The sequence below is a fragment of the Trachurus trachurus genome (genome assembly GCF_905171665.1).
Source record: "Trachurus trachurus genome assembly, chromosome: 18".
Classification (NCBI taxonomy): Eukaryota; Metazoa; Chordata; class Actinopteri; order Carangiformes; family Carangidae; genus Trachurus; species Trachurus trachurus.
The window spans coordinates 8,770,224-8,841,265 of record NC_139909.1 but is presented as its reverse complement, the minus strand read 5'-3'; the positions used below and the strand labels follow the sequence as shown (position 1 = coordinate 8,841,265).

The window sequence follows — 71,042 nt, the reverse complement described above, 5'->3', positions numbered from 1 at the left end:
AGTCGTTGTTGTTGTTGCTAATCGGCCTCCTTCCTTCTGCAGACGAAGACTCGTCTCCGGCCAAAGGAGAGAAGAGGAAGCGGGACCCCGAGGACGAGGACGATGAAGACGACGACTAAGGACCCACAGAGACCCCACAAACCCCTCTGACCTCTCGCCCGGTGCCCCCTCCCTCCCCCCCTCTTCCCCCCTCCGCTCGGCCGTCCCCTGGACATCGTCTCCTCCCGCTGCGTCTCATCGGCTCCTCGGACCGAAAAACAACCTCCGTTAACACGTTGAAAAACACCTCGTCCTGCTTTTCTTTTTTTTGTTTGTTTTTTGTTTTGTTTTTCTTTAAACTCGGCTTCTAAAATATTCAAACGACGACTCAAATCATCTCAAAACCAAACCAAACAGTTGGTACTTTGTTTATTTGAACTCGGGAAGACGACAACGAGAGCTTTCAATTAAAACTCCCAACTACTGATTATTTTCACCATCGTTTAATCTGCATCGTGGTGATGAATTTAGTCTTAAATTGTCTCATTTTGTTTGACAATATGCAGCTGAACAGAGTTGGTTGTTGATTTTGATGATTTGAATTAAAGAGCCTCTGGTGATCGTAGCAAAAAAAAAAAAATAGTGGGGGGGAAAAAGGTCATATTTCAGTTTTCTTTGCATCTCTAAAACAAAATGCAGCTGTCGTTTTGAACCCATCTCCCGTGCATTGTGGTTGACGGGGAGTTTAAACCAAAATGAGGACTTCGACTTCCACCTTTCACAGGAAATAAAACCACCACCGTCACTTTTCAAGAAGCTCAGATGAAGTGTTGCAGAGGAGAGACGTGGTTTTGTTATTTTGTGATCAGACATAAGCTCCTGTTTTTTCTTTTCCGTTTTTGTTGAGAAAAGCTTGATGTATAAATTCTCAAATTCATGTTCAGTTTTTTTCGTTTTGTTGTTGCTGTTGTAATATTTTTGCCAATTCATTTGCAGCGTTGAAAGTTTTCTCGCGGTCTCGTTGTGCAGTTTTTACTCCTTGAACGCATCAAATCCCCCCCCAAAAAAAGAGTTCCTGTGGAGGGAGGAACGACGAGGACTTGTGGGACGTAGCGGCGCCCAAACCAAACCAAAACCCTCGATTTCTGCTTCCCCCCCGTCCTCACTTTACCCATCTTCCCCAGCGCCCCTCTGATGTCATCACTCTGGGACAGGCTCTGTGATGTCACTGACGGACAGTCGAACGTCTAAGGATCCCTTCCTCCTCCCATTTCCCCCCCCCGAGGCCGAGCGCGCTCAGGGCAAACTGTGTTCTCTCTCTCTCTTTTTTTGCCAACAGAGCTTTTTAAAGAAATATTTTTTCAAAGAAATTGTTTTTGTTTAATTTTTGTATGGTTGTCTGGGGACACTCTCTCTCTCCGTCTCTTTGTCTTTTCCCTCTCCCCTCCGTTTTCTTTTCACTCCCGAGAGATCCAGTTGTTCCTTCACACTTACACTGACTAGTTGAATTTGTTTTTTTGTTTTTTTTTACTTTCTGTAAGTTAAAGGAAAAACAAACAAAAAAAAAAAACATACAAAAAGGACTTTGTAAATAAAATCTTAACATTTTGCTCATGGCGTCTTTGTCTCCCTGATGTGTAAAGCTTTCTCTCGATACGTTCAAGCTCATGACAGATCTACGTAACATTTAAACAAAACACAAACTACATCCTAATTCTATATTCACAACATAAATCCAACATTACAAAGTGTCTTTGGTGCAACACCCAGTGCTCAGTCTGTACATGAACCCTGCAGCCTCTTACAGCCCAAACTCATGAGAACAGGAGATATTTTTAGTAGCCTAAGTTTAGTTAGTTTCAGTAATGTGTAATGCCACACACACTCAGTAGAAAGAGGGAAAAGTGTTGCGAGGAGAAGTATTTCTTTCTTATTGTGGTCATCATCATTGTGTCATTAATATGTTCTTCTTTAGGGCTCGACAGTGAGTTGACAATATCCCGTGCGAATAAAAAATTGCATTCAGTCGCATCAGTGCGACCTCGGACAGAAACCGCTTTGCATGCTGTTTAACGTGAGCAAAAAAACGCTTGTCGCGGTGAGAACAGCTGACATGTGGTCACAGTCTCACAGTGCAACATTCATATAAACTTCAACCTCAAAGCTCCCTGTCTGACCTGTCCCTGATCATCACACAGGGGCAACATGGAGATGCTTGTGTGACAGGTTGTTGAGGAAAAATGTTTGGTGTTTTTACTGTTCTCAAATGTAAAAATGGGTCATGTTGGACCCTCAGCATTATTTAAGGCTTAAACAGCCTGCTACAACATTTTTCATTGTGCTCCTAAAAAATCTTAGTGTAGAGCCCTGTATGCAATGTTCAGCTTTTTATACTGAGGGAAATATAGGTTCACTGCTCATCAATACCCCCACCCCTGGGCCACATGCACACACATACAGCGCAAAACAAAAAATAATATTGGTTGTGATAAATATTCTATTTTCTCACACATATTTGCATTGTTTGTCTTTCCTGATTTTTGTTAAGGCAAAGAGCCAGTTATAACATTAAAAATTAGTCTACAGGGTTAGGATTATAGGCTAAATCTACTTTATCTGTTTGAAAATTATATTTTCACCAAAACTGCAAAATTTTTATTGTGCTACTAAAAAATGTTGTGTGCTACTAAATTTTTCAGCATGGTAGCACAGTGCTACTTGGAAAAAAGCTTAGCGTCAAGCCCTGTGTGCCCTTTTTTGGGAACTGAAGGAAAGTGTGAATTGGTGCTCTGCTTTATGGATATGTGCTTTTATATCCTTTTTGCCAAGACTTGAGCCAAATGTTTAATAAACTCATGCAGACAAACAGACTAAACCTTGAAAACGAATGGTATCGTCAAAGAGGAGCTACTATATCTGTGTTAAAAAAAAAGATGTATTTATAGTATAGGCTCTCTACAAGTTGCTGGATGATGGGCGGGGCTTTGTTTTGTCTTCACAAGGTATCTGTGGGGTCTTAAAAAGTATTAAAGTCTTTTCACGACTATATAAAGTCTTAAATTTTGAAGGTATTTTGAATTCTGTTGTAGCTATCATAGTGGTCTATAGCCTTTATCACAAACTAAAACTGTTACGTTAAAAGTGTCACTGATGTACGTAAATGGTTACAGCTTGAAGTGGTGACTGTGAGGTATTAAAAAAATATTGAAAAGGTCTTGAAAAAGGATTAAAAACTAAGGTATTAATCAAGATTCCTGTATATACCCTGCAAAACTTAAAGAAATGAAAGGTGAATGTTGGCGGCGTGAAGGAACGCTTGTCGACCCCAACGTCATGACGCTTTAGAAACCCCAGAAATAGTCAAGAGTTTGATACGCTTGCATTGTGCTCTTGACATTGTGGCAGATATTTTGATACCATTACATTGTGAACATTCAAAAAATCAAAACAGTCAGGATCGACAATGTTTGCATTGATTTATTGGTATGTCTTGTTACATTAGAAAGAAGAAGAAATTACCTCACAGAAGCTACAAGTGTTACCATGTAATAAAATAAAATAAAAATAGCAGTTGAGTTTTGATTGGTGATTGGAGATTTGTCCAGTTGGGTCAGAAGGTCGCCCTCATGTTGTTTCTGGTGTTTTTTATGTCCATCTCCAGTTGGGCGATCCGCACCTTGGAAAACAAAGCGAGTAACGTAGCTACTAAAATAATATATGGACATAAAGACGAGATAGAGGAGATCCAGGAATTTTGGCTTGGTGCAAATTGACTCAGTACTTTCGGAGAAGTCGTGCTGACAAACAACCTTCTTGGCAAAGGCAACGGACTGGAATGGAGTTTGATCGAGCAAAAATTGAGCAATATTTTCCCTTTTAGCTTTAGCCCACTGAAGTTTGTGAGTTTTGGTTTTAGAGGATGGCAGATCATGTTGGATGATGTGTTTAAGACTTAAAGTACTTACATCTTTCTGATTCAGTTGCTCCTTCAGGCCTCGGATCTCATCTTGCTGTCTGTAAAACGCTTGCAGGAGCTGCAACACACACAGGAATTCATGCTAAGGTTCTCGGCAGGAAGAGGAAGGACTTTTGGTCAGAACTTTTTTTAACATAAACACAGGCTAGTCCTACCTCGCTCTCGGTGGTCGGCGGCGGCCTCTCTGCAGGTTCGCAGCAGTGTGGAGTGCAGCAGTACATCCACAGTGGGATCTGGGTCTCGTCCGGCTGCCACCCGGAAAGATCGCTCAGATCTCTGGGGTACTTGGCGTCCTGGTAGGCCAGCTGCTCCTCGTGGAAGGCCTCAAGAAAGAAGATCAGCCGGTTTCTACTAGGCTTTACACGATCAGGATTTTTAGGGCCGATCACAGATTAGTGAGTTTAAATAAACCGAGTATCAACAAAAGTGTTCTTAAGCATTTTTTGCCAATGTTTTGCCAGTTTTTGCCCCAAACTGACTGAGATGCAAAGGTTAAACATCAATAACATCTAGAGGCCATTCAAGGACTGGCCAGATAAAAGTTAAAAGTTCAGTCAGGACAAACCATCTAATGGTTCAAGATTCAAAAAATAGTGTTGTCCATCACATAGTGACGGAGTTCAAAGACATAGAAAACACATTTAAACCAAACCTCTTGCTTTGTTTGTTTAAAGCAAATATTGGCCGATCCGATTTATCCAATCAGATCGGGGGAAAGCCTAGTTTATACAACAAGGAGGAAATCAGGAAATCAGAAGTCCTGTTTCCACTGCAGGAACTTTGGGGCAATTAGCACATGTCTCCATAGCAAGAAACGGCCCCCAAAGAACAATCTCCCAAAACTTTTACAGGGACCAAAAGAGTCCCTACCTTGGGGTAGGTTTACTCAGTGCTGACTGGGTGTACTCAGGAGGAGATGTGAAGCCAACAGAAATACGCAGCATATATAAAACCCAGTATCATTAGAAAGTGTCTACAATCAAAAAGTGCCACGCAAAAAATTGAAACTGTTGCACAATGATTATGTGATGATTATGTGATGATCATCCCCATGCAGAAAGCAGAAGTGTGGTTTTGGGCTGCATCCAAAAACTTGTGAGTTCATGCACTGTGCGCGGTTCCCATATACATATGGGTCCTAGTCTAGAGGGCTGAGTGAAAGGATGTTCCTGTGAAGTTTCTGCTTCCTAAATTTGACCAGTGGTTCAAGCCCGTTTTACCTCCTCCATAAATTCCAGGGTTGTTCTAGTTATCCCATCCACAGCTGGGCCCATCTGGAACCTGAGGTTGCTCAGCTGCCTCACCAGCCCCTTTTCAGCAGGGGTTTCTGGGTAAGGGTTGGCTATTCGGGTCTCAGGCTTCAGGGACATCAACACTGGGTCTGACGAAGAGACATAAGAAATGGCTTTTTATTGATCCAGTGGTTGTGGTATTTTGGTTTAAAGAAACCAATACAATAAGTTACTAACCCCTGTTGATCCCTGACAACCACTCCTGAGCTGTCATGGCCGCCTGGTTTCCAGCTGTCATCGGGTACAGATCCTCCTGGAAAATACCTGACTGAAAGGAAAGACAAAAACGCTGTGAAGTGTCCTTCTGTCTTCCCTCTGTGTCTTCTTGTATCCTGAATGAATTCAACACAGTGAGGGAAATATATCAACCCAACCTCTTTTCTTGGTACGATCATCGACAGTGGTTCCACCAGGTCCTTGACAGCGATCAGTCGATAAAAGCGGAAAACCTCACAAGCGCTAACGTCCAAGCCACGCTTTGGCATCACTCCTGGAGTGAAGTCAAAGACAAAGGTCAAAGGACAGTAAAGGTCAAGATTAGACGTTAGGTAACAATTACAACAGCTAGCCAAAGATGGTCCTGTCTAAAATAATTACTGTAGTACAGAAATAAGTGTACCACTGTACACCGTTGGTCTTCTCCTAGCCGGAGCTAAATGATGTCTAAGTATGGAAATACATGACAAACTGGACTTTCCTAGACTGACAGAAGTAGCTATAGCTTCTAGGTGGTTTGCCTACAATAGAGTTTCATCTCACCGAGTCCTTTCTGTGGGAGCAGGGACCTGTACTCTGTCAGGAAGCTAATGTAAGGTTTCTCAGCGCTTAGCTCGTAGTACCGGATGTTCCCGTCACCCTACAGTACACAAACACAGTAACATTTCAGGTAATCTTAAACATACTTGTTGTGTGTAAAGTTGCATGTTGTGAGATATTGAGTTTTTCAGTTAGAGAAGCTACGAGCTGTGTGCAAAGCAAAGGTTTAAACATTTATTGTTAAGATTAAACAAAGCAGTGTTTAATCCTACTGCTATTAAATAAGGGTATGTGTGTGTCTCCATGCATATATCTTAATGTGTTGATAACCTTTCCAGCCAAGTACAGCATGTGCGTGTCAGTGTCATAGAACGGGAAGAGAACTCCTGCAGATCCATCTAGATCCTCTTCGTACAGAGGCTCAGATAAATCGTCCTGAAATTAAAACAGGAACAATGGTGAAGAGATATTTTTAGTTTCAGTAATGAGTAGGCTAATGTCACAACAACACACCCAGGATTTCTTGGTGTGGTGTGGTAATCTGCTGAATTTCACAATGAGAAAATGACTATCTGACATGACCAATGGGTGCAATGTTTCCTTTTTGTTTCCTTTTTTGTTTATTTCGGTCAATACAAGTCATTAAAAGAATGTCTTACAGGGTCCCAGAGGACGATCTGTCGGTGGTTCCAGGGTGAGCTGCCAGTGGACAGAAGCATCTTCAACCCTCCGATGTATAAAACCTTACTGGCCCTGTGGGACTTACTGCTGGACACCTGCACCCACACAGAAGACATTTGTTATTATGAAGTTTAATTTGCTGTTTTCCAAAGAAATTGATCCAAATGGATTTTTTTTAAACTCACCTGCAAAATCTTCCCCGTCCGCGGGTCCAGAACTCGAACCCGTCTGTCTTTGGACGTGACCGCAAGCCTGCTGCCGTCGCTGTTGAAGCTGACAGAGAGCAGCAGCGTCTCAGACGGGTAGCGGTGGTGGATGGGCATCAGAACCACCTGCACCGGGTGCCTGATTACAGCATCGACCTGGGACAAGTCCCACAGGAGGACCTGAGACACAGAGAGAGACGAAGTCAAGGCTGCTCTCTCGGGATGGTGTGTTTTTACCTAAATGCATTGAAACACAGTTTTAAAGGAACTTATCATAATGGAGATTCGGCCTCCAGAAGTATCTAGTGTATCCTACAGATGCTGTTTGTTAAAATAATGGTTACATGCTGTCATTCCAACGTCCCACCACTCCGACATCCCACCATTTAGACATCCCACCATTCCGACATACTGCTAACAGGTGACTCCCTTATTTAAGAAATGCTGAGCCCAACTAGTGCAAAATCTTCTGGGGAAAAAATACGCTATTAAAGGAATTGTCGGAAAGGCAAGATGTTTAAAAAAGGAAAAAATACTGTCATTCTGACCATAGGAATCAAAAATTGTCAGAATGATGGGACATTTGATAGAAAATTAAGAGGCCTATGTCGGACTGGTGGGATGTCGTAATGGCGGTTGCCCCCCAGAAAAATGCTAGTGGAACCCAATAGAAGCTCATTGACACAAACGTTGATTCTGTGCCAGAATTAGCTGAAGTCCACATCTACCTTGTAGTCGTAGGCAGAGCTAAGCAACAGGTTCTCAGCTGTTGGATGCCACTCAATAAGAGCCACCCTCCTGGAGTGACCAATCAGAGTCTTCCTGGCCTTGGTTAAGTTCTGCTGGACGCCACAGACCGGGATGTCCCAGATCTTCACCTGTGGACGTCAACACTGTTGATAGTTCTTGCTAACATAAACCAAACTTGGGCCTAAAATCAGATGATGAAACCACTCCCACACAAAAAGGACTACCTAAAACCAAGTAGCTATCCAAAAACATGAACGTTACAGTGCGTACAGTACAGTCTTCTGAACACGAGGCGATGCAGTGATCGTCAAACGGGTTCCACTTCACGTCCAGGACTCTCCCACTGTGACCACACACCCGCGGGTGCTGAGGATCCACCCTTCCTTTCTGGTAGCAAATAAAGATGAAAGTGTGAAATACATACAAACATATATTCAGCTCTATAATACACAGCTATGAAGTGATTTTTCCCCCCAAATAATTGTCTTTTTATGAGGAAACTCTCGTTAGCGAGGCTAACAGGAGAGGTTCTAGTGTGCCATTCCGAAGGGCTGCCATTCCGAACGTTTGCTTTCATGTTTCGGGATGCCGGCCCTTAATTAATTTTGAAAAAGGGGCGCCATTCTGAACCTGAAAAAAGTGTCTGCCATTTCGAAAGGTTGGATAACTCTCTTTCTGTGTAGTGCTTGCTGTGGTAGTACAGTGGGTTGAGCAGTTGCCTTTGACATAGGTGGCTGGGGACTGAATCCCGGAAGGGGAAGGCCTACATACTGGTACTTTTTTTGTCTTGTATATTAGCCCACTCATTATTAGCCGGTCGGGGACACACTGGACGCAGAAGCTCTGAGAAGCGGAGCCAGTTTCTTTCTGGCGCCCATTTTTACCGATTGCATCGTTCACACCAGCCACGGCACACAGCGATCGTTTCAGCGTCTGGTCTATTTGCCGCAAGCAATCGCGTCAAGCCGGGCAGGAAGTCAAACAAAGAAACACGAGAGAATCAATTTTCAAAATAAAACACAGCGATTAACACCTTCGGAATGGTGGCCCCTCAGAAATTCAGAATGACGGACCTTCGGAAATTTTGGGAAATGGCGGTCCTTCGGAATGGGGGTCGCCCCCAAACAGGACAAGCTAATTGCTTAAGCTAATAGGAAAAGAAGAAGTGAAGGTTTTTGCTGTTTTTGTGTATCTATTTTTAGATCTTGAGTAGCCTATTTATTGATGGATTAATAGTTGATTTATAAAGTATGTTTGTTTACAATTCCTGGTTTTAATGCTAAAGTTAAGGAAATGTCCTCTATAGCTACGATCCATCAATTAGCATTTTCTTCACTTCCTGTTCCCTCTGCAACCTTTTCTAACTAAATGTTACAGTTTGGTATCTATTTATGTATAAATATACAAGACAATTGTCTTCTTCTTCCTTTTCGAACATCTGTTTTAACGTTTGTTCTGGACATGGGAGGTGGGGAAATGACAAAAACGCACATGATGGATGGGCAGGACTAAAAAGGACCCGCCCCCGGCGCACTCGGTCACCACGGCGATGAAGCAGGGATTGGCAGAGCAGTAGTGGTTGTCGTGGACGCTGCGTGTGATTGGCACCCCGTCGTAGCTGTGCTCCTTGGTGGCGGGTTTTCCGAACACGTGGCGAAACTTGGAACAGCGAAAGGACGAACGCCACGACATCTACACACAGACAAACAAAATCACAAAAACCATTACACACACATGATCACACACACATGGAGATGGAAACCTGTGTGTGTCAGACCGACATAATCTTTTAATAGTGTTGTGGAAATTCAGCAGCAGCATTATCTGCCCTGATCAATAATGCAATCAGCTCTTGTTATTGGCTTTCATAATCTTATCAATAATAAATAGATTTCTTCAATAACTGAACTTTTTAATCATTCATACACATGTGTACACAAAGTGATAGATGCCTCATCCAGAACAGCTTTCTTGTCCATGTAAAATATTTATAAGTAACACACTTCCTGTTCCCCCTGACCTCTGACCTTTCCTTAGTCTGGACCAGAGCGATTGTTATATCTATCGCTCTGGTCTGGACAAAAAGAGACAGAGACCAACAGTTAATCAACTATCAATTAAAAAAAAATAAATTAATTATCTAATCTGCAATTAACAAAATCCACCATCAGAAAGCGTGACATCATACGTTAACACTACTGTAAATGTGTACAACAAAGAGTGAAGAGGAAGCAGAATCAACCAGTTGTTCGTCTTGATTCAAGTCAAGACATGACAAGTGAGAACCTCTTCTTCTCGCAATAATACAAAAATGCAAAAGGTCAAGGACCAACTATGCCTCACGCCTAGAATGTCACACAAGAAAACTGGATCTTTTCTTACCTCAGACATCGGCCAGGTGGAGGCTGTATGGTTTCACTTGCTGCAAACAGATGCAAACAGGACGATCATCCAGCACCTACCACAGCATTGTGTGAGTGTGCTCACTCCTGATCCATGATCCCCTGCTTCCACATTAGAAGAGCTGTTTATGCACGGCTGCCCGCTCACAAACACACCTGTACATACGATACTACCACACACACACACACAAAGGCCTCTCCTCACCCAACTGACCCAACACTGCGGTTATTCATTACTATCAATCTTTTTGTAGCAACATGCAACAGCAGCAGCCGTTTGGGTTTGTTCAGAAACATAGTGTGACAAACAAACACCCAACGACCTGCCAACATCTGAAAAACCATCCTGGCTTTGCAGGAGTTAGAGAGTGGACATGGATTTATTTTGGTTCAGGATATTTTTAACGTCACGAAGATGATGACGACATGCAGGAGACAAGGGGTGATGAGTAAAACTATACAGTTCCTCCAATTAAAGCCTAAAAAACTCCATTCCACCGTTTGACTTTCCCCAATGCTAAGTGAATCACTGGATCAAAGAGTCATGGCAGCAACAAGTGAATTTGGTTTGAAGGTCTGCAAGCCCCAAAAAAAAAGGTACACGAGAGAAGTATGAACAGACCACATTCATCATCAGTTCCTGTTATTGTTACTTATCAGTGTCTCACTTCAGACATCACTCTAATCTGTGCTGCTGGACTTAAGGTGAGAAACTAAATCTTAAAGACTACATCTTTAACAGAAATGTTCACTTTTCTCTTTTTTTTATAACTCAAAACTAAAACCTCTTTGTTAAGGCTATTTTTTCAGACAGTAGAAGTTAGACAGTGGCCACATGGACAGAGTTTATTTGACTCTTGTGTATTTCATAATACTGATGGACAGTCAGGTCAGTACAGAAGCTTTGAGAAACCACACACAGCTAAAATCTGAAACATGTTAGACATCTGAATTAATAGATGATGACATATTATGATTATGATGATGACATCATTTATTTTTTTGTTTATTTTTGAATGGATTTCTATGGGAAGTGACAGAAACATGATGATGATATCTCTACAGCTTCATCCTGCATCAGCCATGATGTGGTGAGAAATCATCTCACAGATATTGCAAAATGTTTGGGTTAATGTCTCTGCAACGTTGATGTACAGAAGAACAAATCTGATGTTTATGATGATAGAGAAGAGTTTGATGTATCTGTTCTACATCTTCCATTCAAGCCTCAACAAATTTGGTACTGATCATTTTGGGACGAACATGAACACAATATGAACAGCTGGAACAATAACTGATAAAAAAAATATTTAAAAAATAACCTTGAAAACTGTAATATCTGCAGAACTGAAACTAGGTTTAGCCTCCTAGACTCTCAGAGGGTTAATGCCCCCCTTTCAAAAAGTTATTATTAATACAAATGATTGCAAAAAAAAGCCTAAAACAACCTCATGCAACAAAAGGGGAGCAGCCGATCTTCCACTGAGGCCGACTTCCTGTTTTAGTCATTAAAACATGAAGTGAAAAGCTTGGATGGGCAGTTATCCTTTTTCACAGTGAGGTTAAATTGAAAGCGCATGTGATAGAGATACAGGAAACAACACATAGGGCAGCTGCTGAGCTAAACACAGGATGGTAAATGGTAAATGGTATTTATATAGCGCTTTACTATACCTGAACAATACTCAAAGCGCTTTACAGTACATTGCATTCACCCATTCACACACTGATGGCGGAAGCTGCCATGCAAGGCGCTGACCACGACCCATCAGGAGCAAGGTGGGTAAGGTGTCTTGCCCAAGGACACTACGGGAGCAACTGGGCGAGAGCGGGATTCGAACCGCCAACCCTCTGATCATTGGACAACCCGCTCTACCACCTGAGCCACTGCACTCTTGGGCCCTAAGAATCAGGGTTTTTACTTGACTCAATTAACTGTACATTCAGGAGCTTTGTGGTGAATCTGTTTTCATTGCCACTGTCCACTGACACCTGTAACACCTCTTTGTATCTGCAGCCCAAACACAAACATAGTTAACTGATCCGGTTCAGCTGGAGCCAACAGCAGGATACATCTCTATAATGGTGAGGAGACGAAACAATAATGTCCACAATATTTCTGAATATGTAGGAAAATAAAAACTGAAGTAAATATAAAGGATTGAAGCACATGTGATTGACTGAGTGACATTCAGAGTGACAGGGCGAACTGATGACTTAAGGTCAAAGTCATGTGGCGGAGACACTTACAATGAACTGCAGAAGGGGAACAATGAAATTAGCAGTTGCAGCTCTCTACAACAATTACTTATCTTTCTATTTATTAAAATTGCAGTAATCATACTACTTTAGCTTTAGCTGAGTAAACAGTCTTTTTCACATAAACTCCTGAAAAAATTGGAAATGTTATTTCAGTCAATCATTTCTCCCCTGTAATTGGTGTTATATTGTATACCATTGGAAAGCCTGATTAGTCACCTTTACAACGAGGTAAAACTAGTAAGGATCATGCATCTGTGGAATGAGCAACACAGCTAAATATTCTCCTGTTAGCTTAAAAAAAAAATTCTCCTGTTAGCTTTCACTTTCACTTCCTTGTCAAGGTTAGTGGAGTGAATGGTTTCACCCTTCTACAGTTAGAAGGAAAAGGTGACACATACTTCTACAGTTCCTCCTTATTTTTGTTGGAGGTCAACCAGCGTGGTTGTGTTTGTCACTCCATAGGTACAGCAGACACAACTCATGATCCCAAAGGTGTTCAGTTGTCATCCTGGAGATATGGGATCACCACTGACTCCAGAATCTCATTCCAACATCTCACTGTGTTGAGATTTGCTTCAATGACGACAAGTTCTGTTTTGAGTATTTGGGCACATTTTTTGAGCAACACACGTTTAGTTGTGTTGCTCATTCCACAAATGCACGATCCTTACAAGTTGTACCTCATTGTAAAGGTAACTAATCAGGCTTTCCAATGATATAAAATACAACACCAATTAGTATTACTAAAGGGGAGAACTGTCTGACTGTCTGTCTATTCAATCAATCAATCAATCAATCAATCAATCAATCAATCAATCAATCAATCAATCAATCAATCAATCAATCAATCAATCAATCAATCAATCAATCAATCAATCAAGACTTTATTATTATACAGGTCCATTTAATGTTGTTACTGCAAAGTCGTCTGTGCCACGCCCACCCCCAAGGAGGTCTTTGCCTCCCACCAGACCGTTCTGAATGTCTTTCTTAGCAATTTTGCCTTGTTAAATAGAGGTTGATAATGATGATGATGGGAGAAATAAATGACCGAAATAACATTTTCAATCTTTTTTGAGGCGTGTAGTTTATATAGTATACTAAGATGTCCCTAAAGATGTTCTTTGATTCAATAATTATAGCAGGTGCACCAAACCACCAAAGATTCACATGCACTCACTTGCATTCACACGAGGCAAGTACGAGAGCGAATGGGATTGAGCGGGATTCAAACAGCCACTGCTGCCCCACAAGTTCTTAGTCTAAAAGTGACACCATGTTTGTTCATCTGCAGAGCAACAACCAACACTCAGTGTCTTTGACCCAAGAGCTCCACCTGGTGGCCACCACACCGCAGTGAGTATCTGATCTATCTAACCTTTAACCTTTTTAAGAGTTGTCTCATCATCATCATCACCACTTTCTCTAGTGACGTCACCAACCATGTGGGAAACAGCAGTGTGGTTGTCCAGGAGGCTCTGAGGATGAACCTCCCCCTCCACCTGGTCCAGCGCAGGATTCAGACCCATGGTCAACGCTACACCGACCTGAGGGAGCTGCTCACCGACCTGAGGGAGCTGCTCACCGACTTGTTCAACCCCAAAGAGATGGACGAGGAGGTTCCCATGGAGACGGACTAGCTGGAGGAGGCGCTGATGATGGAGAGCCCGATGGTGAAGGAGGCTCTGCAGATGGGGGTTCCTCTCGCTGATCTGAATATGAGGCAGAAGAAAACTGTGTCAATAAAGTTTTTTCAACAATAAGTAACTGCTGAGTTTCATTTATTGGAACAATTTCACTCCAGTTACCACCGCCTCACTGCTGCTCCCTAGTGGTCAAGACATGGAATAACACAAACAAACAAAATTACTGAAAGGACTGTGGCTGATGTTTTACTTTTCATGTGACACAATAAGGCAGGCAGAGATTACACTCATTAAAACATAATGTATAACATTTCTTTATGAGATTACACAAACAATTTATTAGCATATCAATACTTGATTAATCCATCTGAATATTACATATTTAGCAGAGCAAAAACCACACATTTGATCAGGTCAGTTTGGTTAAAAAAGGAATAGAAAGACAGAAAATACATAAAATTATCATGAAATCAATAGAATTATGTCTTTGAGATAAATTAATATTTTGCTCTGTTTTAAAGTTGATTTAATTGCCGGTTTTCAGCTCGATCTGTGACCTGTGAGAGTGAGAGGAGGATGGACGAGGAGTAAGTGTAGATGTGGCAGGACCAGAGGTGGACGTAGGAGGTCCAGATGTGGTAACATCAGGGACAAATGTAGATGCAGAAAGGTCAGATGTATGGTAGTGAGTATAAGATGGAGGTGTGGCTGTGTGAGGTGTAGATGGTCTTGTAGTTTGTCCAGATGTTGTAGGCTTTAAGGGGCCAGATGTGGGTGGCATAGATGTAAATATGGAGGGGCCAGATGTTGAGATTTGTTTGGGTAATGTTTTAGAGTGAAGAAGATCATAAGTAGATGTGGGAGAGTTGGATGTTGAGGTATGGGATGCAGGTGATGCAGCTGTAGTTGTAGACTGTATAGTAGTTTGGCCAGATGTTGAAGTGTGGAGGCCAGCTGTATATTTGGGGCGGACAGATGTTGTAGAGTTAAGGAGTCCAGAAGTAGACGTGGGGGAGCCAGGTGTTGCCGAAGGCGGTGTAGCAGTTGGAGATTTAGAAGTAGATCTGAGCAGGGCAGATGTGAAGGTAGATGTTGGTCTGAGATATCCAGATGTTGAGGTGGCTGATGGGCAATGGCAGTGTTTGAGTTCCGGGTAAAACCCAATGACGGTTTTGTGGAGTGGACACCGGGTTCCAGGAAACACTTTAAATTCCGCGTTCGCCGTCTTTAGCTTGGTCTGGAGTTCATCCAAGGTCTTGGTCTGCAGATGTTGGCCATTTGACACATCTGGGACATTGTCTCCCCAGTGTGCACTTGCCAACCACGTCTTCCTGCTAGCGCTGTAGCAGCAGAACGCCGACCAGAGCATGGACGGGACGTTGACCCCGTTCCCGAGGCTGCTGTTGGCGCTGGGTTGCGCTCCGGTCACCACGAAGCCTTCAGTGACACCGTTGCTGTTCATGCAGAAGGCGTCCATTACACACTTGACGCACGTCTCCATCCTCCTCCAGCTGCCCTGGTTGAACGAGCGTGCTTGTGGCACAGCGTTGGTCAGGGTGAAGGTGGCCAGTTTGTCTGTTTTACTGAACGCGTAGGAGCTTGGGAATAAATGGCCTCTGTCGAAAACGTTGTTGTGTCTGTAGTCGACGTCCCCGGCCTGATGGTTGTAGATCTTCCCTTTGTCCACTTTCCTCATGTTGCTAGCATGTTCATTCTCAAGCTGTAAGAGTTGGAGGGTCAGTTACTGATGCAGACACATCAATGAATGTAGACCATTATATCTCAAATCTTATCAAGTGGTCTTAGGTGGGAGTATACCGATCTGGCTAAAATATTCACAGTATGATAACATGGACATCTTAGCTTAGCTTATTAGCATGCTAACATTTGCCAAACTCAACACTCACATCACAGTGATGCTGTGTTAAACTGAACTGTCTGATAAAGGTAAGAACTAAAGATTGATCAATGATAGTTTAATATAAATGTCCGTCTCCTGTATGACAACGCAAGGTAGCCTGCTACCAATATCGTTGACTAGGATCAGCAGTAGCCTACTAATGGTTTTCATGAGCATGATGATAATTAAAGTGATTTATTGGTTTATTTTACCTTTATCCATGAAAATCCAGGGTCCTAATCATGCTAGCTCTGTAATGCTTTTGTGGTCTGAGCTAAATCATGCTAATAGCAACAACTGGCTCTCAACTATCCTGAGATGTAGGCATAATGTATCTTGATTAAGTGCATTCTCATTCTTGCTAAAAAACAAACAAACAAACAAACAAACAAAAAAAACAGTATACTGTGTAATTTTGCAAAATTGTTGTACTACATACCTGTGGCTCCACCTTCCAGGTTTTGCGTCTGGGCCGCCTCCTTTCCTTTTCCCCTCTGTACTTGTTTGCAGAAAACACTGCAATCTTGTTCTTGATGTCGTAGAGCGTCACAAACCTCCTTGTGTTGGTAAAAGTCTGACAAATGGATTTGTACCGGTTTTGGTTCAGGATTTTCCCACCTTCCAAGATGCCCGGTACCTGTGGTGGAGTTTCCTCAAGAAGAAACCGGCCACAGTCTGACATGGACCTCACCACCTCGGATGCAGTGGGAACGATGCACAGGAGGAGGATGGTGAAGGGCCGGTAAAGCCCTGTCCCCACTAACGCCATTGTTCATACAAGGAGCGAGCTGAAGCCAGAAAAGAAAACAGGAACTATCAAACATTACAGTTCAGGAATGAAGTTACATTCAAAAGGCAGTTATAGTGAAACAAACGTTTGGTGTCTTGTTCTTAAAGGGACAACGAGGAGTTTTGGAAAGCTAAGTGTTTTCACACTACATTTACCATGAGCCTCCGCGCGCACGGTGAAATTCTTGGACCGGCGCAAGACGGACGTCTTGCCAAGAATGTTTTCATTGATCAAGGATGAAAGTCAGAGGTTCGAAGACGATCAGATACTGCCGTAGTTCCAACCATTATTATTATCATGGGTTATTATCATGACCCGCCTGGCAGCGCCCGCGAAACCAAAAGTAAGGAAACGCTGGTCGGCTCGCCCAGCATTTCCACCATAATAACAAAATAACGATAGAGACAAAACGATATATTTATCGAAAAAGGAGACATTAACAAGTGTGGGTAGCGTAGATTCATCCACATTAATGTGAGACTTTTTAATAACCAAATACAAACTCCTCGTTGTCCCTTTAAAGCTTTTCCAAAACCGAAAACAGGAGCTAAAGTAAACCGGCTGATGCAATTAATCATACACAGCAAAACACAATAAAATATAAAAAACAATGTGATAAATCAAAACATTTAGTATTTTGACATTTGTTTTCTTTCTAAACCTCATTAAGCTTTACATACCAGAAAGTCAGACGAACAGTGTCTTCGTGTTTAACATCACTGGAAACCAGACGTGCTTCCCCATATAGCGTTTCGAGGAAGAATGAATTTTACTGTAAATTCAGCAGTTTATGAGGATTTTTGTAATCCACCCTCACGTATGAAAAACCAACCAACCAACCAGTTCTGTGATATTGTGGTTTGGCTAAACACTACTGTCAGCTTGTTACGATAGTCACACTTAACATGCTAACAGCTATCAGCACGTTTAGATAAATAGTTTAGCGGAGTAAGATGATAACTTGATGTGGTATTTTATCTAATACCATTATTCTAATACTGTTGTATTTACTGCTATAGACTTGTCTTATTAATGGAGTGTAATGGGCTTTATGCACAGCTCCACTACTTCCTGAAATAAGCCAGCTCGTTTATTTCCTGTCTTACATTATTGGACCAACTGATTAATCCAGGTGCGTCTGACCATTGTTGTGAGGTCAGACACATCTGGATTAATCAATTGGTCCAATAATGTAAGACAGGAAATAAACAAGCTGGCTTATTTCAGGAAGTAGTGGAGCTGTGCATAAAGCCCACTGAGTGTAATCAAGAGATGTATGACCCACAAATCATTTAATTCTTCATTTAAAGGATTTTAATATTAGGATGTTATAAAAATGACATGAAACTTTTTTCAGCACTTTTGTCAGACAAAAAAAAACTGATGTGAAACTTCCCAGGAACAGTTCACACACTTTGGTTCCTACTGGAAGGAACATAAAGCTTCATATAGTGTGTTGTGGTCTGTTAATGTCCAGATTCTAGAGGAAACACTGACACACCGTCACTTCATCTTCGTGTCGCTCACCCCCAAAAAACAAATCCCACTCCAGCAGCAGTCTGTGTTGTGAACGTTCAAGAACGCAACTTCAGTTTTTAACACTGTCGGTCCAGTTGTGAGTTTTGCTGGTCGAGCAAACTGGAGGCAACTGGATCAAATAAACAAACTGGTGGATGATTGGACTTAGTGGTGATTGGTCCTTCCCTTCCATCTGATTGGTCAGTTGCCGTTACATCATCTCCTTCATGACCTTCAGGTTGCCACAGTAGCGGCCACGGAGCAGGAATTAGGGGCCAATATGAGGCCACCTGTGGATGGAGGAAGCTCCTTATTCAGTCATGTGGTCAGTTCGGAGGTGGGGCATCACTCTCCAAAGAGTCGCCGATCATGGTGCAGAGCTGAGCGAACGACGGACGCTCCTCCGGCCTCTGCACACAGAGACACAAAACACACAGGAACTCAGCTCTTTGGTAATATAATATTTGATGATGTAATACCAAAACAGAAGGGGTTCTCCTTATTCCTCACCTCGTGCCAACAGGCCATCATGATGTCATATATGGCAGGCGGGGCCAATTTGGGCCTGAATAGACGGTGACCCTGGGTTACCATGGTAACAACCTCGTGGTTCTGATGCTGATCAAACGGCATACGACCCTCAGTGAACACCTCCCACATTAGCACACCTGGATACACCAAGGGGAGATGAAGGGGAGATGAAGTTGAGGCTACTGTCCTTTACCTTAAATGCCTTAAATGTTACCAAACGTCTTGGTGATTTATTGACATTAACATGCTCTCACCGAAGGACCACACATCCGACATGCTGCTGTACTTGCAGAAGTTGAAGACTTCAGGAGGAGACCACTTCACAGGAAACTTGGCACCTGATGAACTGGTGTACTGGTTGTCTAGCACATACCTACAAGAAAACATGTTAACATTCATATGAGACAACAGATAGACGACCACAGACGGGGATCTCTACCCGATCTGTAAGAGTCAAATCCATACCTGGCCATGCCAAAGTCTGACACCTTCACCACCAAAGCATCATTCACCAAACAGTTTCTGGCAGCCTTCAGAGGAGGAAGAGACCAATTCAATCGATCTGTGCTCAAACAATGTACAATTCTAATCAATAATAAATGATTCTGATATGCCCTAAAATTGTATGGGTCCTTCCCTGGTGCGTGCCCCATTCCTCCAACAAGTTTGGTACAAATGATTTCAGTACTTCTTAACTTTCAAGCCCGTCATACAGATTTGTGTCAGGATGGGACACGGTCAGTATTAACATGATGTTACCAGATCTCTGTGGATGTATCCATTGGTCTCCAGGTGCTCCATGCCCTCGCTGACATCCAGGCAGATGCTCAGCAGCGCGCCCAAGTTTAAGCTGCCCCGCTGCTGCCTGAGGTAGTTCAGCAGGCAGCCCTGCTCCATGAACTCTGTGACGATGTAGATGGGTCGCTGCTGGCTGCACACGCCGTACAGCTGCACCAGTTTAGGGTGGGACAGTTTCCTGGTGAAACAAACACACCATCATTATAGTCATTATAGGTAACCATTGATGACCACCCCAACTACATTGGCGAGCTCTGTGAACTTTGTGGTGGCAAAGAACATCATACTACAGACCCATTATGGCAATATTTGCAATAAAATGTTTTTGTGCATTGGAGTGAAAGATTCTTCCAACAGGATGAAGGGTCGCTTATACCAACATTACAAGTTTAACCCTTGAATTTGAGGGAACTGTGCCTGAAAGGTCTTTGAATTTGATGTTTAAGAAGGTGTGGGAACCCTGAATATTATGCTGTTCCAAAAAGGTGCCACAATCAAGTCAAGGACTTATTTTGTGCTTATTCTCTACTCTAATCATCGCCCTTCAAATATACTCTGTGACTTCATCATTGGTGTCATCCATTGGCCACCACAGCTCCAGGAGGCAAGAGGAGTGTGGCAGTTCCTACAAGTCTCCAGTAAATGGCGGCAGAGGTTCAAGATTACTTGAGGCATTGTCCATTCATGCAGATACTACTACTGTATTTCTCCCTTCATTGTCCTTACATCATGACTTTGGCCTCTTCGATGAAGTCCTCCTCATACATGGCCCCCTCCTTGATGGCCTTGATGGCCACTTTGTGCTGAGCCCTCCACTTGCCGAGCCTCACCAGGCCGAACTGACCGCTGCCTACCTCCTTCATGAAGGTCAGCTCGCTGGGGTTAATCTCCCACTTCTCTGCAATGGATGGAAAGAGAGGTAGAGACAGAAAGAAGAGGAAGGTAAGAAGAACGTGGAGACAAAAGAGCTCAGGTATTGTTTGAAAGAACGCTGTGAGGACTTACCGTAGCTGAAACCAGCGGTGGACGGAGCACACTTGTCCTGTTTCCCAACAGGATACCTCAACCTGGCTACAAGACCTAGATAGACAGACACAGAAATGTACACACTTATACATATATATAAGATTTACATGAGCCAACATCCAACTAAATACCAGCACAACTATGGAAGATTCAAACTAAAGGGAAAATGGGTATATTCCAGCAGTGTGCCTGACGGAGTGCAGACCAGATGGGTTTAGACTGGTTCATGTTGAACCTACAGACCTTTGCTTCATCTCTCTTCATCTCTCTTTCCCTAACTTTCCTTTCCTTTCTCTCCTGACTGTCCAGTCTAAAATAAAGGCAAGATGCACCAAAAAAATACATCTTCTATGACCTAAATCTAAAAATTAAAGGGAAAATGAAAACTCACAAGACGGTCTATTTCCATAATGGACTACTTGGGACAATTAGGACATAAATGTAAATAAGAAGCTCCTGCTCTAAGCTTCAGTTACATATGTTTTTTCACCCGATTCAAGAACTGAAATTTGAGTTTCTGTTTTTCAATCATAAATTCTCATTATCCACTTTATATCTTGAAAAAAAAGTTAGCAGTTTGCAATCTGTATATACAACAGTGAATAAGGAGTTGTTTACCTGCTGCGTTGTGTTTGTGGTACTCGATCAGGTCAGGGATGGTGCTGAATAAATGTTTCTCAGCCAGGTAAAACTGTCGATGTGAACTTTGTGTCTCCTTGATGTGGTAATGTTTTATCACTGCACCGCCCTCCCTGCCAAGACACACACAAATCATTGAAACAACAAACATCATCAGTAGTTTGCGGCTTTTAAACAAGCGTTCGGTCCCATTACCCTGCAGCAGACTTGGCGTAGAGGGAGACGGTGTAGGTGCCTGGTTTACTGGAGTCTCTGACAATGAAGCCTCCTTCTTTGTCCTGCAGGGGGCGACACAAAGACCAAGGCTCAAACCCAGATATAACTTTTCTCTCTTTTTTAAAAGTATTTTCTTTTCTTTTTTTTTGGACATTCACATAAGATGGGCAGAAAGATTTAGGGAAAGGGAACTGAATATAAGACAAAGAGATGAAGCTCAAGATGGAATGAAAAAAGACTCACCTCCTTCCTCAGCAGCTCCTCCGCCTTGTTCCTGTTGACTTGTTTACTGTACCAACTGGAACAAACCAACAGATAAACATCCTTCACAATGGTATCTTGAGACCTCACAACTCCGTGAGATGAATTCACATCACCAATTTGTCATGAAATTCATATCTGCAGATAAGTATGCTATACAACATATATGATGTAATCTGATTTCCTACTGGTATTTCGACTGGTCCTGACCTTACAGTAAGTTGCAAACTTGATAAATGTAATCCCATTGAGTGCTGTGTCAAAGTCCATTTGTTTGGATTTAACCATCAACTGTTTCATCAACATCAGGAAATTCCTGCAAGTTCAAAGTTGCACCTGCAGCGAAATGATTAACACACTCACCAATACTGCACCAGGTTTCCAGATTTCCTCTCGGTTACATAGTTACTGGGGATGTAACCTTCCTCTCTGTGGCACACATACAAGGAAACCAATGTGGACATGAGTTAGCATGTAAAACAAAGGCTCCAAATGCTTAATTGCTAACTTTAGCATGCTAACATGCTGGTGTTTCGGTATTATCTTTACGTTTTCCATCACTTGATTGTATCATTTTTAGAACTACAGTTCACATAATGCTTTGGTTGAAGTGTAACAGTTCTCTGAACTACAACTTGAGCCTTTTGGCAAATTGGTACCATTACAAGGGTGCAGAATTAGCTATTAACAGTTCTTGTTTTGTAATGCATAAGATAACTATCACTTCAGTAAAGGAAACTTAAAAATGTGATGATTCATAAATTCCACAGTTATAAGGAGCACATCTTTTCTATGTTTTCCAAGCAGATTTCTATGTGTTTCTTCGTGATGGACATCAAATACAATAGTCTACATCATACCAAATGTGTGTTTCATGTTTTAACTCAGTATGACTCTGAAAAAGAGTGTGATATTTTTTTCCTACATAGATTTTCATTAAAATGTTGTATTTGTGTATTTAATTACATTCACCAGAGGAAGAACCATGTAAATGACCTTTAATATGAGCATAGTATTTTTATAAATGTGTTTTTATGTTTACTTAGTAACATTCTTTAAAGCCAGGCTTTTATTTTTTATATATTAAGCAGACGGATATTCAGTGCTTTTATTTTGAAAGCGTCTCGCTGAGACCTCGTACACATCCGGTGCTTCGGAGTTTACCGGCAGAAGGAAAAGTGTGTCTGCAAGGCTAAAAGAGTGTCTTCAATGCTAAAAGCAAGCAAAGTGTGTCTAACCCACATGGAACGCCCTAGCACCTGGCTAATAAGGGGCACAAGGTTTGTTTTGTTACCATTTCATGCTATATTTATGTCCGGCTCGAGTTTGGTTGCCGTGGATATTATCATGCATAAAGCGTATTGTGGTTAGCGGTAGCTACTATTAGCATCGGCGAGCTGCCGTGTCGGTCTGTATTGAAGTGAGATGAAGCTGTAAGCTAACTCGTAGGTTGTTTTGGTAATGCAACAGGACGTATTTTGTCTGTTTTATATGCGGTCTGCTAAGGTTAAAAACTGTTTATTGGGTTAAAAACGAACGGTTAAAAATGCAAATTTCATGTCAAATATTGTTTTATATTGCACTCTATGTAAGGTTGTCTTTCAGTTAAAATGTGAATTTTCCCTCATGACTGTAACATCAATCGTAGCAGTTAAAATATATATTTAAATTCATGGAGTAAAACCTGTGAGTCTACAATAAGTTTATTAGATAAAAAGAGAGTCAACTTACATGATTGTTTGTGATAAAGGTAGTTAAAGGTAATTTCAAGTAAGAGTAAAGGTAACTGTATTTTGTTTTCTTCTTTTCATAGCTCTTACGGTGTGTTTGCATTGAATACGGTCCAAGGAATAAAACATTGTGAACCATCAGTTTGAGAGTCCGACCATCATTTAGCCGGGGATGCTACAACCAACTACCAACTTTAATAACTAATGGCAGTCCCATTACCTTGAGCTGTGCTTAGTGCTAATTAGCTAGTTTTAGCGGGGGCATGCTAGCATATGAATAAACATGGTAAACATCATGTGCTTGTTGCACTGCTATTATTAGCATGTTAGCAAGTTCTAGAGTTATCAGGAGCATCTTTGTTCCTGTGATTATAAAACTGTTTTTTTTTTTGTTTTTTTTTACATAAACAGTAACTAATATCTGAAAGTAGAAAATGCAGAATCTAAAAATATGTGAATCAAGTGTGTGTGTGTTTGTGTTTGTGTGTGCATTGCAGTTGCCACCACTGCTGCTGGTTCAACTGCTGACCACACTGATAAGGATGCCAAATCAGAGGCCAGACCACAAGAACTACTATCTTCCTGTTGTTCTGTAGAACATCTGTCACTTTAATCTCACATACTGTAATATTTTTGCCTCACATTTATCAGCCCACGCCCCCTGGGGAGTCTCACAGTTTCAAAACCTCAAAATTATCAATTAAATATTGTGAGTTCACACTTAGAGGATCGTGAATGTCTGAATTATCAACCAGTCCAATAATCGGAAATATTAAAAAAATACTAGTTGACACTCACCCATACTTGTTGCGCGCCTTGTACCAGTTGACATCACACTTCTCGAGGATGACGTATTCGCCTCCTTTGACCAGGCTGAGGTCAGGCGGCTCGATGCCCGGGAAGTCGTACATAGCCACCACCACCAACTCCTCGTCTTCGTCATCGTCATCCTCCACAAAGTTGTCGCCGTTGTCCTCAGGAGGCGGGGGGAGGGGAGCAGGAGGCCGCCGCTGGTGAAAGAGAAGCAGGAGGAGGATTGGGCTGCGATTGATAAGTTGATAAGTAAAGGGATAGTTCTACATTTTGGCAAATTGGCCCATTGCCATAATCGCTATAGTCATAGCAGTAGGTTCGTTAACTTTATTTGTCGGTGTAAGCTATTTTTAGAACGGCGGAGCGGAGCAGCAGAATTTCTTGGTTTCCATCATCAAACTCATCAAATACAAAATCCCAAAACTCCAAAACGCTTTCGTGGACAAGTTGTGACCTGCACATTCACCACGCTATGAGATAATAATGGAACGTTACGAAACGGAGCCGTTTTCGAGGTAAATACAGGGTAAATACAGAGAGACTGCTTGCTGAAAAACCGTCCCTGAACGCAACGCGCATCAGCGGTTTTGCATGAATTTCCCTCTAAAACAACTGTGTCTCGTAACATTCCATTATTATCTCATAACGTGGTGAAGGTGCAGCTCACAACTTGTCCACCAGAGCGTTTTTGAGTTGTTGGGTTGTGTATTTGATGAGTTTGATGAGGGAAACCAAGAAATTCCCTTAGCCTCCATAGCATAGCCCTGAGCAGCTCGCTGCTCTGCTCCGCCGTTCGAAAAATAGCTTGCACCGACAATTAAAGGTAACGAACCTACTGCTATGACTATTAGGCAATGGGCCAATTTGCCAAAATGTTGAACTATCCCTTTAATCATGATGATTATGTGTATGAGTGTGTGTGTGGGGGTGGATAGTGGTTTGTCTTACTTTTTTACGTTCCTCTCCAGGAATTGGGGGCAAAGGCTTTCTCGAAACTAAAAAAGAGGAACGGAAACAGTGAGTAGTACGTGTCTTTCTATCTGTAACATTTTCATTATTAACTCCACAAGTCTACAACTCTGCCGGTCACCTTTGACCTCTGCTGCAGGTTGTGTAAAACATTGCCACACAAGAAAGTGACGCTTAATGTGTGGCGACAGCCGCTGCTGCGTGTTTGAATGACATATGTCTCACAGTTTTAATCTCATTTTAGCACTGTGACTTCCTGTTTTTCTTTACACTTGGTGACTCAAGTGTTTCAGATGTTGCAAAAATATAAATACCAAAGGAGCAGCATGTCGTTATTAATTCACTCTGTCGTTCAGTTAAAAAACTTAAGAGAATTTGCATTGATCAATATGTAAAACACAAAATATGTAAAAAGCTGATTGTAGTATCAAAAGAAAGTGGAAAAAAATTAAACAACTGTAAATGGATCCCTCTCATATTTCAGGTGTGTGTGTGTGTGTTTGTCTTACTGTCTCCAAATGGGTTGTACTCCTCGCAGCCCGGTGCCTGTTTTTCTGCCTGGCGACAGCAGAGCCACGCCCCGTCCTGCCAGAACTGGGGGTGAAACTTTGTCAGGACCACAGCGTTGTCTTTGATCTCTGCACACACACGCACAGAAAAAATAGGTTTGGTTTTGTGAGGTTTGTTCCTGCTGCATTCACACGCTATTGGCAGAGAAGGAAGAAATGGAAATATGTTCAATAATCTTCTGACTTCATTGATCGTTTATTATTAGCTCCTGTGCTAACTTTGACATAAAACCAGATAAACACAACTAACAAGCTCCTTTTTTTTTTCCAAATCCAAATCCTGCAAGTGTTGGATGGTGGGTCCAGGTGGGCGGGGCTTGGTGACTGCTGTTGTTGTGACATCACAAAGCGACAGGAAGTCCTGACGGCTGCTTTTAAGGCTCAGTTTCTGAATACAGGCTGTGTAGAGTGTTAATATAGAACCTAGAGCTGCTTTATAATCACACTACACATGGACATCTACCTTTATACTGTATGGAGCTTTAACACAAACATCTACCTTTATAATGTATGGAGCTTTAATACAAACATCTACCTTTATTTTGAAGGAGCTTTAATACAAACATCTACCTTTATACTGTATGGAGCTTTAATACAAACATCTACCTTTATACTGTATGGAGCTTTAATACAAACATCTACCTTTATACTGTATGGAGCTTTAACACAAACAACTGCCTTCAGCTTTAAAGGCCCCTTGCTGTGCACTTTTCTCTGGGTTTATTTACCTGCTGATATCCCTAACAAGATGTATCATTGGTTTTGAGTACCTGTGATCTGCTTAATATCGTTTCTACTGCCCCTTTCTGTTGCCTCTTTCTGGAGCTCTAGCAGGCACAGGTCATTTGGCCAATCAGAAGAGAGAATGAGAACCTCTCCTCTGATTGGCTGACTGTTTTTGAGTGGCGTGTGGTCGGGCCAATCACAGGCAAGTAACTGAAACCTAAGCTGCATTCATAAAAATTGAAATGAAAAAGAAAACAACTGGTCACAGTGGGCGGAGTTACCTTGTGTGTGACATCACAGAAAGGAGGAAGTGCTATCTGCTCGTCTTAAAGAGACAGTTCCTACAAATGGGCGGTGTGTGTTTCTCCGTTTATGACCAGTTTGATGCATGGGGCAGTATATACGTGGCCCAGAGACCTCCCCAAGCACGAAAAAATAACCAAAATCAAATTTTTCATGCCATGGGGCCTTTAATACAAGCACCTGATTTGATTCATTAATTTCATCACATAGGCTCCAGCGCCTCGTGATTGTCCAAAAAAGGTCATTGGTAACCATTGGCGGATGCAACGCGAGGGGCCATCTTGTGTCTCGGGCTATAAAGCAGGGTTACCTGTCTCGCCACCGTCTCAGAGATGAACTCTTAGAAACAGAAGGTGCCATAAAGGAGAGAGTGGAAACAAGTGGGGGCTGCAAGGAAACTTTCAACGTGTGAAAAACCGACTTGTGGTTTTAAGTGTGAAAACAGCTTTACAGCGATGAAGACTATAAACTCAATCATACAACCAGGACTTTGTAGCAAAGAAGATACTGTACCTTAAAATGATTTCTTTTGAAAACAAAAGTAAATAAGTATTTGCCACTCTTTGGTTTTTACAGAATAATAAAGAATAGAGAATAGAAACTGACCCTCCTTCATGCTCTGGACCCAAATGCTCCTGCTGTCGTGACTCGGAGCGAAGACGTAGAGAGTGTTGGTGTCATACACCACCTAGACAGTTGAAGACTTGATTTAAAAGACAACAGAGACACCAAACTATTCCTCTAAAAGAGACACGGGGTCAAAGTGTGATACCTGGAACGGGTATTTGTTCTGGCAGGGGATGATTCCTCCTCCGTTCTTGACGATCTCCACGCACTTGATGTGGTCCAGCTCGATCGAGCCCCTCCTGAACTTCTTCTGTTAAAGGAAACCATCTATGTCAACAGCAGCGTCTTTTTAGGCGTTTGTCTATTATTTTTTTTTTTTTTAAATATGACACATTCAACATATCGATGCGTCATATTTCCTCTGCAGCTTATCTTATCAAATGTTTTGATAAGGAAGCTGCAACAAACTGTCATTTCCCCAAACGGTGCATTTAAATGGATTAAAACAGTGATAAAAGCTCCACATGAGTTTAGTGTAAGTGTTTTTTACTCTAAACTGAAACAGAAAAAAGAAAAAAGCCTCTTGAAATAATGTGTTGTGACCTGTCGGCTCTCCCAACATCATCACATACAACACTCGGTCTAACTCGAGTTGTTGGGGGTTTTTTTTAAATGGAGGGTGAAAAAAATGATGAGTATCTTTAATCACTTAAAGTCAACCAATCAATCATGTCCCAAAATAATATTACCAATAATATTACCAGGCAGGCTTCAATGTCAGCCTGGCTATCGCTGCATTTAATCAGCCGTCAACACTTTTCGCTGACTGAACTTCGTGCACACTTCACACCTCAGCATATCTTGTTTTAGTATTTTTTTTTTTTTAGTCAGAACGGAAGTCAGCATTCTTTATTTTTATAATTTGCATATTCTTCTTGCTTAATTATTATGTACTACTACTGTCATCCCCTTTACAGCAGACAATACTTCAACTTCAACTCGAACCTAATAACCAAACTTCAACAACATAACATTGAATAATGAATGAAATAATCTTAACAGATAAAAAAGCTAGTCTGTTTTCTGTTCTCCCTCCCCCTGCTGTCCGAGCCCGACTCAGCTCGCCCAATTAACTAAATTAGTCGGCACAAACTCGGGTCGGGTTGAAATTGAGAACTCTAGACCAAAGTATACAAAATATACCACATTTAAAGCTCATTAGTTAACACATTATTTAAATTCTTTGCAACAACAGTCATGTAAAATTGGTAATTCATGGGTATAACAAGGTTTTTTTTGTTGTGGTTGAAGCTGTGACTTCCAGCTGTTTTCAGTCTTTTCTTGTCTGTTTGCTAAGCTAAAGCTAACCACCACCCACATTGTTTTCTTATCTTTTTTTTTTTTTTAGCTTCTTATCGTTTAAAAAGTGATTGTAATCTGTATTGTTGTTGTACTCGACACCACATTTTCATGGTCTCGCTCTCGGTCAAGCTGGATTTTTTTCTCCAGACCAGTCAAGACCACAGCTGTAGTGACATCTTTGTTTTTTTTAACCACACATGTTTCTCTGTCACACGCTCACTTTGGTTGATGTGATTCTACTAAAGTTTCTGCTTGTGTGACCATCTGAAAAGTGGGGGGAGACTTCAGCTGCATGTGTTCTTCTGTTCAATCCAAACTTTGTTTACATTAAATATGATTTAGATTTTATATAAAATTATATTTTCTTTTTAGTTGAGGAATAACGTAAATATCAAGCAACATGATTATTATGAGGACTGGTACTGAATACAGAAATGGTCTTGAAAATGGTCTCACATTGGTTTGGTCCTGAGTTAGATGGTCTTTCTTGACTACAACGCCAATAATCTGACATGTAAATAAAACCAACCTCTGCTTTTCCGTCATAGTAGGTCAGCCTGCTCTTGGTGAGGACAAACAGTCTCTCCTTGTAGTTCAGCGGCGACGTCCTCTTCTTCTGCTGCGAACGCTTGATCAGCGTCTCCTCCAGTATCACCTCGACACTCATCCTGGCCCCGCCCACGCATTCAGCCCATTGGTGGGATTCGTCAGAACATGGCCGGATAGATCTGAGCTTAAGGAGAGAAAGAGAGAGAGAGAGTTTGTTATTGTAACTTTATAAACATTTATAGTATGTTTTGATTTAATGGGCTTTCCTGGCTTCCATACATCCAAGAAGCTGGAACCAACAAAACTGACTGTCAAGTTTGTATTTGTGGTTTAAAGAGGAACTATGCAAGAAATAGTTCCACATTTTGGCAAATTGGCCCATTGCCATGATCCCTATAGTCATAGTAGTAGGTTCGTTACCTTTAATTGTCGGTGCAAGATATCTTTAGAACCAGCGAGCAGAGCGGCGAACTGCTCAGAGCTAAAAACAGCTTGCACCGACAAGTAAAGGTAACGAACCTGCTGCTATGACTATAGGGGATTATGGCAATGGGCCAATTTGCCAAAATATTGAACTATCCCTTTAAAGGTTGGGTTGGAGATCCTATTCTGGAGCATTTTTTTTGTACAAAATTGTTTAAAATCCTCTTCAAACTGTGATTGCACCCAATCAATTAGATGTTTTTTTTTACAAAAATGAAAAAAGCCAGTCACCTGTGGGACGGACAATCCTGTAAAAACAGCATCAAATCATCTTGAACGCAACTTTAAGGTCAATTGGATCGAGATGTGTCAATCAAGCTGAGAGTCTTCAACAGCAAACCAATGAATGTACCACACTGACGTCTGGTAGGTGGTGATGCAGCTATGAGCTTGATGCAGGATGGTTTATTATGATGTTATGTGTTTTCTTTCACGTGAATGAACCCTGAGAAAAAACTCGAGGAAAGTTAGCGCTGCTGTGCAAGTGACGCGCGCGACAGTATCGCGGAAAGCTGCGTCACTCACATTGGGATTACCCAACGCTGAACAAGCGTTGTGTGTTCCTGAGGTCTGGTGGCTTCAGAGAGAAGTCTAAGGAAATGGGCTTGGACTTTTGACTTGCGTATTTTCAAAATGTGGCCTGCTAGAACTGTTTTTCCAGGATCTCCAACCCTACCTTTAAAGCAGAAGTAAGCGATCCGGTCATTTTAGCTAACTTTCTGTCAGCGGATGGAGTTAGCAGTCCCCGCCCTCGTCCCTACGTCACCACATTCACGCGCATCCCTTGGCTGCACACACAGAGAGGACCGCCCCTTTATGCTGATCTCTCTCCTCATTGGATAAAGGTTGTAGGATACAAGGAAAGTTTTCTCCTCGGCTTACAGCAGAGCAGAGTGACTGACTGACCCGTGTTTCAGACCAAACACTCTATGTAAGTGATTGCTGTCGGAAGATATAACTATTTAAGACTTATATTAACACAAACATTCCGCTTACAGCACTTCTGCTTTAATGAACCAGCTCCAGAGTCCTAGTGCTGGTTAAATCAGTGACTTGTAACTAGTTCCAGGGAGAATGGAGGCTCTCTGCCTTCCACCTAGCGTCTCTTGGCTGAAAACCAACCTTGTAAGATCAGAGCCTCCGACCCGGTGTCCCAGCTCTCATCTGTAACCCGTAATCTCTTGTTTATGACAGATAAGACTACACAAATATACACGTTAACGTTATCCACCGCTCCATGGATTGCTTTCTCGTCGGCTTCGTTGAAAAACAAATGCACATGGCCGAGAGGAGGGTTAGCAAAACAGAGGAAAAGAGACCTGACTTACATACTGTAGTTCCCCTTTAAAAAGTTTGAACATATCATGCAAACATTGGATTACTAAACTAAACTAAACTGTGGCAGTTAACATGAGCATATAACGTTGTTACTAAGATGGTGGACGACTTTGTTTCTTGACCCAGTTCCCAGTGACCAGACACATCCCGGGATTCAGATCTGCATCCTCAACGTGCTCGATGACAGGAAGTTGATCCCACATGGGAGTTGACTAAATAAATAAATCTTGACCACGAATGGAAACTGTTTCATACTTTCTCTCTGTGTAGCTCAGAAAGATGTGGTTTCTCAAAACTGGGGTTTGATCTACTTTTTAAACTACTGTGGGGATTTCTGTTTCAACGTTGGTCTCTACTTCCTCCTTAACGCCGAAGGAACAGATAGAGTCATTAATTCGACTTTAAATCCTCGACTCACACCAGTGAAATAAGTTATAGGTTGTAGTCATGGTTTTAAATCTGAATTTAATCCCAAAGAGTAAACAGCACTATCAATCTTCGAGCCAGTATTTCCTGCTTGTCAATAGATTTTCAGTTGAAAGTTGCTGTGGTTTCTTATCTGGTCCCAACACTGTTCTCATTATCTCTTGCTCTGATACGCAGGTGTGTTCGTACACAAGGCAACGATATCATCTCAGTTATCGATATTTTTTCTAATGAGGTCAAAGATAAGTTCTTCATTGTCAATATTAGTTGATGGAGGATAATTAGTTTATATCCTGGTACAATTCCTATATATTCTTATCATGATCCCTTAAGAGGCCTAGGGTAAAGTCACACTATTGATTGGCCTATTTTGGTGTATTGGCCCCTTGTTATTTCTTACTCTTGTTGATATGCTTGTTACGTCTCGATAGACATAATATTTCATATTCTCACCCTGCTTTTATCCATTTTAATGTTAAATATATGACACTCAAACTCAAGAATGTGCTCTAGAAATAAGCTTACTTGACGTAATGACTCAGATTTACACCAAGTGGTCAATAAAGGAAATAAATAAATTGAATATTTAAAAAAAGAAAAGAAAAAAGTGGCGGTTCAACGTGTAATCCGGTTGTCCGACAGTGCTTGAACGCATCAAATGAAAGTCATAACCAAACGCACGCACCCGGCACTTTGGACAGCGGCGCGAGCACGCATATCCCTGTACACCTGTCTCCAGGTGGACCAGTTTAATTTAAACTCTAATCACATTTATATTAAACTATTAAATCCACACAAACGTAAAAACACAGCATTTAAACAAGACACTGTTACAGAAGAAACAGCGTTTCTTTGTTTTAACATCTAGGCTGCTGTGTTTCTATCCACTGGGGCGTCATTGTGACATTATAATGAAGACTTTATTTCACTATAACAACAGTATTTTACTTTAACATTCAGATAATTGCCGTTTTCACTTCGGGTCTTTGTCGCTCTGAAGTCAAACCTGTAGGTCCGCGGTTTTGTGAAGTGAAAGCCGCAGAGTTCTTGCGCAACTGACTGTGTTTATTCACAAATAAAAACTTTATACCGCGCCAATAAAGTAATTTAAAAACCAAACAAAAAAAACACGCACACACACATAAAGACGCGCTTAAAGCAAAGTGTTTCCCCTTACCTCGCTGCTGCTTCAGGCTCCAGCTGTGACTCCCATGTCGCTGTGTGAGCCGGGGGATTCAGGAAATGAAGAGAGGGAGGCGCGCACACACACAACACACACACACACACACACATGTACAAGGACAAACAAACTTCCTTGTATCTACACTTGCTCGACCAGAGAGAGAGAGAGAGAGAGAGAGAGAGAGAGAGAGGGAGGGGGGTCACTGGTGTATGACACCGTTTCACAACAGTCTGATCAGATATGTTTAGTATCTCATGCTGCAACTTCAACCTGCTGCTGCTGCTGCTGGTGCGTTTGTGGTCTGCAGGACCACCTGAAAACGTCCACCTTAAAGACGCAGCGGGGGTATTTTTGTAAAAAAAAAAAAAAAAACTGCTTTCATTTGTCAAAAGCAGAGACTGCAGTTAAAAATAAAAATACACACGAGACTTTGTTGAGAATGTGTGTTTGACGTTTACTGTGGCAGTCTATTCGTTGTCGCAGTTGGTAGCCTATTTTGACGTTTTTATCAGCCGTGACTACATCTTAATGGGGACATTAATGAAAGTAAGGACTTTTTTTCTTTTAATAGTTTAATAGTTTAAAAAAAAAAAAAAGGAAATGCAAAGCAAAAGCACTTCTAGTGGACTGAAGTGGACAATAACGATATTTTTGAGAAATTGATGAAAAGTGAAGAGACTTTGGATAACGAGGACATTTCTGGGTGTTTGTGAAAAGTTGAGGCCTTTTGAAAAGGTAAAGACAAACGTTAAGACCTATTGGCAAAGTGAAGGAACTTTTGGTGGACAGAAAAAAAATGATATATTTCGAGTTATGTTGGAAAAAGAGGACGTTTGGACGATAAAGACATTTGGATGAAGTGATAAAACAGTGAAGAGGCTTTAGAAAATGGGGACATTTTGGATGTTTGTGAAAAGTTGAGGCCTTTTGAGAAGGTGAGGACAAAGGTTAAGACTTATTGGCAAAGTGAAGAAACTTTTGGTGGAAAAAAATGATATATTTCGAGTTATGTTGGAAAAAGAGGATGTTTTGACGATAGGGACATTTGGATGAAGTGATAAAACAGTGAAGAGGCTTTAGATAATGGGGACATTTCAGAAAAGTTGAGGCCTTTTTAGCAGGTAAAGACAAAGTTTAGACACAAATAAGGAAACCTTTAGAGACACTTTCAAATGGACAGCATTTCTAGAGTTTTGTTGTCAGTATGTTATTTTTTTTTTTTTATTAATGGAAGTGTCAATATTTTTGAAAACAATGGCACTCCAGGAATATGAGATATTTATGGAAGATCAGGAGAGTTTGGGACATCATGACTGAACAGATTTGATCATTTTAGCAAATGTTACCACTGCACATTGGGAATTAACAATACTAATGGAAATCGGGAATGTTTTTGAAAGTGAGGCCATTCTTTGAAGATGTGGAAAGTTTTGAGGGGTTACGGGGGACTATCAAATGTCTAAACTGTTTTTAAGAACAAATGTTGAAAATTGTACACTAATACAAGTATGTGTGTGTGTGTAACCTGAGTTTATATCAAACCTTTCACAATAATTATAAACAACAGACAAATTGGGGACAAAGTGAGTATAGTAACTACAGGTCTATAGCTGAAGAAATATTTTTTCTACCACCACACACACATACACTTAACCTCATATCAGCTGTTTGCTAACTCCATTGACAACGCCCTGCGCAACACATCACACCACAAAGCTCACTTGGTTCGTACCAGTCAGACACCGCTTTCACTTCTCTTTTTAGGAAATTCAACTAGAAGCTCAGTTCATCAGAGGAAACAACAACGTTCAGGCCAACTCGACTCTCCCTATAGAGCCACGCGGTCCTCGCCACTGGTGGTCGCTAAAAAGAAAACCTTGCCTTTGCCCATATGGGATTTGAACCCCGGCCTCCCAGTCCAAAGTCAATCGCATAATGATGGATGTTTTCACCTCACCTCCACCGGTCATCACACTTACACTTATGGGAAATTGGCCCATTGCCATAATCCCTATAGTCATAGCAGCAGGTTCGTTACCTTTAATTGTCGGTGCAAGCTGTTTTTAGAACGGCGGAGCAGAGCCGTGAGCTGCTCAGAGCTACGCTACGGAGGCTCATGGGATTTCTTCGTTTCCACTCATCAAACTCATCAAATACACAATCCAACAACTCCAAAATGCTCTGGTGGACAAGTTGTGACCTGCACATTCACCACGCTATGAGATAATAACACAACGTTACCAGACAGAGTTGTTTTAGAGGTAAATTCATGCAAAACCGCTGATGCGTGTTGCCTTCAGGGGCAGTTTTTCAGCAAGCAGTCTCTGCATTTACCTCTAAAACAACTCTGTCTGGTAACGTTCTGTTATTATCTCATAGCGTGGTGAATGTTCAGGTCACAACTTGTCCACCAGAGCGTTGTGGAGTTGTTGGATTGTGTATTTGATGAGTTTGATGAGGGAAACCAAGAAATCCCATGAGCCTCCGTAGCGTAGCTCTGAGCAGCTCGCGGCTCTGCTCCGCCGTTCTAAAAATAGCTTGCACCGACAATTAAAGGTAACGAACATACTGCTGTGACTATAGGGATAATGGCAATGGGCCAATTTGCCAAAATGTTGAACTATCCCTTTAACACTAGTAATGACACAACATGCAATTCCTTGTGTTAGATAGATAGATAGATTCGCTAGATAGATAGATAGATAGATAGATAGATAGATAGATAGATAGATAGATAGATAGATAGATAGATAGATAGATTCGCTAGATAGATAGATAGATAGATAGATAGATAGATAGATAGATAGATAGATAGATAGATAGATAGATAGATAGATAGATAGATAGATAGATAGATAGATAGATGCTAACATTAGCATGATTGCAGATGTTTCGTGAAAAGTGTTGAGATTTGTTTTCATATGTTATAGTTTATGTCAAAGTCTTTTCTTCAGTCTTTGATGTTGCAATGTAACATAAAACAAGAACAACCTTGGTTTAGCATCACTCTTAAAAGGAGGAGGAGGAGGTTTCTTTCTTTTTTTTGCTTTGTGTTTTACAGTGTGTGTGTGTGTGTGTGTGTGTGTGTGTGTGTGTGTGTGTGTGTGTGTGTGTGTGTGTGTGTGTGTGTGTGTGTGTGTGTGTGTGTGTGTGTGTGTGAGTGTGTGTTCTTCCTGGAGTTATTCACAGCGACGGATGCTTTGTGGTTTCACTCACGTCACCCTTTCATTTCCTTTCTGTCTCTTTGTCCTCATCTCTCTCCCACACTCTCTGTCTATAAACATCGTATACATATTAAAGATTTTTATTTTTAACATCTGGTAAATTTAAAACTTTATCCATTAAGGCAAAATCAGTCAATAACGGCCCTTCTTTTACCTTCTGCTTTTGGTGTTTTTATCTCTTTATCTCTTTTCTCTGTCTTCTAGTTTTCACCTTCTGTACTTCCTCCACCCACCTGCCTTTCTCTCTGTCACACTCTCTCTCTCTCTCTCTCTTTCTCTCTCTCTTTGTCTTTGTCTTCTCTCTCTTTGTCACTCTCCCTCCATCACTGCCGCTCAGCTACTTCAACGTTTCCCACCTGTGGCATCACATCAACCCCACAAGTCAACGCTGACCTCAAAAACTCAAACTGAAGAAGGAGAAGAGAAGCTGGGACTGAATAATAGACAGATAGATAGACAGAAGAAAAGGAGGAGGTGGTGATGGTGGGGGTAGACGAAAAAGAAGAAGAGACGTAAAGACGGTCGATCATGATTCACTTAAGTAAGTGCTGCAAATTTAACTCTATCTAAACCTATCGAAATCAAAATCTTACAATAGCGAATGAGCTAAAACACTAAATATTTGCTAGGGAAGGAAAACATTAACTTAAGTAAAATTACTCAACTACTTGAATCAGAAAAGGTGTGAAAAGGACACACGAAATTGGCTTCGTAAGAAATTGGCTTCGTAACAGAAACGTTTTCTCATCATTACTAGTAAATGTTGATGTGTTTGCAGTCTGTATGAAGGAAACAGTAGTCGCTTCAAGTCTGATGTAATGTAGCGTCACAGAAATTAACGTATTTGACGAAATTGTCATTACAGTAAATGTTTTTTTTAATGTTTTTCTAGAAATTGAACTCAGCAACTAAATCAGGAGTTAAAATCTTCCTTCGGCTTCAACGTATTTGATTTTGCCTCTAAAACTGTGAACACAAGTACTGTATAAATGTAAATCTGAAAGAACAGGAGATCGAAAAGCGACGGTTTGGTTTGGGGTGTTGTGTCAGCATGTGGTGGTGGAGCAACCGCCAAGACACTTAGTTAATGTTTTTTAATGATGATGAAGTTGTTGTTGAGCCGACTGGAGTTGGAGATTTTGCAAACGCAGGCACACCTGTCTGCAAAACAGCACCTCCGATCTGCCGATTACTTACTGAACGTTTTGGCAAGCCGGGGTTTCAGTTTTGTTTCTCACACTGGAAGAAGAAACAACAGGTTACCCCGACAGAGGTTAAACCCAGAAATAGCTGTGGCCTTTTAAATCAGATTAACCTCAAACTGGCATTTTCTGAAATTTTTTGAAGGCGGAGCCACAGTTTATACCTCTCCTGCATCAGCACATTCGAGTATCAGGGTTAAAAGTTTAGTTTTTCTTTGCTAACAGTTTGTAGATCTGTGATTCTTGGACTGAAAGTATAAAAGTCATGTAAGCTGCTCTGTCAGGTCTTATCAAGGCATAGTGATGTTTTGAGCCACATGCTAATGCTAGCATGGTCATGTTTACCACATTTGTTTTAGTATGTCAGCATGCTAACATTTGCTAATTAGCACTAAACACAAAGCAAAGCACACCAATCTGGATCAGTGCAGTCAGTATAGGGTTCATCCTCTGGTGAACATGAAGATCTGGATAAAGTTTTTAAAGGAGAAGACAGGGAAGTCACACACTGTGTCTGAGTCATAACTCTGTGAAATCTGGACGCACTGACAAGAAACACACATTTTTACATTCGGTATGACTTACTCTGAGGATATAAATCCAATGTCCATTGTGAAGAAACATACAAGAAACACTCAAGAAAATTGTCAAGGTGTAGCCTTCTCCTCATGGCAACATTATACTTTTTGTTTACATCCTCCAAAAGCCCCTGGGATTGAAACTTGTAGTTGCAAGATGAATATTCACTGCAACAGGTCTTTTTAACTGCTTTTTATTTTATTTTAGTATGTATATAGTCAGCATGCTAACATTTGCTAATTAGCACTAAAAGCACAGCACACCAATCTGGATCAGTGCAGTCAGTATAGGGTTCATCCTCTGGTGAACATGAAGATCTGGGTAAAGTTTTTAAAGGAGAAGTCACACACTGTGTCTGAGTCATAACTCTGTGAAATCTGGACACACTGACAAGAAACACACATTTTTACATTCGGTATGACTTACTCTGAGGATATAATTACATCCAATGTCCATTGTGAAGAAACACACAAGAAAATTGTCAAGGTGTATCTACTCCTCATGGCAACATTATACTTCATGTTTACATCCTCCAAAAGCCCCTGGGATTGAAACTTGTAGTTGCAAGATGAATATTCACTGCAACAGGTCTTTTTTAACTGCATTTTTTTCATTACGAAGACCCTGTCCACACAAAAGTCACTTACCTTGGCCTCGGAGATCTGAATAACTTTAAGATAAATAATGCGACTGAAGGGTCTGAAACAGGATAGGAACTCTCAAGAAGATTTAAATCACTGACCACGATGTCAGTTTATGCAATGATAACAATGAACTTAACTTAACTTAAACTTCATTCAAAATCCCACTTTAGTAGAAGTATCATCAGCAGAAGTATGAAAAGTGAAAACAAATGGCCACTTTCATAACATTTTAAATACCATAGGGTTTATTAATGACACTACCTAATCAAGTGTTGGACTGTTGAGTTGATGTATGAAGAGTAACCTCCAACATCTGGAAAGTAACCACTAACTCCAGCTGCACTTTATATTTATATAGGTATTGATTGTAGCCTATTACTGTCATTTATCTGTCTATTGTTGATTTTTTGTGGTTGTGCATGGTGGATCGCCATTCCTGTGTTGATGATACTGTGGTGTGTGCTATTGTATACATGTGTCTATTACAGGGTTTGTGTCATTTCTATGTCTTTGTCTACTGCAAAACTAATCGCCCCCATGGCGGACATAATGAATAAGAAGTTGGAAGCTGTGTCACTGGCTGATGATGAACAAATTGTTAATTTGTGAGAGAATTATATCCTTATTCATCCAAAACCCAAATCTGAAGTTCTAATGAACTCCATGTTGAGTCAACACCAACATGATCGTGTGTGTCAATAGATCGTAGGTTCACCACAAACCACCAGAGGAGTTCAACCTTCCTCACAGCCTCTGCTCTGATCGCCTGCTGATCCGGACACACAGGCTTTTATTCTGACAGCGACCTTCAAATCACACGACTAACGTTGGTTTGTTTCAGATGTGTGCTGCGTGCATATAGATACATACGTGCCTGCAGACCCACACAGCCTGTGGACCAACAACAGGAAGACGAGTTGCGAACACAAACGCTGAGAAAAATGACCAACACCACACACACACACACACACACACACATGCACACACTTAAAGAGTGTTAGTTCTGCAGAATAGGAAACTATACTTCCTGACAAAGACCTCCTACTCAAAAACCACAACGACATACACACGAGAGTCAAACTAAAACACATGAGAGAGATGAAACTGTGTCTATTTTTGCAGTTTAAGTGACACAGAACAGTCTATTAATTGCCATGACAACACTGTATGTAAACAGTTGAAGTGTTTACAAGAGAGTAGCTATGATGTCAGTGATGACGACACACGATACACCTTCCTCTTTTTTCTCTTCCAGATCACTCCATCCACTCAGTCTTCTGCTGCTGCTGCTGTGCAGTTCAGACCAGGTAACAGCTCCAGGATCAATACCAATATCTATCAGTTTGAAATTAGATGTGCGAGTAACTCTATGTGGCCCCGCCCCCTTTTAAAATGGACATCACACCTTTTCTTGCACCACGCAGAGCTGCTCAGCTTCATTCAGACACAATGACAGTGAATTATTGTGTCCATTTATATAGAAACAATCAGACACAAGGTCATAAATAAAATTAGATTTAAATATCACATAAAAACTAATTTTAGTAAATATACTTAAAGGGATAGTTCAACATTTTGGCAAATTGGCCCATTGCCATAATCTCTATAGTCATAGCAGTAGGTTCGTTACCTTTAATTGTCGATGCAAGCTGTTTTTAGAACGGCGGAGCAGAGCCGCGAGCTGCTCAGAGCTACGCTACGGAGGCTCATGGGATTTCTTGGTTTCCCTCATCAACCCATGAGAGCGTTTTGGAGTTGTTGGATTGTGTATTTGATGAGTTTGATGAGGGAAACCAAGAAATCCCATTAGCCTCCGTAGCGTAGCTCTGAACAGCTCGTGGCTCTGCTCCGCCGTTCTAAAAATAGCTTGCATCGACAATTAAAGGTAATGAACCTACTGCTAAAACTATGGCAATGGGCAAATTTGCCAAAATGTTGAACTATCCCTTTAAAATGTTGATTGATTGTTCAGTTGGTTGATTGGTTGTTTGATTGATTCATTGATCAATTCCAGGGAAATCAGCACCAGTATGGAGCTGGAGAACCGGACCTCGCTGTGTTTCCAGAGCAGACGGTACCCAGGACACGCCTACCGGGTACGACCAGAGCATCGTCCAGCAGGTGAACGATGGCGACGGACTCGTTTGATTTTTATCTTTAATTTTCTTTCTTTCTTTCTTTCTGTCTCTGCGTCTTCCTCAGGCCGACAGGTCGAGGAGGAAACTGCCCCTCCCCCCTCCTGAGGGCGAGGACGGCGAAGGAGCAGGATTACTGAGCGTCGTCGCCATGTACGACTTCAGCGCCAAGGAGGACACTGACCTCACACTCAGACAGGTACACACACACACACACACACACACACACACACACACACACATACACACACACACACACACACACATACATACACATATTATTAAAGGAATAGTTCACCAAAAACTGAAATTCAATACTCCGGAGTAGTTTTTTATCCCTCAAAGTGCATCTGGAGACCCGGGACGGGGATTTGTAGTCCAAAGAAATCCTTATATGAGAGTCAATAAAACACAAAAAAACACAAAAAGGTCAATACAGCACTGTGTAGGCTGTAAAAATGTCCTAAATGACGTTTTTTCGAGTAAACTCTGGACTATATCCCTTCAGGACACTTGGATTGCAGCAGACGAGCAGTGTGGAGGAATATTACATGGTTTTTGTGTAGTTTTATGGACGTTTTTGTGTCAGGCGCTATTGACTCTCATATAAGGATTTCGTTGGACTACGAACCGATCTCCCGGGTCTCTAGATGCACTTTGAGGAATAAAAAACTACTCCGGAGACCGGAGTATTTGAATTTCATTTTTTGGTGAACTATTCCTTTAATAAATCCTGACTAATGTTCAATAGATGTTTTATCTGTGAGTCATCATAAAACTTATCAGTCGCCCGCTTGTTAAATGTCTGGTTGGTTTGGTTGGACTTGGTCTGATTGATCTGACTGTGATTAACATCTTGTTTCCAAGACAACAGCGTGAATACAGATACTGACTGTCATGGCAATAATTACAAACAAGTCAAACAGTGATAGGCTACAAAAGAAAATACAAAACGTCCTTTAACAGAGGGGAAGTGATAAAATCTAATCAACATGCATGAACAGCTGAATATAAAGTGAATTAGGCTTTATAAATCCCAAACTGAAAATGAAAGTGGTTGTTTTCAGTGTGATGCAGCGTGTTGTGTCCACAGGGGGAAGAGTACGTCATTCTGCACAAACAAGACCAACTGTGGTGGAGAGCGCAGGACAAACACGGGTCAGTTCAGCAAAACAGCTTCATACACAACAACAGTGTAACACAATACAACAATAGGCCTATCTCAAGTAACGCAACTTCAATCATGTCGCATGTATAAAAGATAATTTGACTAAGAAGAATAGTAAATGTATAGTAAACACTAACACTGACATTTTGAAATAGAAACTCGTTTTTCTAACAACTTAAATTACTGATCTTACCTCTGTGTTTTCATAGCAACAAAGGCTTCATCCCCAGTAACTACGTGACGGAGAAAAACCGAATCGAGGCAAACCCGTGAGTATGACATCACAACTGATCACATTTAAGAGGTTTACACTGTGGTATATTGATGTGTTGATGAAAAGAAGGGATCACCGCTGACACGTCTTCGCTTGTATTCAAAAAGGAAGTTTATTAAAGGACAATTCCAGGCGAATTCAACTCGGGGGTGTATTTTCATAACATTTTAGGTCTAAAAGAAGGAATCTGAAGATTTTCAGTTTAATTTCTCCTGTTTTGCGGTAGCTGCATTTGTCCCCGCATCGCCACGGCAGCAATGAATGGGAGTGGATGTAAGTTCCGCTGTTTAGGCTGTTTACAACCATCAAAGCCGCAGTTTTTTTCCACAGACAGCGTCAGATGGCGACTCAAACATGCACCGAGAAGTTTATTTACTTCAAGCAAGCCGACATGTTTGTAAAACTAGATCTAATTCAAAGTCTCCCGGAGTCTCGCGCGAGCCCGAAGTTGCAGTGTTGGTGTGTTCAGGCGCAGTCGGAGCTACCGCTTGTGTCATAAACACAGGAATATCAACAAAAAATTGCAGCTTTGAGGGATGTAAACAGCCTAAACAGCAGAACTTACATCCACTCCCATTCATTGCTGCCGTAGCGATGCGGGGACAGATGCAGCTACCGCAAAACAGGAGCGATTAAAGTGAAAATCTTCAGATTCCTTCTTTTAGACCTAAAATGATAGAAAAATACACCCCCGAGTTGAATTCGCCTGGAATTGTCCTTTAACAAGAAGAATAACAGTGTACAAAGAATGCCGAATCCTGGAGCATCTCTGGTGCCAAAAAGAGATCTCCCTCTCTCAACCCAAAAACCTTCCTTTTTATATGTTGGCTTATCTCCAACACTCCACCTTCTCCGGACAGAGAGAAACCTCCCGCCCAGATGGCCAACGACCTTTGTCTTGACCTTTTAACTTTTAGGCTAGTGAAAAACCCCATGTCCTGTATCCCACCAAACTTAACCATAAAAGAAAACAAGGAACCTGTCATTCACATTGATCCAGACATCCTCCTTGGCGTCAGATAACTTAACAGGACATCGATTCACACATTCCTTGAGTTCCAGAAAAAGCACACACACACAAAGAAGAACATAAAATAATACAAGATATCTAAGCAAGAAAGTAAAGGTGGATAATATACTACAACACAATGAAAACTGGAACATCACTGTTTTAATCAGGGCCGGCCCCTGTTTAGGGCCACAGCTATGAGCTTTATATGTAATTTGAAGTCAATATTCAGCTTCTTTTATCTCACATTTGAGACATTTGGTGAAAATAGAATGACAGAATGACAACATTTATAGGATTAGCAATCTTACAAAATTTCATTTTAGACTTGTTTTCTGTATTCATATCCTATTTCAAGCACCAAAACAGTTCATTCTCATGACTGAAGGAGTGTTTTTACAAGGGATTTGAAATTTTTCAAAAAGCAGACCTCAAATTTCCACCAAAATGATTTCTTTATACAGTGTTGTAGGACAAACTGGCCTCAGTGTGCTTACAGCGGAGGTTCTAATATTTAGACATAAAACACTTGAGTATTGTTACATCTGCAAGTATCTTAAAAAGATCAATTTAAGAAAATATGTACAGTAAAAGTCGAGAAAATGGCCTCAAACCTCAGAGGGCATAAACATGTCTGTATTCAGTTTTAACCAGTGATTTGGTGTTTGCGCTTAGAGTGCAGGGCCACAAACAAAAATCTTGTTTAGGGGGCCACCAAAATCCTAGGGCCGGCCCTGGTTTTAATGTTTTGTTTTCTGTGTCTATACTTTAATTTGTAAAGTTATTTTTTAATGATGAAAGACAATAATTCAACTATTTCGTCTTTATGTAGATGGTACTGCATGAACATCACAAGGACAGAGGCCGAGCAGCTGCTGAGACAGGAGGTATCTGCCTGTTCCTGTCATCTTTTCAATTGACATATGTGACATTAAACTTAAAATGTTATGTTTTTTGACTGTTAATAATTTAAAGTGACCGATATAAGATGTATGAGGATGTTTCTGGTCGTTTCCCAGGACAAAGAGGGCGGGTTTGTGGTTCGGGAGTCCAGTCAGAAGGGAGTCTACACTGTCTCTGTTTACACTAAGACATTAAGGTAGTTTTACACCACAGCACCCGAACTTAAACAATCAATATTTTACATTAAATCTTTGCCTGTAAACTGATGATGCTTTGTTTGTGCAGCCATAGTGGAGATATCCGACATTACCAGATCAAAATCAGCGACACCGGGCAATTCTTCCTGGCCGAAAAACATACCTTCAGCTCCATACCTGATGTCATACACTACCATGAACACAACGCAGCAGGTACACACACACTTCTATGTATGCTACCGTGCAATTTAAACACCACTTATATAAAGTAATGCTTCATTTGATATGGTTTGGCATGTGTGTGTGTCTCTTTAGGTCTAGTGACAAGGTTGCGATATGCAGTGGGGCCGATGGGAAGGTGTGTACCTGCCACATCCGGATTCAGCTCAGGTAACTTGATACTCAAGATAGAAACATCTCAAACCGATTCCACAAAGGGCCGGTGTGGCTGCAGGTTTTGTTCTCAGTCTTCAGACATTTGATTGGTCAAATTGTGTGTTCTTGATTGGTTGGAACAAAAACCTGCAGCCACATCGGTTTGAGATGCCTGTAATGTTTGCTTGAAAGAAACATATGGAGATAAGTATAAAGTGTTTTAATATGCAGATGATACATTATTTAGTAGGGCTGGGCCAAAAAATCGATTTTTATATTAATCACGGTTTCTTTTTTCTGTCAATTTTTGAAAAAAGGATTTCGATTAAAAAAAAAATGTTTTTTTTTTGTTTTTAGGACGACCAATCTTTATTGTACAATCATGTATTCTGTGCCATTACACTCGACAAAGTCAAACCGGCCTGTTGTGTTCATTTGTTCACAGATATCTATGTGAACAAACGAACACAACAGACAAACTGATGTGATGTGTGTATTGTTTTTTGTAAATATGACTTATGATGTATTGTCAAGTGTTTGGTTCAACCTGCTCTTGCTTAAGGAAAGAAAATCACAATAATTGAAATATAAAATCGCAATACTTGGTAAAATCGAATCGCAATACTTGTTTAATCAGAATCGCAATTTAAATCGAATCAGGACCCAAAAATCATTAGAGAATCGAATCGGCACAAAAGCATATCGGCCCAGCCCTATTATTTAGTATCTTAGATCTTGTGACTCTTTCCCTAAATCTGTGTTTTTCAACCTTGGGGTCGGGTCGCCTGGAAATCAAATGCCTAAAATTATGATTAAAACACCACACACAATCTTAAACAACTGTATTCTATACTTTCACTTTCTCGAATATAAATCAAGCTCAAATAAAATGCAGCATATAAAAATATCTTGGTTGACAGCCGTGATCGCGGGGTCGCCAGAAATTTGTGATGTCAAAATGCATGGGGTCATGAGCCAAAACAGGTTGGGAACCACTGCCCTAAATGTTGAGAACTTCAAGTTAATTCTTTATCCCCAGAGTTCCGTCCAATGAGCTCTTGTTTAATAATGAATCAAACCCTCATGCTGAGACTTGCTTGCGTTCATTTGACAGACATTTTCTTTTAAAGAGGAACTGTACTGAACTAAGTCCGGTCGCTTTTCTGCTGTTTTGGTTACGCTCCTCTCGCCCATGTGCATTTGTTTGCCTGAAATCCTGCTTAGATCCTCTTTAAATCTTGTTTTCTTTTTTATTTTACATACATCATCCTCCTACATTATCTTCCTCTTTCATTCCTGCAGAGAAGTGGGAGATTAACCCCAGCGAGCTGACCTTCATGAAGGAGCTGGGCAGCGGTCAGTTCGGCGTGGTGAAGCTCGGCAAGTGGCGGTCGCAGCACCGAGTGGCCATCAAGGCCATCAGGGAGGGGGCCATGTACGAGGAGGACTTCATCGAGGAGGCCAAAGTCATGATGTAAGGGGCGGCAGAGTGACTGTGACTGACATTAAAGGGATAGTTCACCCAAAATTCAAATTTCACTCATTATCTACTCACCCTCATGTCGACTAAGAGCTGTGAGAAGTTTCAGAGTCCTCCGTGGCTTCTCGGAGTTACGACGGGGCTCGGTGCAGCAGTATTTGTCCATATAATGGTTGTCAATGGATACCAACTTTCTTTGTCCAAAAAGACACACCAAAAAACATCCAAATACCTCCATAGTGCTCGTCTGTAATGTCCCTCTTGTATTGAAGCCCCGACATGAGAAATTGTTCCGCCGGTCAGTGCAAATCTCTCGAAGAGCAGTGAACCGAGACACTGGGAGCTTCCGCTACAAACAAGCTTAAAATATAGACTTATTTAATTTTTTTCAGAACAATTTCTCATGTCGGGGCTTCAATACAAGAGGGACATTACATACGAGCAGCATGGAGGTATTTGGATGTTTTTTGGTGTGTCTTTTTGTTACGAAAAAAAGTGGTATCCATTTGCAACCGTTATATGGACATGCACTGCTACACCGAGACCCCCTGTAACTCAGAGAAGCCACGGAGGACTCTGATTACAGCTCTTAGTCGACATGAGGGTGAGTAGATAATAGGGATGGGAACGACACAGGATTTGGATTGTCGATTGTCGAGGCCCATGTGTCGCCTTTTTGTCGATTTGTCGGCCCTTTTTTTTTTTTTTTTAACAGCAGCAGCAGATATGCGGGGGGGGGGGGGGGGGGGGGGTACACGTGCTTTTGTTGTAGTTTATTAACGCCGCTGTCGGCACGAGCGGACTAGGCAGCGCGCATTCGGTTTCTTTTTCTTTCTTCCGTGCATGTCCGCGTCCTCTACGGAGAATGCAACCATTGCATCCACCTGTTTTGCTGATGGTTTTGCCCTTTTTGCGGACCCGGACTCGTCATCAACAGCACCATCACCTAGACTGCAGGGAGCCCGGACAGCTGATCTCTTGACTCTGTGGCCTGTCAGCATGCACGCACGCTCCCGTCACATGTGAAGCAGAATGAGGGTCAAGTAGCGATCCCATTTAGAAAAGGTGGATTTGTTTTATTTAAAATATTTTATTTCATTAGGGGAAAAGTGGCACTTTCTGCTGTTTATTTGAATAGGAAATATTGAAAGACAAAATTCAATTTACACATGGAAATCCCACAAGCCCCGCCCCCTCGACATTTCGACACTCCATTTTTTTTGTCGAGGGGAGCATGTGTCGATTTTTTGTCGATTTGTCGACAAAAAGTCCCATCCCTAGTAGATAACATTTGAATTTTGGGTGAACTATCCCTTTAACTGTGAAACTACCCTCTTGTCGACACAGAGAAGTGAAACTGTTTCTGTTTGTGTGGTCCCTTCCCCAGGAGACTGTGCCACCCCAAGCTGGTGCAGCTGTACGGCGTTTGCTTGCAGCAGCGCCCCCTGCTGATCGTGGCCGAGTTCATGGAGAACGGCTGCCTGCTCAACTTCCTGCGGCAGAAGGGCGGCGGGCTGAAGGAGGCCTGGCTGCTGTCCATGTGCCAGGACGTCTGCGAGGGGATGGAGTACCTCGAGTCCAACTGTTTCATCCACAGAGACCTGGTGAGTCTATAGTGTGTCTGTCTCTGTGTGTTTGTGTCTGCGGTTTGTTGTGTATTTTAATCATGAAACTAGTGACGGCAAAACACAACTGATAAAAGGAAGAGGGATTCAACTGTCTGGTGTTTGTTTGCACTTGTCAGTTTTGAGTGTTATTGTTGGTCACGTTGCAGCAAATGATAACTTTTCTTTAAAGGGATAGTAGCATTTTTTTTAAAGTGAGGTTGTATGATCTACAAATAGCCCCTAAGTACTTTAATTGCAGTAGAAGACTCTCTGCACTCCTCCCGTTAGCAACGCCAGCCCATAGCCCTGCCCAGAGATTTACAACATACATTGTTGTGAATGGACCCAAAGAAACGGCCTATTTTTGTGGCCTAAAAGAGGTTTTACCTGGAAAAAAAAAACATAGTTCCATTGTTCGCTATAATATTTTTTTTCCCAGCCCCTCAAAGAGCAGGAAAAAGCAGTTTTTATTTGGACCTTACCTAACCTAACCTAATACGTGAGTTGGTTAGGTCCAAATAAAAAGTGTGTTTTTCCTGCTCTTTGAAGGGCTGGAAAAAATTATATTATAGCGAACAATGGAACTGTGTATTTTTTTTTCCAGGTAAAACCTCTTTTAGGCCGTGAAAATAGGCCGTTTCTTTGGGTCCATTCACAACAATGTATGTTTTAAATCTCAGGGCAGGGCTATTATGGGCTGGTGTTGCTAACGGGAGGAGTGCAGAGAGTCTTCTACTGCAATTAAAGTACTTAGGGGCTATTTGTAGATCATACAACCCCACTTTTAAAAAAAATGCTACTATCCCTTTAAAGGTCCGGTGTGTAATAGTTGTCAAGGTTTATTGGCAAAATCTGAATTATACTACCCATGAATATATTTGTATAAGTGTAAAATCGCTATAAAATAAAATCTGTTTGGTTTTCGTAGCCTTATAATTATTCTTTAATACATATAGCAAGTCTATGGATATTCTCATTCATCCAGGTCATCGTTCTTTTCTGGGCAAATTGAATCGTAGGCAACTGGACTTGTATTTGTCTGGGAAGACGTTTCGCCTCTTATCCAAGGGGCTTCACCAAGTCCAGTTGCCTATGATTCAATTTGCCCAGAAAAGTACATATAGCAAGGGTCTTGCTTTAGAGAGTGTCGCCATCTTGCGCCGCCATGTTTGTACGGCAGCCCGAACGGAAAATCCAGCCAGAGTTTTGTGTGCATAAATAAACCAACAAAGAGGAAAGCGGAAGGAAAGAAGGAGTAAGAAACAGCAGACATATTGTAAAATGGTTTAGATCTTCACCTCATTGCTCCATGCTCCTGAAATACTCCCAGTCATCGAGTTTTGTTTGTCCTCGGAGGCCAAACAAGAATCTGAACGCTAGTCTAGATATCACAGTTTTACCCCCATTTTACACACTGGACCTTTAATTACCGCTCCTCCTTTATAAGGTACATTAAGAACAGAGTTTCCCTTCCTCAAATGATGTGATTCAAAAGCATAAAGTTAGTGGATATTTGTCTTCCTCATTCAGGCAGCCAGGAACTGTTTGGTCAACGAGCACAACGTGGTGAAGGTCAGCGACTTCGGGATGACCAGGTAGAGCTGCTGCCACTTCGTTTTGTTTTGTTTTGTTTTGTTGCAGATGATGATTTGATAGTAGTTATCAGATGTTCTGTGTATGTACTATTTGACACCTATAGTTCTTGTTTCCAGGTACGTCCTAGACAACCAGTACACCAGCTCCAACGGCGCCAAGTTCCCCGTGAAGTGGTCTCCTCCGGAGGTTCTCCACTACAGTAAATACAGCAGCAAGTCGGACGTCTGGTCCTTCGGTGAGGAAAAACAAAGTAGAAATACTCGTAATATTGGTGTTTTAATAGGTTTGACTACAGCCAGTGGTGGACAGTAATGGAGTAAATTTTACTTTTACTCAAATTAATTTCTAGGAAGGCCGAAAAGTACTTTTTTTTTTTCTAAAATCCTATTGGACACAAGCTGTGTTTGTCAAAGAAGGAAACCCTAACCCCTAAAAGCAGCACATCAGTGCAGCTGCTTTCAAAGAGTTCATTCTCAGAAACAAGAGTTAAAAGCTCCTTAAATTCATATAGAAAAAATTATAGTAATTCATTGATGTGAAAAATAAGAAATGTACTCTTACTCTTACTTTTAAATTTAAAAGCATGTACTTTTGGATACTTAAAGGGATAGTAGCATTTTTTTGTGGGGTTGTATGATCTACAAATAGCCCCTAAGTACTTTAACTGCAGTAGAAGACTCTCTGCACTCCTCCCGTTAGCAACGCCAGCCCATAATAGCCCTGCCCAGAGATTTACAACATACATTGTTGTGAATGGACCCAAAGAAACGGCCTATTTTCGTGGCCTAAAAGAGGTTTTACCTGGAAAAAAATACACAGTTCCATTGTTCACTATAATATAATTTTTTCCAGCCCTTCAAAGTGCAGGAAAAACTCAGTTATGGCTATGGGCTGGCGTTGCTAACGGGAGGAGTGCAGAGAGTCTTCTACTGCAATTAAAGTACTTAGGGGCTATTTGTAGATCATACAACCCCATTTTTAAAAAATGCTACTATCCCTTTAAGTACCTTTAAAAGCAAGTACTTTTTTACTCTTACTCGAGTAACATGTCGACTGAGCTACTTTTACTTGTAACAGAGTAAATTCTGACCAGTAGTATTTTTACTCTTACTCAAGTACTGGGGTCGAGTACTCTGTCCATCTCTGACTACAGCACTAAGAGTGAATGTGTCCATGTGCAGGTGTGGTGATGTGGGAGATCTACTCGGAGGGTCGGACTCCCTTTGAAAACCGGTCCAACTTGGAGGTGGTCAATGACATCACCAGAGGGATCCGGCTGTACCGGCCACACCAAGTGTCACAGCCGCTGTACGCCATCATGTACCGCTGCTGGCACGAGGTATTTATATTTATGATATATGGATTATCTTTAGATAATGGTTATTGAACCTTTTGTTAACCACTCCTTTTCCTCCCCTGCCCTTCAATCCCATCTCTTCCTCTTCATCTGATCAACCCTTCTTCTTCCTGGTGCAGAAGCCTCTGGGTCGGCCGCCTTTCTCTGAGTTGCTGGACGACATCAGAAAACTGGCAGAAAATCCAGATTAACACATGTGTATTATTGCTGATTTTCAAACTACTTTTCCCTGTCATCATAAATGTACACAGACTGTGATATGTCATTGTAAATATGTATTTTATCATTAAAATATTCTCTGATCTTCTTTTTCAAATATTCTTTCTTCCTTGAAGTGATGCTTTCACGTTTGATTTTTGACCATTGACCCATCTTGTTTGTGTCATTAGAGAAAAAGAAAATAATGTGACATCATTTAACAAAAAAAGGTGCTTCATGAACATGCCAAATTTCACAATATTCACCGGATTTAAAGTATTTTAGTGTTATATTACAATTTAATTCCACCTCCTTTTCTTCACATGACGTAGTGCTGTAACAATGACAGTAGGTGGTGGTAGAGAGCTGCTGACAGTGGTCACATGGCTGTGCTGAGTGAAAGCAGTGAATAAAACTTAGTAGTATCAAGTATTGAATCGTTTTAATGAGTGATTATTGTACTAAAAACCATGAGAACAATTAAAATGTAGAGCCTACTACAGGATCATTTTCAAAAACATCATAGTAACAAAATGATAAATGCTCAGCGAGTCCTGAAATCTATTTTTTTATATTTTTATATTTTCTATTTTTTTTGGCGTCGTAACGTAACGTAGCCTACTAACGTTATTTTCATTTGTATATTTGTGACGTAACGTTCTTTGTCGTGTTCTTTTGCTGACGTAACGTTCCATCCACGGATGGTTCGATTCGATCTCCGTGTGCGGAGCGCGGCGGGGGGCGTTACCACGGCAACGTTTTGGGGTGGCAGCAGCAGCAGGCAAGTGACACAAACACACATTACACACACATAAACACACACTACACACACACACGTAGTCGAGTTGACTTCTCCGGTGACTGTACACACACACACACACACACACGCACGCACGCACACTAAACGTTACTCCAGTGTTTACGTTGATAACGGAAGCTCACAGCGATTAAAGTGTTGAGAAGGAATTCCCCCGTAAGGTTAGTGTGTGTGTGTGTGTACGTGAATGTGTGTGTGTGTCTGTGAGAGAGAGGGAGTGTGTGTGTGTGTGTGTGTTTGGAAACTGAACTTTACATTTTAACGGACATTTACTCAGCAGGTTGTTGTTGTTGTTGTTGTTGTCACACCTGCAAACTGGTCGCCTTTTGGCTACAGTCACCTTTTTTTTTTATGTCAACCAGAGTAGTAGAAGTGAATGAAGAGGGTTTTAGTTTTGTAACTTGTCACCCTTTTCACTACTCCAGGGTTTGTAGGTCTGTGTTGTTGTTGTTGCTGTCAGTGTAACATTTTTATGATATTTTGGTATTAGTCAACCGGTCTGTGTTGTTGTTGTTGTTGTTGTTGTTGCTGTCAGTGTAACATTTCTATGATATTTTGCTATTAGTCAACCGATTTCAAACAGTAAACACATTTTCTGGCCAAACATCTGTAGTGTGTGGCAGATATAGTAGACTAGTACTGGTCCTGGTCCTGGTCTTGGTCCTGAGACCACATTTTCAAGGTCTTGGTCTCCACAGCTGCATTGAGAGTTTCTTTTAACCACTATTGTCTTTCTTGGTCACTCTTTAAGATAGGCTGATTAAAATTGTTCTAGTAAAGTATCTGCTTGTTTAACCATCTAAAAAAACGTGGTGTCACCAGTGTCAACATTAGGAGGAGGCTTCAGCAGATTCTGTGCTGTGTTTGTCTGTTCAATCCAAACTTTGCGTGTTAAATGTGGTTTAGATTTTATATAAAATCATCTTTTCTTTTTAGATGAGGAGGAATAATGTAAATATCTAGCCACATGCTTATTATGAGGACTGGTACTGAATACAGTAATGGTCTTGAAAATGGTCTTGCATTGGTTTGGTCTTGACCACAACACTACAGTAGTGGCATAAATAAGTTCAAAGTGATCGCTTATTATAGTTTATATGGAATACCTATGTGATGGGACTATATTTTGACCAGGTACAGCAATATGTCGGTGTTAACACATTAATATGGAATAATTAAGTACATCTTTTTGAAAAATATTTCGGTAACACTTTACAATAAGGGTCCCTTAATTAACGTTAGTTAGTACATTATTAAGCATTAATTAACCGTTTACAGATATATTAACAATCATTATTATCTATTACTTAGGATTAGGAAACACATTAATTAATGTAGCCTATTAGTAAGCAGTTAATTAATGTTTACTACTCAATGTACTAACTAACTTTAATTAAGGGGCCCTTATTGTAAAGTGTTACCAATATTTCTTATTTTAGGTTATTTTCGACAGGTGTGGTGTCACATCATTAATAGATGTATACAATGTATTTTGAATAAGATTTGTTAATTTTAACAATTGTTATAACTCACTTTCCAGTATAAACACAACAATGGAGCGTTATGAGTCTCTGGGTCTGGTCGGGGAGGGCAGTTACGGCACGGTGCTCAAGTGCCGCCATCGAGACTCCGGCCGCCTCGTCGCCATCAAGAAGTTCATGGACTCGGACGACGACAAGACAGTGAAGAAGATCGCCCAGAGGGAGATCAAGCTGCTCAGGGTACGACACCTGTCAGTCAGTCAGTCAGTCAGTCAGTCAGTCAGGCAGTCAGGCAATCAATCAATCAATCAATCAATCAATCAGTGAATGACTGAGCGTCCAGTCGTCTGTATGAGCCTGAAACCTGAGTGAAGTGAAACACAAAGGCAGCCTGTCAATCACAAGACAAACACAACCCAAAACAACTCTGTTTATTCTTGGATTTACTTTATAACCCAACACAAAGAGGAACAAATAATTAGTGGTTCTACAATGTTGTTGGCAATTTTATGAAATGCTTTTATAAAACATAATACAAACAGTTATCGAGGCCACATCCACCTGTGAGTTCACAATCTGTTTAATTTCTCCCGCTCTCATCTTCCTCCTTTTGAAGCAATTGCGTCACGGCAACCTGGTGAACCTCCTGGAAGTGTGGAAGCGTCGTCGTCGCTGGTATCTGGTGTTCGAGTTTGTGGAGCGGACCCTCCTGGACGATTTGGAGCAAAACCCAAACGGACTGAACCTGAACACCAGCCGGCAATATCTGTACCAGATCCTGAGGGCTGCAGCCTTCTGCCACCAGCAAAATGTGAGGACACGCAACAGGTCTTTAGGTCTTTCAGCAGCAGATGAAAGATTACAGATTTAAGTACCGTAAATTCTGGACTATTAAGCGCACCTGAATATAAGCCGCACCAGCTAAATTTGAAAAGAAAATAGATTTTGTACATATATAGGCCGCACCGCGCTGTGCTCTCTCTCTGTGCATTTGTTGACAACGAAGCCGGCGAAAAATCAATAAATGGAGCTGTGGATAACGTTACATAACAAATACGATGTTACAGCGTGTGTGTTTGTGTAGTCTTAACCGTCATGAACAAAACATTACGGGTTACGGAGCGCGTTTGTGTTGCGGTGTGCAAAGACAAGAGCTGGGACACCGGGGTCGTGGCCGAGTAACTACACTATGTTGCAAGGTTGGTTTTCAGCCGTGAGACGCCAGGTGAAGCAGAGAGCCTCCGTTCTCACTCGTAACAAGTCACAAGTCATGTAGTTAACGATCACAATTACTTTGAGCTTTTTAATTAAGGTAGAAATGTAGCATAGCCACGGGAGAAATCCTGCTTAGTTCCTCTTGCTTTTTTTCAAACTGTGCCTGAATGGCACCAACACAGCATCAACACAGCACCAACACTCAAAACTAGTGTCTTCTTCGGCGCATAATCTTTCCCCACATGACTGTCTCACTTGCGCTTCCTGCGAGAGTGCCCCCCGGAGGCCGTTAGCCAGTAAAAATCTATAAATTAGCCGCATTGTTGTGTAAGTGTGTGAAAAAAGTAGTGGCTTATAGTCCGGAAATTACGGTACCTATTTTTGTCTCATTCTGTCACAGATCATCCACCGGGACATCAAACCCGAGAACATCCTCATCTCCCAGGAAGGTATCGTCAAGCTGTGCGACTTTGGCTTCGCCCGCACCATGGCATCACCTGCTGAGGGCGGCGTCTACACCGACTACGTAGCAACCCGCTGGTACAGAGCTCCTGAACTGCTGGTGGGAGACCTGAAGTATGGAAAGTAAGTGTTTTCATAGGCCGGTGCATGTTAGCGCTACTCTCTCTCTTGATTAAAATAAAAAAGTTAACTACATGTTTTTGTGTCTGTGTTTAGACCAGTCGATGTGTGGGCTATAGGTTGTCTGTTGTTAGAGATGCTAACAGGTCAGCCTCTGTTTCCTGGAGACTCTGACCTCGACCAAATCTACCACATCGTCAGGTGCTTTGGTAAGAAAAAGTAGCCTATATATTACACTTGCTTTTTGAACTCACTTAAAGGGATAGTTCACCCAAAATTGAAATTTCACTCATTATCTACTCACCCTCATGTGGACTAAGGGCTGGGAGAAGTTTCAGAGTCCTCCGTGGCTTCTCTGAGTTACAGCTGGGCTCCGTGCAGCACTGCATGTCCATATGACGGTTGCAAATGGATACCACTTTTCTTCGTAACAAAACGACACACCAAAAAACATCCTCTTGCACTGACTCTGGCGCAAATCGCGTGAGATTTGGACGGACCAGGAAGAGGAGCTTCCGCTACAAAACAAGCTTGAAATATAGACTTGTTTCATTTTTTCCAGAACAATTTAGCATTTCGGGGCTTCAATACAAGACGGACATTACATACGAGCAGCATGGAGGTATTTGGATGTTTTTTGGTGTGTCTTTTTGTTACGAAGACAGTTGGTATCCATCCATAAATGTGTGTTTTTGTATTTTGTTATTATTTGTGTGAAACTTGGACGTCATGGGACGCAAGACAAATTTCAGAGTGATCTGACAATAAAGTATTATCTTATCTTATCTTATCTTATCTTATTTGCAACCGTTATATGGACATGCACTGCTACGCCGAGACCCCCTGTAACTCAGAGAAGCCACGGAGGACTCTGAAACTTCTTAGTCGACATGAGGATGAGTAGATAATGAGTGAAATTTGAATTTTGGGTGAAATATTCTTTTAATGTAATTGCAGCATTACATTTCCCATTTATTTCATCTCTTACAGGTAACTTGACTGCTCATCACCAGGAGCTGTTCCATAGGAATCCTGTCTTTTCTGGAGTCAAGTTGCCTGAGTGTTATGGACGACTCCCACTGCAACAGCGCTTCCCTAAAGTCACCGCCTCTGCCCTAGACTTGGCACAGGTACAGTCCAGTCTAGTTAGTTTATTGACTTAAAGAGAGACAATGTGATTTCTCCTGCTACATACATAGCAACATTGCTCTGTTAGATCTGAATAAGAGGTGCAGTATCATTGTTACCTTTCTGTCGTTGCTTTCAGAGCTGTCTCCAGATGGATCCAGAAGGAAGAGCTCAATGTTCAGAACTGCTTGAACATCCTCTGTTTACACAGGACTCTTTTCACAGGTATCTGAGTTTGTAGTTTGACAGACAATTTAGACAATTTATCAATCGTCAAGCATAGATTTTTTTTAGCAGAGCTGTTAGACAGTAGCCTATTAAGGTAAATTATCCAGAAATATACCTTTTGAATGTTTGGTACCCTAAATCAATCCACTTACCTTCTGCCTATATTTACACAGGTTTTTAAATGAGCTGAATGTCAAGATCCAAAAGGACCTCAGGGAAAACTCTATCCTTCCCAAAATCACCAAAACCCCAAGAAGGGAAAAGGATGAAGGCAATGAGAGGAACCAGAGAGGCAAAGACAAGAAACAACTGGAAGATGTGGATGAGAAATTTAACAAGGAGAGGGGGAAGAAAAACACAAAGGAAGAAGAGAAGTTGGAGAAAACAAAAGGAAAACAGCCTTCAAAGCTTATCAAAACCATTCGAAACACCTCAGAACTTTTGATTCCCAACAAGCAGTCCAAGACGGTTACAGCAGGTGTTAAGGTAGCTGATAAGGCAGCAAGGGCTCCAGTGAAAAGTAAACAAGGAAAAGCCACTGGTGCAGAGATTTCCAAATCGGGTAAAACCCTTTCTTCTTATTCATCAGACGGCACAAAGCCCATAAAAGTTATAAAGAACAACAACACACCAGTGGCTAAATCTAAACATGGGAAGGCTGCTACTCCAGAGCCAAGGGACCATATAAAAAGTACAATGAATACAAAAGATATAAATCCCAGTGGCCTGCATTCTAGTGGCTCAGACACAACGGTGTCAAGTAAGGCTGAGAAACATTTGATGGAAATCTGTAGATCTTCTAAATCAATGCTAAATAAAGAGTGTGGGAAAAGCTGGAACAACACAATAACACAACACAAAATGCCTTCAAGCTCGACCCCTGACCTTCCAAATGTGAGTTCACCTTCAAGAGCTTCTTTGGACTCAAAATTCAAACGAACAGACTCTAGCTTGGCACTTCACGTGTGTCGGCCACCAAGCAATGACCACACTGCTCTATTTGTCCCTTCTCTCACAAAGATATGCAAAACTTCTGAGTACCAGACAGATCGATTGATCAGAGACCCAACACAACAGTCCTTAAAAGGTTTAATTGACACTGGACCTGGATGCAGCACTCCAGCCTTGCCCAAAGGAATATCGGCTCCAAAGTTGTCCAAAACTTCCCTGACTTCAACATGTGTTTCAAACAAAACCACAAAGGGCAACCAGAAGGTCAGGGACCCAACAGAGGTATCAATGAAAACCAAAATCCAGCAGGACATCTTTAATACTTCATTTGAGGTTATTCCAGAGGATTATGGACACTTGAACCTCAGACAAGCAACCAAAACAGCAGATAACTATATACCAGTATCCCTTGCTTCTAGTAAAGAGGATCCCCAATCTTCTGGGCCCTCCAACGTCCAGCAGGCATCTTTCAGATATAAGATCACCCCAGAGTCCAGACCAGCGTCAGACTCTATACTGAGTGGAATCCCTAAAACCATCAAAGTTTCAGATAAGGAGAACAGAGTGGATTTAGGTCTGTCCGTGTCCACCAGTGCTACAACCAAGGCTTTAATAAACCAATCCTCAAAGGTTTCTGGAAGCTCAAGTACAAGGCAGAAAAACAGCTGTAGTGAAGGGAAACTGAGCAACCACAGTATGTCCACCACAACTCTGCCAATAAGGACTCAGAAACCCTCATTTCTTACAGAGGCGAGAAGGACAAATGACAAGCCAGCAAGGAATGATTCGACTTGTGTTGCAGAGTCAACCTCAACCCATTCTGCAGCAACTCCAGACCAGAGATCGTCAAGGAGAAGCTTCGTCCTACACAGCAGCGACACAGCCAACCTCTATGAGTTTGGTGTCGGTGTCGGTGTTCCCCATTCCTCTCCACTTCCTCCACCTCCTCCTCCTTCCTCCACTCCTCTCCTCCATCCTTCTTCCACAACCCTGTTCCCCAACTTCTCTGTCGTCAGTGCCAACAGTCCTACCGCCAGCGATCACCTTACCCTGGGGGCAGGTTTCCACCCTGGGAGCCACAGCCTCAGGTATTTAAGTTCTTGCAATTTGGACAATATCAGAACTTACCCCAAGGACCCCAATGTTCCAGTAGAGCTACACTAGCCAACTAGCGTCTGATGAGCACTTTTATGCAAGAAGAAGAATCTTGATAAGAAGCAAAGTCAAAATCTTTAATATATGGGCATTAACTCAAAATTCTGAAAACTGGAAACTCTTAAAAGGGATAGTTCAACATTTTGGCAAATAAGCCCATTGCCATAATCCCTATAGTCATAGCAGTAGGTTTGTTACTTTCAACTCTGTATCGTAACGTTCTGTTATTATCTCATAGCGTGGTGAATGCGCAGGTCACAACTTGTCCACCAGAGCGTTTTGGAGTTGTTGGATTGTTTATTTGATGAGTTTGATGAGGGAAACCAAGAAATCCCATAAGCCTCCGTAGCATAGCTCTGAGCAGCTTGCGGCTCTGCTCCGCCATTCTAAAAATAGCTTGCACCGACAATTAAAGGTAACAAACCTACTCCTTAAACTATGGCAATGGGCCAGTTTGCCAAAATGTTGAACTGTCCCTTTAAAAAAGGATTTTTATTTTCTATGGTTAACTGTGTAACAATTATCCAAAACAGTTAGCTAGAGCAGACCAGTTTGTGTTTGTGTGTGTATTACAGGTGCATAGACAAGCCAAGGCATCATGGTGGCATCTATAGTCGACTATCCCAACAGTCTCTGTCGAGCCACGTTACGACACAGGTAACAGCATGAATGTTTTTTGTTGTTCACGACAGAATCCAAATGGAAGATACACCCTCCCCGCTTTCCTTTCAGGTGTCAGATAGGAGTCTGATCCGCGAGGGCTCCTTCCTGTCTGATCGCTGTAACGTTGGTAAAGGCGGTGGTGGCGTTGCAGCGGCCAAAAAGAAGTCCAACGTCCATTTCCCAGTTCTAAGAGGCTCGACGCTACCAGAGCTCAGAGGAAGAGATGGTACGCTCAAAAACACAAATGCACACTAACTGATTGATTCCACTCAAGTGGGGTTTAAGATAACAAAAAGCTATGACGAAACAAGAGTGGTATAAATCCATCTTTCACTCATTCCAATGTTGTTTCCTCTGATTATTTCTCAGGCAAACACAACAAAAGCGTCACCAATGATCAGAGGAAAGACAAACAACCAGTTCCCTCCATTTCTCCAGCAGAACCACAACAGTTTGGACACAACAGCCCCAATGGACACCATGCACACACAAAACACACGTCCTAACACACCTGTTTTATTCTTTACTGACTGAATGCAGATCAACTCATTTTAACTTCACCTAAAAAAAAATACGTCAGATTCCTCCTTATGCTGCTAATTCATTTAGCATTAGCGGTGGCTAATATGAAGAATCAACTGTCCCATTTCCACCTGGTTGTTGGTGTCAAATGTTAAAACAAATGATACAAGATCATAATGGATAAGGTGTGTTTTTGTTTTATTACATTCAACTTTTTAAAATAGCAAACAGTTTGTTCATACGCTGAGACTTTTCACATCATTGTTGATCAAAGTAAACAACAGAGAATAACTCTGATGTACTGTTTTACATCGACATTATAAGAATAAAAACTCCTAAAAAAATTTGTTGCATTTCCTTTTTACAGCACAATAATTAAAAGCTAGAACATACAAAAAAAAATATGCAGCTACAACATCATTAGTTATTGAATATAGAAAAAAATATTTTAAAAAAGACTATATTACGATGACATTTTAAAGGGACAACGAGGAGTTTTGGAAAAGCGAAGCGTTTTCACACTACATTTATGAGCCTCCGCGCACACTGTGTAATTCTTTGACCGGCGCAAGACAGACTCATGTTTTCATTCATCAAGAATTAAAGTCAGAGGTCCGAAGACGATCATATACCGTCGTAGTCCTGACCATAAATGGTGATTTGGCGGCGTTATTCTCATGACTCGCCGCAAAACCGTAAAGAAACGCTGGTCGACTAATAGTAACAAAATAACGATAGAGACAAAACGAGATATTTATCTAAAATGGGCCCATTAACAAGTGTGGGTAGCGTAGATTCATCCACATTAATATGAGACTTTTTTATTGTCGCGGAATTTTTTGTTCTGCCGATGGAGAAACTCCTCGTTGTCCCTTTAAGACTCGTCACTAGAGTCCGACGAAGAAAAGAAACCTACGTTCCACCTGTTCCTGACCGCTCGCCTCGGCAGAGTTGCCGCTAGTTCGTCGCTTTCCGATGACTGGCGGATGAAGCCTGGTAGCGACCCGGCTGTGCGCCCCCTGCTGTTGGTCAGGAGCAGCTGGAGGAGGCGAACTGCCGGGTGGTTGTTTGTGATTGGTCCTGCTGGAGCCGGCTGTGGCCTGACTGGTGCTCCACTGTCTTTAGTCTCCGGTTTCTTTGGAGGCGTCTGGATCTCCGGCTTCTTAGTTGTGGCGACAATCTGCTGTAAAATTATAAAAGATTGGTGCAAGTTCTTTAAAGCGATAGTCCACCCAAAATTCAAATTGCACTCATTATCTACTCACCCTCATGTCGACTAAGGGCTGGGAGAAGTTTCAGAGTCCTCCGTGCCTTCTCTGAGTTACAGGGGGGGTCCACGTAGCAGTGTTTGTCCATATGATGGTTGTGAATGGATACCACTTCTCTTGGTCCAAAAAGACACACCAAAAAACATCCATATACCTCCATAGTGCTCGTCTGTAATGTCCCTCTTGTATTGAAGCCCCAACATGAGAAATTGTTCCACTGGTCTGACACAGGAAGAGCAGTGAACTGAGACACTGGGAGCTTCCGCTACAAACAAGCTTAAAATATAGACTTATTTAATTTTTTTCTGAACAATTTCTCATGTCGGGGCTTCAATACAAGAGGGACATTACAGACGAGCAGTATAGAGGTATTTGGATGTTTTTTGGTGTGTCTTTTTGGACGAAGAAAAGTGGTATCCATTCGCAACCGTCATATGGACATGCAGTGCTACGCTGAGCCCCGCTGTAACTCAGAGAAGCCACGGAGGACTCTGAAACTTCTCCCAGCCCATAGTCGACATGAGGGTGAGTAGATAATGAGTGAAATTTGAATTTTGGGTGAACTATCCCTTTAAAACACATTTAAAAGGATTATATCAATAATCATATAAGTTTAAGTTAATCAATTTAAGTTAAATAATAAAATAAAATAAATGTTAAATAAATGAAGTAGACAAATGGGAAACCAACCATACCTTCTTGGTGACGGTTGGGGGTTTGGCTGCTGTTGTTGTTGTTGTTTGGGTGGGGGAGGGGGAGGGGGACGGTGTCGGCTCAGGTAAAATCCTGCAGGTTTCCTCCACAGCCGAACCATCGATCTCCGGAAAATCAAAATCCGAATCAGCAGACAAGAGTCGATCTGATGGAAAGAAATCAGACGTCCGTTCATTCATAATCTGCTCTCTGCTCTCAAATAGTAACAACTGACAACTGTTTCTGTTAGTTAAATATAAGTTAATACAGTTTTATAATAAAGATCAGCAGAAAGAGGAAGTGGAGATTACAAGTGGCCTCATGAGTAACGAGACATTGGGAGTCATTTGCACAATTTTCAATATAATAACCTAAACAAACTCCAACACAAAAACCATCAGCAAAGATTTCATAAAGCAAAGTCTGACACATGATAATGTATCTGTAAACAACTTTTTCTTGTTGTGGATAGAGTTTAGTGTTCCTAAACACAGAAATATGTCTTCTTTATTAGTATTTCTTACTTTTTACTAAAAAAAAAAAATGAAATTGTCAAATATAAAAATTGGATTCTTCTACATAGTTGCTGTGTTTTGTTTGACATTTTGCAGATTAAGAAATTAATGAATCTGTAAGATAATAATTGGTATGTGTACTTGGACAATGCATTATTGGTATCATTATGTCTCATTGGGTAACACACTTTACAATAAGGGTCCCTTAATTAATGTTAGTTATTACATTATTAAGCATTAATTAACTGTTTACAGATATAATAACAATCATTATTATGTATTACTTAGGATTAGGAAACACATTAATTAATGTAGCCTATTAGTAAGCAGTTAATTAATGTTTATTACTCAAAGTTAGTTAATGAATTTAAAAGTTGAATAATGTAATTAGTTATCATTATGTATGCATTACTCAGCATTAACACATAAGTTTACATATGAATGCTTAATAATGTACTAACTAATGTTAATCAAGGGACCCTTATTGTCAAGTGTTACCTGCTATCATTGTTAACCATTACAATTATCAACAACAACATTGCAATAGTATTATATCATCAATATTAACACCTAAAATCTTATATACACTTTGTCCTTTATGTTGCACAGTGACTTTCTTTTTATTATTGATCACATCATTGATAGTGAACCTGTAATCGCCATTGAATATTGTCAAATTCATTCTCTTAAAGACACAGTAGCGTTTTAAAAACCTTTGCCTCCACAGTTACAGTTAAATAAGTCTCTTCTCTCTCGTGTCTGTTTCTTCGACACCGTTCAAGGTCGCCAGGTCTCATCATGTGGGTGTGTACAGTATTAAAGGCGTCTGAGCTCTGACATTCGATCTGTCAGTCTGCTCTGCATTTTTCATGATGACAGGTCTAAGGTGTGTTTTTCCCCTTTTGTCTCTTGTCTCTAATTGCTGCTGTGAAGACGACACACACACACGTCGAAAGATAAATAATCACAGAGGTCCAATTAACCCGGCTCAGATTAAAACAAACAAGTTGATATTGATACTCACCGCCGCGTGTCAAGACGATGCACTGAACTCTGAGGAGGAAGAGGAGGAGAAGGAGGAGGAGGAGGAAGGTTGAAGATGTCAACCTGCAGGACATGACTTTCAAAATGAAGACAGTGAATTAGAGAAGACAGAGATGAAGGAGGAGAGATTCGCAACTGACTGAGGAAGAAGATGAGATGAAGAGGGTGATAAAGGATAAAAAAAAGGAGGGAAGTAGGGGAGGGATTGAGGGATTGAGGGAGGAGAAGTGAAGGGGAACAGTCAGATAATGTCTAGACTGTCGGGTTTGTGGTTCTTTCTGAGTTGCGACACAGTTAATCTGCTTTTTAAAACTTTATTCCTTTGGCGAAGGTTTACAGAGCAACACCTCGATCATCACACCCTGAGTCATATAGCAACACATGTGTCACGCTCACATTTCTTTTTCTAGTATTTTATTTGGGAAAATGATCACTCGGTTATCTAAATAGTTATCAAAACAATTCGGTAACACTTATGACACAATAAGGGTCCCTTAATTAACATTAGTTAGTACATTATTAAGCATTAATTAACCGTTTACAGCTATATTAACAATCATTATTGTGTATTATTTAGGATTAGGAAACACATTAATTAATGTAGCCTATTAGTAAGCAGTTAATTAGCCTAATGTTTACTACTCAAAGTTAGCTAATAAATTATTAAGTAATAATAAAAGTTGAATAATGTAATTAGTTATCATTGTATGCATTACTCAGCATTAATTAACACATTAGTTATATACATTAATGCTTAATAATGTGCTAACTTATTGTAAAGTGTTACCAACAATTCAACTGTCGACTGACCACTCTTTTTAATTTTTTTTTAATATAATATTACATAAAAAGTAATTCTACTAACTATTGTTTTGGTTTATTATGAAGGGTTGAGCCATGAGAAGATCCAAAAACCATCTCAGTGTCATTTTCCATCTCCTCTATCGAGCTCTATAGTAACAACATGTTGGTGTCGGCCAATCAGAAGACAGGAGGCTCTGAGCCTCTCTTCTGATTGGTTGACTGTTTTCTGTGCAATTCAATGAAAAAATCAAGCAGATTTCAGAAAAAAGAAACCAAATCCTGCAAGTTGTTGTATGGTGGGTCCAAGTGAGGGGCGGGACTTGGCGACTGCTGTTGTTGTGACATCACAAAGTGACAGGAAGTCCTGACGGCTGGTTTTAAGGCTCAGTTTCTGAATACAGGCTTTGTGCATTTCTCTGTGGACTGAGGCTTTGATACTTTCACAGTATTAATATAGAACCTAGAGCTGCTTTATAATCACACTACACATGGACATCTACCTTTATACTGTATGGAGCTTTAACACAAACATCTACCTTTATACTGTATGGAGCTTTAACACAAACATCTACCTTTATACTGTATGGAGCTTTAACACAAACATCTACCTTTATACTGTATAGAGCTTTAACACAAACATCTACCTTTATACTGTATGGAGCTTTAACACAAACATCTACCTTTATACTGTATGGAGCTTTAATACAAACATCTACCTTTATACTGTATGGAGCTTTAATACAAACATCTACCTTTACACTGTATGGAGCTTTAATACAAACATCTACCTTTATACAATATCGAGCTTGTCTGATCAAGAAACTATTGAGTATTGAATGTTTATTGAAGGAGTAATAATCCAGGCTCAGTTTTCCCTGAGATCAGCTGTTATGGTGAGCAACACCTGGAGTTTCCCTGTCACGTCTTCTTCTTTTTAAATCCTTGTTACCGTCCTTTCAAACCGCAGGACGTCAGATTGTGTAATGTTTTATTCCAACACAGATCAGTGAAGCATCAAACCTCTAAGCTTCTTCAAATTATTCTCTAAACAAACACGTTGTGATCACAAAGTATGATGCAAAGAGAAATCATCACCGGGCTGTGGTTTGGTTTGTCTGGTGTCAGTCTGCACTTCATTATTAGTGTATCTACAGGTTTATGCTTCTTATTTGTCAGTGCCTTGCTCACGGGCGCCTTGAACCATTTATGGAAACAGTTACTCATTCATCTCCTACACTAATTTTCCCCAAACAAACACAAACACACACACATGGAAAGACAAAGGTGTGTGTCTAAGTCTACCTGTGTCCCTGCAGTCTTCACCGGTGTTACTCAAGAGGAACCAGAGATTTCCTAACGTCACACACACACACACACACACACTGTGGCTGTTTATAGCTGCGGTTGCCATGGGAGTAAGTGTCTGTTTACATACACACTTACTGTACTGTGTGTGCACGTGTGTGTGCACATGTGTGTTTGTGTGCATGATCCTCTCCTATTATCTTGTCTTATCTAAATAAAAAAAAAAGGTACATTGTTATTTGTAACACACAAAGTACTTTAGTTAAAGTGATTATATTTTTACATTTCTCCTATATATCATAAAATTAATTACATATTAGGGTCAATGACGTCATGCAATCCATTGTCAAGTGGTGTAACCAGTATATTATTCATGAAAATCTGGCTATATACAGGAAAATAACTCTTGACTCATGTGGAATAAATGTAATACACTTTTTTTCCCCAATGCAACACTATGTTATTTGACAAATTTTACATAATGTGTCACATTATTCAGAAAAAAGTGGTGTTTTTAGGATAAGTCCTGCCTGGTGTTGCTAAAATGCGTTAAAATCCAAATATAGAAACACAGTATTTCAATTTAATGTTTTTTAGAAGTAAGTATACTTAACTCTACTGTAAGATATTTAATATTCATTATTCTTTTGTGATTACACCATTCGACATTTCCAGGGGCTTCAGTCTTACTCTTGTTTAAAAAAGGTTCAAATGTCATTTGAAATGACAGAAAACCAATGTGAATACAAAATGTACATTTTTAAAACAAGTATTTATTAATTTATTTTCTTAACATATTTTTTTATTTGTCACTGATCCATTACATAAGGGTAAAGAAAAAAGCAACCCTTATGTAATATTTTTAGGTACATTTGTTATTTCCTTTCTAAACATGGTGGGGAAAAATGAACAGGCTTGAGATAAAAAAAAAATAGGAATTCAGTCTTTTATTTTGTAGAAATTCACAAATATAACATTTTTGTATTTTATGTGTAAAAGAAAAATAATAACCTCTACGGCGCTAAACTTTAAAGTGCAAAAATCAGAATACAAGTCATTGAGAATTCACACGTTATAGTGCCGCAGCGTTAGTTAAGAGTTATAATAGATCACATATCAATAGCTTCTGTATAAATATGAACTGTTATTTTACAAACGATTGATCGACAGCTTTTATTCTATCACATGAACCAACTGAAACTAAACAAACGAACAAAGTTGGAATAAAAAATTTAATCACATCTGAAAGAAAAAGACAATGAGATGAAAACAACTGAACCAGCTTCCAGATTTACAACTCGTCTTAAGTGGCATCGACCACGGTGGCGAAGGCGAAGGCGAAGGCGAGGGGTCTAGGTGAACTTCCTGATGAAGCGCAGTTTGAGGTAAGTGATGGTGAGGAAGGAGATGGTCATGACACCGAGCGCCACGTGGTTCTGCCAGAAGCCCCAGGGGGAGAAATCTACGCCCTGCTCCTCCAGAAACTCCTCCCCTGTGCAGCTGCAGACACAGCACAAAGGTTCCCCCAATAACCAACTAATCAATGATCGGCAGCCTTTAATGTATTGACATATTGATTAAACTGACTTCCTGTTAAAATAAGATCATAGTTCACTCATTCTATTGATCAGGTTTGTATTACTGTAAATTGACCAAACTAACAACAAGACAGGAGGTTGTTGGGGTGTAATGCTTGATGACGTCCAGCAGGTGGAGCCAAACGGAACAACTGAGAGTCCTAAGAGTTTTTAAATCCTGTGTGTGTGTGTGTGTCAGTGTTTCTTACGCGAGTCCAGGTGGAATGAGGCTGGAATTTAACCCACGGCAGAAGTTTATACCGGTAAACTCATTGATCTGCAAAGCCTGAAGAGACAAAAAGAGACAACATCACCATCATCCCGTCATACTAAAGTCTATCTTAAGTTTCTAGACTTCTAGAAAAGACACAAAGAGTTAAACCAAAGCATCTACAGGAAACATTAAAAGGGATAGTTCAACATTTTGGCAAATTGGCCCATTGCCATAATGCCTATAGTCATAGCAGTAGGTTCGTTACCTTTAATTGTCGGTGCAAGCTATTTTTAGAACGGCGGAGCAGAGCCGCGAGCTGCTCAGAGCTACGCTACGGAGGCTAATGGGATTTCTTGGTTTCCCTCATCAAACTCATCAAATACACAATCCAACAACTCCACAACGCTCTGGTGGACAAGTTGTGACCTGCACATTCACCACGCTATGAGATAATAACACAACGTTACCACACAGAGTTGTTTTAGAGGTAAATTCATGCAAAACCGTTGATGCACGTTGCCTTCAGGGACAGTTTTTCATCAAGCAGTCTCTGCATTTCCCTCTAAAACCAATTCATGCAATAATGAGGAAAATAAACTCTGTGTGTGTGTGTGTGTGTGTGTGTGCACTCACACTGAGGCCGTATCGTGGTATACTGAGGTATTTCAGCCAAGCGAGCCAGCTGACGATGGAGGGAAGATTCACCAGCAGACCTGCGAAGATCTGAAGAAAAACAAGAGATTTACACACATTTACTTATTGATTCAGTGCAACAAACATTAAATCATTTGTCTACGTGAGTGTGTCGTGTGTCACCATCATGAAGACGCAGGCGATGGTCATGAAGATGTTGGCGATGGCCACCACCGTCTGGTCGGCGGAGATGGCCAGAGCCATGGCCGTGGCCGTGTAGGCGACCAGCATGACGGTGAACATGAAGAGGAAGAAGGCGTCCACGGTGGGCTTCAGGCCTGCACACAATTTTTTTTTTTAACAACAATTAATTTTGAGGCTAGCTTAAAGGGATAGTTCACCCAAAATTGAAATTGCGTTGCATTGCCTAGCAGTGCATGTCCATATAACGGTTGCAAATGGATACCAGCTGTCTTCGTAACAAAAAGACACACCAAAAAACATCCAAATACCTCCATGCTGCTCGTATGTAATGTCCGTCTTGTCCGCTACAAACAAGCTTGAAATATAGACTTATTTAATTTTTTTCGGGACAATTTCGCATTTCGGGGCTTCAATACAAGACGGACATTACATACGGGCAGCATGGAGGTATTTGGATGTTTTTTGGTGTGTCTTTTTGTTACGAAGACAGTTGGTATCCATTTGCAACCGTTATATGGACATGCACTGCTACGCCGAGACCCCCTGTAACTCAGAGAAGCCACGGAGGACTCTGAAACTTCTCCCAGCCCTTAGTCGACATGAGGGTGAGTAGATAATGAGTGAAATTTCAATTTTGGGTGAACTATCCCTTTAAACAACGAAACAAAATAAAAGTAGGACCTTAAACTTTAATAAAAAAGCTCCTCAGATTTAATAAGTAAAGTGAACCTTTATTTACCGATCATGAAGTACGCCACGCAGCTGAAGACGATGGCGGGGATGGTCCTCAGCGTGATGATGTCAGACAGGATCTTCGACAGGAAGTAGACAGACAGTCTGTAGTAACCGCTGATGTACTCATGACTGTGGAGAAAGAGAGAAACTCATCAAGAAAAAAACAATCTCCACCGTTCTAAAAATAGCTTTCACCGACAATTAAAGGTAACGAACCTACTGCTATGACTATAGGGATTATGGTAATGGGCCAGTTTGCCAAAATGTCGAACTATCCCTTTAAAAAAAGTTTGTGTTGACTTGACTAACTCGTGTTGACTCACAAAATGCAGATTAAACCCTTCACTGATTCATCTACAGCTTTGAGTCAGGGCATGGTTAGCCTAGCTTAGCATAAAGACTGAAAACAAGACAGCATTTTTGTTAATGTACCCATTTTATGAATGAGATTTACTCCTTAAATAAGACATTTTTAGAGGTCTTATTTCCCAGGCTAGCTGTTTTTACCTGTTTTCAAGCCAAGCTAAATAAGCTAACTACATCCTGATTCTCAGATGTAAACTGGATATCTGCATTTCCTCAATTCACTTAGGCTAAAAACAACAAACAAAAAAACCTTGGGAGGATCTCAGTTTTTCCCACAGAGTGCCTGAATTGTTGACCTCCTACTTAGTATGGTAAATAATTACTACTACTACTACTACTCTCGCTTGACAAATATTTATTTCGTGTGCCAAACTCACATGAAGAGTTTCCTCTCGGAGATGAAGAGTTCAGCCGACGACAAAGAGCTGAAACACTGATTCACTGTGATGAAGAAGAGAGCACCGAACCTGACGATACAACGTGACGAGATACGATCTGCATCAATACACTAACCACATTATTATATATACAGTATATATTGACATGAAACAAATTGACATATTATTACCTGTTCTGCATCCCACTCTGATTATCTTGGACGTCATAGAAGATGGCGCCTACGACCAGCGCGAGGAACATGGTTACAGCTACCTGAACGGAGCACAAACACATTAGCATCAAGCATGTACGGTATAAAAGCTGAAGAATGCAGTTCCTATACCGGCCACTAGGGGGCACAGAGCAGTGTTCGCTCAGGTCAGGTGTGTCTCTTTGGACGTTTCAGTTGGCAGGTGTTGTGTCGTTACCTGGGCGACGGAGGTCTGCGGGTTGAGCATGAGGTTGCGGAACGTCCTCTTGAGGACCCATCTGAACTGCGTCAGGAAGCCGGTGTGGTAGGTGATGGTTCTGGAGGGTTTGGTGGTCGTCGACGGTTTACCCTGAATTATCCTCTCTGAGGGAAAGACGGCGACGGAGCAGCTTCAGTTTTAATTCTTTACAAAAATTATATTGCGTATTTCTGCACATTTAAATATGAATTACGGCTCAATTAGGATAATTATTATTAGTCAGAAAGGAGTACATTCTTTCTTGTGACATCACAAATATATATATAATGTTATAGCCTTGATAACAGTTAAACGTTATTTCCGTCACATACGAGGACCGCAATTTCACACCATACAACAATCACAGCTTAATATAAACGTATTTCATAGAGGCTACTGCAATAATACACAAAAATATGCATTCAAACCTCAACAAATAACTTAAAATTTCTAAATTCTAACCGTTTAAGACGAGGGCTGCCCTGTTTTGATGCTGTTGTGACGTCAAGTCGGAAAGTCAGTATCAGTATCTGAGTTTTAAAGCAACTACAAAGAACTTTAATTTTAATTGTTGATTTTGGCAACCTCCCTGTGGACAAAAGCAGAAGGTTTCTCTCTGCCATGATGAAAATATAGCAATGAAATTGAGCTCGGTTTTCACTGGCTAGCATGGCAACAACTCAATGCTAATTTATAGCTTCGTCAGGTGTGCTGTCTCTTCCAGTCCGAGTGCCAAAAATCGTTTTGTCCGGTGGACCGACCCTACTACTGCCTCTCGAAGGAAGAGTTAAGACTATTTAGAAATGGCTTATCTTCCCACCGATGGCCTCATTTGCTGTTGTAGGTCGTTTGCATATCCAGTTAAAAGTTCTTTGTAGTTGCTTTAATATAACCTACCTATATAAGGTAAATTTACCTTTATACAGTATTAGAGCTTTAACGGTTTTGTGTGAAGCGTCTCTAGGGTCTAAATTCGCTCCATATACATGACAGGTTAGATGGTTCTTTACTATCCATAAAGACATCGACCCTGTGATCTCCTTGTACCCACCCAGCTCTGCTTTGGTCTGTTTATAGTAGTGACAGTTTCTGTACTCCTCCACCAGCTTCTCCTCGATCCCCCGCCTGGACATCGTCACTGCGTCGGAATCTAGATCTGGACAAAATGACAAACTTTTAGACACAAATTACTTTATTTGAAGGTAGTAACTATTAAATAATAAATTATAAGTCATTATAATATAATAAATTATAATAAAGTTGATTTGAATCCACACCTTCTCCGTCCGTGTTGCAGATGACCGCTGTCGAGTCTCCGTTGATGACGTCCAGGAAGAAGTCAGCGGGGTTGTTGTGGGGCTCACAGGTGTATCCTGGGAAATGAAGTTTTATTAAGAAAAAGTGTAAAAGGTTATCTTTACATGACACTGTGTCATACTGTATTGATGAAGTTATCCAAGTGTTCCTTACCGACGTCTGAGAAATAGTCCAGAGCGCTCTGTGCCGGCCCGTGGTAAACC

At 41.1% G+C, this 71,042-nt stretch overlaps 6 protein-coding genes across 7 annotated transcripts in view; 3 read left to right on the top strand and 3 right to left on the bottom strand.

The window, feature by feature from the left end:
* LOC311002128 (acidic leucine-rich nuclear phosphoprotein 32 family member D-like) overlaps positions 1-1,573 on the top strand; it is a 12,814-nt gene extending 11,241 nt beyond the window's left edge. Inside the window, exon 7 of the mRNA XM_083993373.1 lies at positions 43-1,573. Coding sequence (XP_083849499.1) covers positions 43-119 — 77 coding nt within the window. The 3' untranslated portion in view covers positions 120-1,573. The remainder of the gene's footprint in view (positions 1-42) is intronic.
* Positions 1,574-3,589: 2,016 nt separating this feature from the next.
* Positions 3,590-9,332, bottom strand: coro2ab (coronin 2Ab; the record flags this gene model as incomplete). Its single annotated transcript, XM_083993358.1, has 13 exons — positions 3,590-3,655; positions 3,945-4,013; positions 4,111-4,278; positions 5,176-5,336; positions 5,425-5,515; positions 5,622-5,737; positions 6,007-6,103; positions 6,334-6,438; positions 6,663-6,779; positions 6,870-7,070; positions 7,619-7,768; positions 7,911-8,027; positions 9,132-9,332. The coding sequence occupies 13 exons, from the start codon at positions 9,330-9,332 to the stop codon at positions 3,590-3,592; spliced, it is 1,659 nt and encodes a 552-aa protein (XP_083849484.1).
* Positions 9,333-17,942: 8,610 nt separating this feature from the next.
* Positions 17,943-32,732, bottom strand: tec (tec protein tyrosine kinase). 2 transcript variants are annotated; one of them, XM_083993350.1, is made up of 18 exons: positions 32,642-32,732; positions 29,198-29,401; positions 27,512-27,616; positions 27,346-27,427; positions 25,651-25,779; positions 25,121-25,167; positions 24,158-24,369; positions 21,993-22,058; positions 21,612-21,666; positions 21,348-21,430; positions 21,132-21,265; positions 20,493-20,567; positions 20,214-20,385; positions 19,449-19,665; positions 19,155-19,219; positions 18,944-19,062; positions 18,669-18,826; positions 17,943-18,568 (listed from the first exon to the last, which is right to left on the bottom strand). In XM_083993350.1, exons 2-18 carry the CDS (start codon positions 29,333-29,335, stop codon positions 18,485-18,487), a joined length of 1,941 nt encoding a protein of 646 aa, XP_083849476.1. In that variant the 5' UTR covers positions 29,336-29,401; positions 32,642-32,732; the 3' UTR covers positions 17,943-18,484. The 2 variants fall into 2 exon arrangements, with proteins under 2 accessions (XP_083849476.1, XP_083849477.1); XM_083993351.1 differs by having other exon boundaries at positions 29,198-29,396; positions 32,642-32,686.
* A 3,578-nt stretch (positions 32,733-36,310) lies between these two features.
* Positions 36,311-50,631, top strand: txk (TXK tyrosine kinase). The gene is made up of 16 exons (XM_083993357.1): positions 36,311-36,412; positions 39,552-39,603; positions 40,311-40,392; positions 40,499-40,630; positions 41,525-41,589; positions 41,809-41,868; positions 43,715-43,769; positions 43,902-43,981; positions 44,071-44,195; positions 44,298-44,372; positions 45,660-45,831; positions 47,225-47,441; positions 48,975-49,039; positions 49,157-49,275; positions 50,222-50,379; positions 50,517-50,631. The coding sequence occupies exons 1-16, from the start codon at positions 36,400-36,402 to the stop codon at positions 50,586-50,588; spliced, it is 1,542 nt and encodes a 513-aa protein (XP_083849483.1). The 5' UTR covers positions 36,311-36,399; the 3' UTR covers positions 50,589-50,631.
* An 858-nt stretch (positions 50,632-51,489) lies between these two features.
* LOC311001846 (cyclin-dependent kinase-like 4) lies at positions 51,490-59,321 on the top strand (the record flags this gene model as incomplete). The annotated part of the gene is made up of 11 exons (XM_083993025.1): positions 51,490-51,573; positions 52,953-53,133; positions 53,510-53,704; positions 54,509-54,693; positions 54,787-54,899; positions 55,681-55,820; positions 55,958-56,043; positions 56,220-56,532; positions 58,014-58,085; positions 58,885-59,041; positions 59,185-59,321. The coding sequence occupies exons 2-11, from the start codon at positions 52,966-52,968 to the stop codon at positions 59,319-59,321; spliced, it is 1,566 nt and encodes a 521-aa protein (XP_083849151.1). The 5' UTR covers positions 51,490-51,573; positions 52,953-52,965.
* Positions 59,322-65,904: 6,583 nt separating this feature from the next.
* The window catches only part of abcg2a (ATP-binding cassette, sub-family G (WHITE), member 2a), a 16,467-nt gene continuing 11,329 nt past the window's right edge, over positions 65,905-71,042 (bottom strand). The window contains exons 9-19 of the mRNA XM_083992708.1: positions 70,993-71,041; positions 70,800-70,895; positions 70,574-70,678; positions 69,502-69,647; positions 69,264-69,346; positions 69,073-69,162; positions 68,334-68,458; positions 67,574-67,728; positions 67,391-67,480; positions 66,753-66,829; positions 65,905-66,466 (exon numbers count right to left, since the gene is read on the bottom strand). Of these exons, the coding sequence (XP_083848834.1) occupies positions 66,319-66,466; positions 66,753-66,829; positions 67,391-67,480; positions 67,574-67,728; positions 68,334-68,458; positions 69,073-69,162; positions 69,264-69,346; positions 69,502-69,647; positions 70,574-70,678; positions 70,800-70,895; positions 70,993-71,041 (1,164 nt within the window). The 3' untranslated portion in view covers positions 65,905-66,318. The remainder of the gene's footprint in view (positions 66,467-66,752; positions 66,830-67,390; positions 67,481-67,573; positions 67,729-68,333; positions 68,459-69,072; positions 69,163-69,263; positions 69,347-69,501; positions 69,648-70,573; positions 70,679-70,799; positions 70,896-70,992; position 71,042) is intronic.

What these genes read in the sequence shown, in the direction of transcription:
- txk (XM_083993357.1), top strand. An exon ending in ACCCAGGACACGCCTACCGG is followed by an intron (nt 40,393 to 40,498) that starts GTACGACCAGAG and finishes CGTCTTCCTCAG; the next exon opens with GCCGACAGGTCGAGGAGGAA. An exon ending in GTTTACACTAAGACATTAAG is followed by an intron (nt 43,982 to 44,070) that starts GTAGTTTTACAC and finishes TTGTTTGTGCAG; the next exon opens with CCATAGTGGAGATATCCGAC.
- tec (XM_083993350.1), bottom strand. Translation starts at nt 29,335, where the DNA reads ATGAGTGTCGAGGTGATACTGGAGGAGACGCTGATCAAGCGTTCGCAG. An exon ending in GGAAACCTGGTGCAGTATTG is followed by an intron (nt 21,667 to 21,992) that starts GTGAGTGTGTTA and finishes GGTTTGTTCCAG; the next exon opens with TTGGTACAGTAAACAAGTCA. An exon ending in GATACATCCACAGAGATCTG is followed by an intron (nt 19,220 to 19,448) that starts GTAACATCATGT and finishes CCTCCTCTGAAG; the next exon opens with GCTGCCAGAAACTGTTTGGT.